This window comes from Cetorhinus maximus, chromosome 8, assembly GCF_964194155.1.
Source record: "Cetorhinus maximus chromosome 8, sCetMax3.hap1.1, whole genome shotgun sequence".
Taxonomy (NCBI): Eukaryota; Metazoa; Chordata; class Chondrichthyes; order Lamniformes; family Cetorhinidae; genus Cetorhinus; species Cetorhinus maximus.
The window spans coordinates 86,150,636-86,222,724 of record NC_135886.1 but is presented as its reverse complement, the minus strand read 5'-3'; the positions used below and the strand labels follow the sequence as shown (position 1 = coordinate 86,222,724).

Sequence of the window (72,089 nt, the reverse complement as noted above, 5' to 3'; positions counted from 1 at the left end):
ATTTTCAGGGAGCAATTCCCTTTACCTCAACCTCATCGGGGAGCAGTGTGCACAATGCCTTTGTATAATATGGAGGGGCTCACTGAAGTCTGCCACCTCTTGCAGTGCTGCCAGTGGCTGTGAAGGTGACCAAGGCCATTAAATTCTTCTCATTGGGATCCTTCCAGACTGGAGCAGGCAACAACTCTAACACCTCATACTTTGTTGTCTACTGCTGTAGGAGGGAGTGGATTGGTGTTCTGTATGCTAGGGGAGGGGAAGACATTGTACATTCTCTGACCAGAGAGAAGCAGGTGTAGTGTGCACATGGATTTGCCAGAATAACAGTTTTCAGGCTTCCTTATGGTATACAATGTAATTGACTGCACATGCATGGGTTCCCAAGCACCTCATCTAAATAGAGAGATGTACTGCCATCACAGAGTTCAACTCCCTGAGTGTGCAATTGGTGTGAGACTAGCACATTATATAGATGAATATCTGGTATCCTGGCAACAGTCGTGACATCTTTGTTCAGTGCCAGTCCACAGTTAATCTTTTAAGCCACCATGTCAAACTAAAGGGTCACTATTAGGTGACCAGGGCTATCTGTTGACCACATGATTCATGATTCTGGTGTGCAACCGAAGCACAAGTAGGCAGCATATAATGAGATCCATGCTGCCACATGACATGCCACTGAGCACACCTTTGGGATGTTTAAGGAAGACTTCCACTGTATGGACCTCTCTTGAGTAGTCCTACAATACACTCCAGAATAGAATTTGTTATGGCCAGTTGAATCCAGTACAACCTTGTTGTTATGAGGGCACAGACTTTACCACAATATATGCAATGAGAAGCTGAGGCAGAGGAGGAGGAAGAAGAGGAGAAGGAGGGAAGGAAAAAGGAATGGAGGAAGCAACTAACACATCTTTTCTGGTTAAGCTTTCCATGATTGGCTTATTCAACTAATATTGTGAGGATTTCTCTGAATGGATGAGCAAATTGGCCAAATGGCCTTGCATATACAAAATTATCTTGTAACCTTGTGAACAAAAATCAGCTCCAGGTTATTGTTGATGAAGAAAGCCAATTTATGCTGGGAGTGGTAGTTGCCATTATTATCTCAACACTCAACAGGAGAAATTAGACCGAGAGGTCTTTCCTTACCAAGACAGAATAGAGTTTAATATAATCAACTGAAAGCTTTATTAAGTTCTGCTTAGATATAACTTGTGCAGTAATTTAAATTTGATACAAAATGAATAATTGTCTTAAATAGCAGTAATGCACGAACATTACGGATCAAAGGAATACAATGGAGCCACTTTTTAAAGCGATGAATGGAATTTCAGCACTATTGTTGTGAAGAAATGAATTTTTTCTGAAACATTGCTCAGATTGGGAAACTATTCGAGAGCCTGGAGTTTATTCAGCTTGCTGTTGACAGAATGATGACTGGGAAAATCACCCACGATGCTCTAAGTATATTAACTCAAATACTTTAATTGGCTTGAAGGGTAGCAGCATCAGCTCACTCGGGAACAATTTATTCTCCCATTGATGGAGAAATCACCTTCTGTGGCTGAGGATCTTTCTGTGGAGAGATCTCATATGTAAGACAATAAAATTAGTAAATGAGCCAGTACAAAATTAAAGTTCCAAATTAAGACATTGCCCCATTACTTAATTCATTGTCAAATATTCCAATCAGAGTTCCTACAATTTGTCAGCAATTTTAAATTACTAAAACACAGTGGGAAATTAAATTTATATAGATCTGCAATGTTTGTGAGTAGGGACATTTGACAGCTAAGTTTTTTTTATTTGGAAGTTTAATTTAGTGTTGGTTCATTGGGCTAGCATAACCCAATTATAAAATTACTTTTCTGATTTTGCAGTTCTGATGCAAAAATAATGTTCTTAAAAATAGATCTTAAAAATTAGGATGGGCAGTTTATTTATATCTGCGACTGAACATTTATGGTAGTCTGAGTGGAACAAATATCATACAAAACAATCAACACTAAAATCAGAGCCAAACTTTAACCTTTGTGATTAAATATCATCTGCTGTTCCTATTTTCTTTTATAATTTCCTTCTAATATAAGATCTGTTTAATCTCATTAATCTTTGGATTTTTCCTAAATTTATTTTATGTAGTAGCAACTTGATTTCATCTTATTACATTTTTCGTGTTTTTTGCTTCTTTGTTCAATCCAGACTTCTGTCTCTTTAACTCTTTGCTGTCTCTTTTCAATTGAGAGATCAAAATATACGTTGACCACCTTTCACTCTAGTGTTAAACACCCAACACTTTCTAGTCTATTGTCTATCTCTTTCCCACTCTCTTTAATCTCATCTTGCCCATGAGTCCTGCCTCCAGCTCCATCAAGCTCCAAACACCTGACTCCCTTCCTGGCTCCCATGATGGTTGATTTGCTGCTCAGTTAGTGTTGATGTGTAGACATGTTCTTCCTTTTAGCAGTAAAATCTTTGTTCACCGATAATTATGTAAAAAAAGACACAATCAAATATAAAATAACGAGGAGAAAAACACAGTTTGAAAACACAGCTTTGATAACAGCTTGAGCACCAGAGATGGTTCGCATAATGATAATGTCACTGGACTACTAATCCAGAGGTCCAGGATAATGCTCTGGGGACAAGGGTTCAAGTACGGCGGCAGCTGGAAGAATTTTGATTCAATTAATAATTCTGGAATTGAAAAGCTAGTCTAAGTAATGGTGAACATGAAATCATTCCAATTGTCATTTAAAAAAAAACATCTGGTTCACTGATGTATTGAATGAAATCTGCCATCCTTACCTGGTCTGGCCTACATGTGACTCCAGGCCCACGGCAATGTGATTGACTCTTAACTGCCCTCTGGAATGGCTGAGCAAGCCACTCAGTTCAAGGGCAATTAGGGATTGACAATAAATGCTGGCCTTGCCAGCGACACCCCCATCCCATGAAAGAATTTTTAAAAAATCACTCTTTTAAGGCATTGTTTCCATTCATGTATTGGCCTCCCAGCTCCATGTCCATGTCTCCCCCAACTCCCTTGGGAACTGTGCCCAGAGTCAGTTAGAAGTTGGGTGGATCTGCTAAATGGAGTGACCCACTAAATTGATGATGGGAATTTGGTGAGACTGGTAACATGGTGCCGATGAGGAAGGACATATTAACTCCTTCAAAAAATACAAGTAATTAATTAGATCAAAAGGGTTAAAATTAAAATTAGTTGAATAGAGGACACCTATGTAATCCAACATTAAAGAGTTCTACATCAGGTTAAATAAAAATCTGGTTTATATAAATAATAATTAAAGATATAGGGATACTAAAATAAATAAATGAATAAATAAATAAATCGAAGTAACTAGAAATCAAGCTATATCAATCTATTAAATATAATCTGGTTCTTAACCAGTTATATTATATCAGGATTTAAATGAATATTAACAAATTACATAGAATTACTTGTAATTTACAGCACAGAAAATGGCTATTTAGCCCAACCAGTGCCAATTCTCCGGAGTGTTTGCAACGATCCAAAGGTTAGATTATAAATATAGATTACATAAGGTAGACTTGTATTCCCTGCAATTTAAATAAATTAGGGGATGATTTGATTGAGGTTTTTAGGATGTTGAAAGGAATTAATGGACTAGTTGGAGAGAAACTTCTTCTACTTGGTCGAGGTGTCTTGTACAAGAAGATAACTAAAACTCAGAGCCAGGCTATTCAGGATAGAAATTGCAAAACACGTCTTCATGCAAAGGGTGGTAGAAGTTTTCAATTCTCTCCCACTCAAAAAAATCAATGCCAGCTCAAATAATAATGTAAAACCTGAGATATATGGATTTAACTATGAGTATGAAAGAATATAGAAAAAATGTATGTGGATGAAGTTAAAATATAGATCAGCCGTGATCACACTAAATGACGAAACAGGCTCAAGGGCTGAATGGCTTACTTCTGTTCTTATGTCGCTTGTTCCTCCAGCTTTCTTCCCCCCAAAAGTACAAAAACACCCATAATCAAACTCAGAAATTCCCCTCTCCACGACTGCGACTGTGGTGCATTATGTCTTTTCATCTGATCCTCAATATCTAGAGCTCCAATATGAATAATTTTCCTGCATTAAACAACAAGAAGGAAAGTTCTTACCTAACTGATTGCAATAAGAACATTTCCAGACATGGCTTCTCTTTCTATCTTTGCACAATAATCTGCAAAGATTCCCAAAACATCATCCTTGGTTGCCCCCCTCCTTCCTTATCTACATGCTATCACATGGTGTCATCATCTGGAAAAATGGGGCCAGCTTCAAAATATATGTCAATGAAACCTCTGCACTACCTCTCTCAAACCTTTTACATTACTTTTACATTACTTGACAGTAGTCAGACTACTTATCTAATTTCCAGCCTCAGATCAAACTTAACTTCGTCCACCTTAATATTGTGAAGACAGAAAATATTTGCTTTGGGCCCCACCACATACCTATTTCCTTTGTAATTTACGTTATTATTGATTCATCCATAATGGTTTCCCTAGCCATTGTTTAAGCCTAGATCAAACTGTTGGCAACCTCAGTATCTGGTTCAACTTTGAGCTGAGTTCCAATCCCATAAACTCTCCATCCCAAATACAACCTACCTCCACATTTGTAACATCACTCATCCTCACTCCTCCCTCAGATTATCCGCCATTGAAATCTTCATAAATGCTTTCTTCATCTCTTTATTTAACTTCAGCTCAATTACTCCAATCATCTCTTTGATCATTCTTCAACCTGTATAAACTCCAGCTCATATAAAATTCTGCTACCTGTATCCTCATGTAATGTCAATTGTCAAGTACAACAAGTTCTACTTACCCATCACTTCTGCCTCCATTGACCTACATTGGCTCCCAGTCTCCAACAATGTTTAATTAAAATTCCTATGTCTTGGTCTTCAAGTGTCTCTATGAACTTGCTGCTCCTTATTTCCATAACCTCCAGCTCTATAATGATCCCACTCTCTCTGTTCCTCTAACTCCTGCCTGTTGCACATTCCATCTCCCTTCTCCTAGCCATTACCAACTAGAGAGATTCCACTCTCTTGAATTACCTCTTTAGATTTCTGCATCTTTCCATTTTCCTCTTCTCCCCTTTAAGTCGCTCATTAAAGCCTACGTCAAATCCATTCCATTGAACAAGCTTTTGGTCACTCCTCTGTATCCATTTTTCATACGCTTCAGTAAAGCTTCCTGGGATGTTTTTCTATTTAAAATGTATTATATCATTGGAAGTTGTTTTTTCATTGTTGTAATATTACGATTCTCCTCAAGCTTTCCAAAAATATAGCCCTTTCATTCAGTGGTAAGAGATGCTAGCTGTGTCTAGCTCTTCATAAAGACATTTCCTCTCTGAATCAGGTTTTCACTATCACAAGGCATTCTATCCAGTGTTCCAGCCTTGGACCATCAGGGCTTGTCCACTTAAAGTTGGGGATTGGGTTTAAACCTGTGGGTTCCAGCAAAAGTCTTGAATTGATCGAGCCTAATAGCTTCCACGATTCAAACAGTTCATTATCATACTAGTACTGTCACTCAAGTTCCACTGATATTTATGATATAAAATTATGGAACAGCTATAGCAAAAAAAGAGGCCATTCAGACAATCGTGTCCATACCAGATCTCTCTAAGAGTTATTCAGCTAGTCCCACTCCCCTGCCTTTTTCCTGCAGCCTATAATTTTTTTAAATCTTCAGGCGCTTATCCAGTTCCCTTTTGAAAACTACAAATGAATTTGCTTCCACCATCCTATTAGGCAGTGAATTCAAGATCCTAACCACTTGCTGTGTGAAAAAAAAGGTTTTCCTCATATACCCTCTGGTTCTTTTGCCAGTCACCCTAAATTCATGCCTTCTTGTTCTCAACCCTTTCACCAACGGGAATATTTTGTCTTGACCCATAAGATTTTGAACATCTCTATCAAATCTCCTCTCAGCTTTCTCTTCAATAAGGAGAACAGCCCAAGTTTTGCCAATCCCTTCATGTAACTGAAGTCTCTCGTGCCAGAAACATCCTCATAATTTTTTTCTGCACCCTCTCCAACATCTGCACAACATTTCTAAAGTGTGGTGCCCAGATTTGGAGGCAATACTTCAGTTCAGGCTAAGCTAAAGGTTCACCATATCTTCCTTGCTTTTGTGCTCTGTGCCTGTATTTATAAAACCCAGGATCCTTTATGCCTTATTAAGTGCACTCTCCAACCTGCCCTGCCACCTTCAATGATTTGTGCAGTATACTCCACAGCCCCTCTGCTCAAGCACCCACTTTGGAATTGTATCCTTTATTTTACATTGCCTTTCCTCATTCTTCCTGCCAAAATGTATTATCTCACAGTTCTCTGCATTAAATTTCATTTGCCTCATATCCACCAGTAAACCACCCTATGTCCTCTTGAAGTTTATCCTCCTCACACATCACAATTCTTCCAAGTTTTGTGTCATCTGCAAGTTTTGAAATTGTGCCCTTCACACCCAAGTCTAAGTCATTAATGTCAATCAAGAAAAGCAGTGGTCCTGCTTACCAACCCTGGGGAATCTCACCATAAACCTTTCTCCAGTTCGAGAAACAACTTTTCACCACTCTCTCTGTTTCCTGTCACTCAGCCAACAATTCACCTAACTCACTCAACCAACGTATTTTGGAAAAAATATAGTCAGCGTGTTGTATGGTTGTCCATCAGTATACTAAATTAGTATTATTCATAAAGCTGGTTTATTTTCAGTCCAGTTAAAGGCAAGCATCTTGCAAAGCCTGCAGCATGACAGTCCTTAGTTTAAGACATACACCTACTCTTATTTATGCTGTTGACATTATCATTGAGCATTATCGTTCCATGCTCATTTGTGTGTTTTTTTTTATATAGCTGATTGATTTAGACAAATACACATCACTGGTAAGGGCTCTGGTTAAGGAAAAATCACATCAATCTCTATTAGCAATACCAAAGTAATCATTGTCAAACCTGCTCAACAGTGCCAGAAAGAAGAATACAGCATTGGGATTTAACAGCAGAAATGGAACACTGCCTCAGAAGATTGCCGTAATAAGCAAATACGCCCTCAATGCTAAACTATGGTGTGTAAATGCTGTTTGCCTGTTTTATGATATTTAATATTTTCATCTGTCACAAATAACACTACATTTTTGATCTTGCTGTTCAAACTGTAGAAAGTGGAATCTTTGGTCAGATATCATAAGAACATAAGAAATAGGAACAGGAGTAGACCATTCGGCCCCTTGAGCCTGCTCTGCCATTCAATAAGATCATGGCTAATCTTCTTGTGTTTCAATTTCCACATTCCCATCTACCCTCGATAACCTTTGATTCATTTGCCTAACAAGAATCTATCTACCTCTGCCTTAAAAATATTCAATGACCCCGCCTCCACCGCCTTCTGAGGCAGAGAGTTCCAGAGTCACACAACCCACTGAGAGATAAAAATTCTCTTCATCTCTGTCCCAAAAGGGTGACCCATAATTTTAAAACAGTGCCCCCTAGTTCTGGACTCACCCACAAGAGGAAACACCCTTTCAACTTCCACCTTGTCAAGGCCATTCAGGATCTTGTATACTTCAATCAAGTCACCCCTCACTCTTCTAAACTCCAGTGGAAACAAGCCCAGTCTGTCCAACTTTTCCTCATAAGACAACCCCCTCATTCCAGGTATCAATTTAGTAAACCTCCTCTGAACCGCCTCCAATGCATTTACATCCTTCCTTAAATAAGGAGACCAAAACTGCACACGGTATTTGAGGTGTGGTCTCACCAATGCCCTGTATAACTGAAGCATAACATCCTTAATTTTATGTTCAATCCCTCTCATAGTAAAGGATAGCATTCTATTAGCCATCTTAATTACTTGCTGTACCTGCATACTAACTTTTTGTGACTCGTACTGGAACACCTAGATCCCTCTGCACCTCAGAATTATGCAGTAGTTCTTCATTTAAGTAATACTCTGCTTTTTTGTTCTTCCTGCCAAAGTGAACAACTTCACATTTTTCCACATTAAACTCCATTTGCCAGATCTTTTCCCACTCACTCAACCCATCTATATCCATCTGCAACCTCATGTCCTCTTCACAACATACTTTCCTGCCTATCTGCAAATTTAGCTACCATGTCTTCACTCCCCTCATCTAAGTCGTTGATGTAAATTGTAAAAAGTTGATGCCCCAGCACAGACCCCTGTGGGACTCCACTCATCACACTCTGCCAATCTGAAAATGACCCATTTATGCAAACACTGTTTTCTGCCAGCCAGCCAATCTTCTATCCATGCTAATATGTTACCCCCTACACCATGATCTTTTATTTTCAGTAATAACCTTTGATGTGGCACTTTATCAAATGCCTTCTGGAAATCCAAGTACAGTACATTCATAGACTCCCTTTTATCCGCCATGCATGTTACTCCTTCAAAAAACTCCAATAAATTGATTAAACATGATTTTCCTTTCACAAAACCATGCTGACTCTTCCCGATTGCCTTGAGCTCTTCTAAGTGCCCAGTTATAACCTCCTTAATGATCGATTGAAATAACAACTTCCCCACGGCAGACATCAAACTAACTGGCCTATAGTTTCCTGTTTTCTGCCTCCCTCCATTCTTGAATAGAGGAGTTATATTTGGTACTTTCCAGTCTGATGGAACCTTTCCAGAATCAAATTTAATTTTGGAAAATTAACACCAGCACATCAAGTACCTCATTAGCCACTTCTTTTAAGGCCCTAGAATGTAGTCCATTGGGACTCGGGGACATGCCAGCCCACAGCCCCACCAATTTGCTTATTACCGTTTCCCTAGTGATTTCAATTTCACCAAGCTCCTCTCTCCTTTTCACCTCCTGATTTGCAACTACTACTGGAATGTTTTTTATATCCTCTACAGTGAATACAGTGGCAAAATATTTGTTTATTTCCTTTGCCATTTCCTTATTATCTACTATTAATTCCTCACTGTCACTCTCTAGAGGACCAACGCTCACTTTACTTACTCTTTTCCTTTTTAAATACCTGTAGAAACTCTTGCTATCCATTTTTACATTTCTAGCTAGCTTCCTCTCACTCTAATTTCTTTCTCCTGGTTAACCTTTTAGTCATTCTCTGCTGTTCTTTATATTCTGACCAATCATCTGTCCTGCCACTCGTCTTCGCAGAGTTGTATGCTTTTTCCTTAAGTTTGATGCTTTCCTTAACTTCTTTAGTTAAACATGGATGGTGGGTCCTCCCTTTAGAATTTTTCTTCATAATAGTTGTGTACTTATTCTGAATACTTTGAAATATCCCCTTAAACATCTGCCGCTGCTTCTCTATTGATTTATGCTTTAGCCCTGTTTCCCAGTTCACTTCAGCTAGCTCAGCTTTCATCCCCACATAGTTTCCCTTATTGATGTTTAAGTTACTGGTCTTAGACCCACTCTACTCCCTTTCAAAATGGATATACAATTCATTATGGTTGCTGCTACCTAGGGGTACCCTCACTCTTAGGTTTTTCTTTATCTCTGTCCCTTCCTGCCATCCTTTGACCCTCATTTCTCATATTATTATTTTGCTCTCCTGTCTTGGCTCTACTCCTTGAATTGCTACCTCTACCCAAACTTGATCCCTCACCACTCTTTAGTTTAAAGCCCTCTCTACTTTCCTGGTTATGTGATTTGCGAGGACATTCATTCCAGCACGGTTCAGGAGTAAACAGTCCCAACGGTACAGCCCCACTTTCCCCAGTACTGATGCCAGTGGCCCACAAACCGGAACCCACTTCTCCCACACCAATCTTTGAGCCACGCATTCATCTCTCTAATCTTATTTGCTCTATGCCAATTTGCATGTGCCTCAGGTAATAATCCAAAAGATTATTACCTTTGAAGTTCTGCTTCTTAATTTGGTACCTAGCTCCTCATACTGACTTTGCAGAACCTCTTTCCTTGTTCTACCTATGTCATTAGTACCTACATGGACCACGACAACTGGATCCTCCCCCTCCCACTGCTCTCCAGCCATGAGCAGGTGTCCCAAACCCTGGCTCTGGGCAAGCAACACAGCCCCCTGCACTCTTATTCCTTGCTGCAGAGAACAGTGTCAATCCCCCTCATTATACTATCCCCTACTACCACTACATCCCTTTTTGCTTCCCTGGCTTGAACAGCTTCCTGTACCACAGTGCCATGGCCTGTCAGCTCATCCACCTTGCAGTCTTCGCTTTCATCCACACAGGCTGTGAGCACCTCAAATCTGTTTGACAATTGCAAAGCCTGAGGCTCCCCCCACCCCACCTACTGCTGCCTCACAGCAGCTGATACAGTGAAACAGTGCGCTTCTCAGCTCCGTTCAAACTCCCAGCAAGTTAGGCCTCACTCGAACCCCCGGTCTGTATTTATAGGCACTCCTCAGCTCCTGATTGTCTCCTGCGGTTCCACTCCACTCCGATTCCCAGAAGGTAGGCCAAAAGTATCCAGCCTTAATCCATTTTTGAACTTGACTAATTTCATTGGGCAAGAACAATGCCTTCCCTTTCATGCAAAGACAGGAAGAACAGAGAGTGGTAGTGGTGGAGGTGTTGGGGGAAGGCAGTGGTTGGTCAGCAGAATCCTGGGGAAATGTCATTCCTATTATCTGATCATAGGGTGATATTGAGCAAAGACATGGGGGAAAAAATTTTAGCTCGGTGGTTGGGCGCATACCAATCCACAGGCGGGATGAGGTTTCCTAAAGCAAATAAAAATTTTAAAATTTAATTAATAACATGTCCCTGCTCATGTGACAGAGTCACATGAGGGAACATGTTTTATAACGTTGTTAATTTCTTTATATTTTTTTAACTCTTAATCTCCCTGAGGCAGCTCTGTGCCTCAGGGAGATTCTGAATCACGCACTCACAAGCATGAGCGAAATTCACGCCTGCCCCGCTCACCATCCTCCCTCCACCCGCACAGGCAGCGCTGAGCACTGCTGCTTGTGTTTCACCCTGGCCCACCAGCATGAATTCGCCTTCCTGCCTCGCTTGTAGGCGGTGGTCAGCTTCCCGACACACCCCCACCCGCCCCCGCCAAGGGCAAGATTCTGCCTATTAAGAAGTTTATGGCACAGAGCTATCTTCACTAATAAAGATGTAGTAAATTGGGTTTCCCTTTAACCAAATCCAGAACCAGATAGAGCAGGAGCAGAAGCATACAAATGACAGACAAGAAAAAACTCACTGGCTTATCTAGCTGGTCCTGTATAGTTGTGGTGCCCAGGGAATCATGTTACAAATACTCACCACTCACCCTGTAGCATGTAACCTTCTGACAGAGGTGTCAAACCAGATCAAAGCTAATCAGGGAATCAAACTAGCAAATTCCTCACTGATCCCTTTTTTGCAATCAAAAGTGTTCCAGGAGATCACATTGAATTTGAAACATGTCACAGGATACAAGGAAACACTGGACCAGGTAATCATCACCATAGCCAGAATAGGTCCAGCTCTTGGAACAAAGTTAATATTTCAGGTCAATGGCCTTTTCAACTGGTACTGGGGCAGATGCTGGCAGTTCTGCAGAAAGCGAGTCTTGGGAAAGTGTGAAAAATGCTTGTTTTTTTTTATGTAGCTAATTGATCTAAACAAACATGCATTACTGGTAAGGGGTCTGGCTAAGGAAAAAAATCTCTTCCAAGATACTAATTGGAGGGGAACTGATGCGCTTTCATATCCTAATCCCCATGGAGAAGATGGTGATCAGCATTATTGGGATGACCATTGCTGAGCCATTGCTGTCAGCAGGAGAGCCCTATTCACCCAGTAGCCACCCTTTATTTGCTGTGCTGGCTTAAGTTCAGCTGACACAGCAGATTGCCACAGAACGAAGGCACCATGACTGCTGCCAGGATATCGGGCATTGACTTGTATGATTTACTGCCTATAGTAACACACCAGCTCGATTTTAAGGGAACTTAATCCCTTTCAGATAAGGTATCAGGCAGAGTTGACATATCACACCTGTAGAATGATGTGTGTGCAGTCATTGGCACCCTGCACCATGGAATCCTACTGCGGCAGTGTACTTGTTCCTCTGCCTTGTCTCGGGTAAGAAAGAATGAGATGTTTTTAGCTCTCTGAATAAAGAGCTCCTCCTCCTCCCTTATGCAACAGTGGACAGCAAACTGCAAAATGTTGCAAATGATCCCAGCTCCAGCCTGGAAGGAACCAGACACATAAAGCTTCATTGCCACAGTGGCCTTTACAGCCACTGAAAATGCTCTCTTGTCCTGCTCTGATGTTGTAGCCGTGGCTGCAGGAGGTGGCAGATTTCAATGAGAGCATCTTATCGAAGTGCGGTCTCGCAGATTGTTCCTTGCTAAGACTTAGGTAAGGAAATTACTCCCTGAACAATATGGCTGGCAGCTGAAAGCCCTTCACCTACCCCCCTCCTCCACATTCTCACAGGTTGTCCTACTCTATGTAGACTTCAGTCATTCTCCAAGTCTTGCTGTATTCCAAAGTGAACACCCACTAGTGCACCCTGTCTAGAAACAACTGGTTTATCTAAAAGTCTTGAGATCCTTCAGCTTCTAGGAGCATGCAATCTTTTACAAATTTAAACACCTATAACATGTAGCAAACACTTGTAGGATCAAACCAACAGGCAGAAGAAATAAACCAGCATCTAAATTGATGATTCCTTTAAATGGTACTTGTGGAGTGTCCTTCCTGCAGCTAAATGTGTGTTCAGGTGCACAAGATTAAAGGAAGTCATTGGCTGGAAAATTGGCTGGAAAAGCTTCAAACATGCTGGCATCAAATCAATGTTGCTTGCTGATTGAGATCATGAACTGCCTGCTCTACAGACTTCCATTGTGCTTAGACTGTGTGCGCCCTGAAGCCTTCAGCAGTAAAGCATCTGCCGAGATTTGCCTCATAAGTGTGGTCACATGCTATGGATGCTATTTTGGATGTCTAAGGGCACTGGTAGTGCCCAAAAAATGGGTGAAAACAATTCTAATTTCTCGCCTGAGATTTCTGGATAGCGGCTGGTAGAAGTAACTAACCGCTCCAATGTTTGTTAAGTAGTAACCTTTTTTAAATCATGGAAATATGGTCATTTAATATCAGGGCAATGTCTCCTATAAGCCACATGTGTTTGTGAAGATGCTGTAATAGTTGGACTGTTACAAGGGTTCAGACTTGAACAGAATAAATAATGATACAAGCAAAGGTATAGGAGTATAAAATTCTTGAACTAACTTTATTGGACTATATTTCAAAATCACAAGGATATGAATAGAATGCTGATAAATAGGTGAATAACATTATGCAGAATCTATCAATGACAAACAAAACTTACAAACTGATTTCTTTCAATTCAATTGTGTCCTCATTTTATAAATATCCCACAGAATCTGAATCTTCTCAATCCAGTTTGTGTCTTACCTTTTAAACTACACGGCAACTGGCCCCTTTCATCCAACTCCCTATCTTATTTTAACTATGGGATCAAAGATTTATGCATCCAGTTGCTTGGATGATATCCACAAAGCTGAATCTTCCACACAGTCCCCAGCTTTGCCCTTCAATCTCTTTAACTTACAGAAAAATTACTACTATCTTTTACCTAGGCCTTCTCTCTTTAATTTAACCATAGAAAACTGGCACTTCCCCTCCAATTCCTTATTAACTCAACCAAGAGACTAAAAGATCACACATTCTAAACTCACAATACCTTCTTTCCCAGCCCAGTTGTTTTCTTTTAGTCCCTGTTCACACCTCCTGGAGCACTGATCAGATGCCCATGGAAAATAACGTAACTTCCAATGTATTGACCAACGCCAACAAAGGGTTATACAGCAAAGGACAAAGAAAAGGTATACCTTTCTTATACCCCTCTGTGTATGTTTTCAGAACCTGCGGTGACCAGGGATTGGTTACTCCGTACATGGTTGGCAGCATGAGGGGTCAAAGATGATGTTACCCTTCATGGACAGAGTCCCTATGAATGGTTTCAAAATTATCTTTTTGACTGTTACAAGACATCCAAAGTGACCTAGCATTACATATGGTTGATAAGCACCATCCAGGTGTATCTTCACACTATTTCACATTCCTCTGACCACAATGATAACCCCATGACCCAGAAGAAGTTTCAAGATGCCCTTAATGATGTTTTTCCTGTTGGTATCTTGATAATCATAGGTTTTCGTACCATTGGCATACTTGCAATAAAAACAGCCCATACCTGACTTCTTATAATTACAGGCTTTTACTTATTTTATAACCTGTATCCTATCCTAAGAATGCAATTCTGTTTAAATGCTTGCTTGCACAGGTGAATTGACCATGTTTTCCTTAACTTTTCACTCCATTAACCCTTGCGTTCCCACAAAGATCAAGCTAGCAAGCACAACAATGGTCAATCCGATTTAATATACCATACCATGTAGAATCTCAGAGCATAACAGGCCACTGAAAATTAATCAGTTACATCATCATTTCAGGCTTTTCAGTCCATATTACAGTACCATGCAGGTCACTCACAAGCTGCCTTTTCTAAGGTACCTTGCATGCATTGCCAAGCAAAAAAAAAAGGTACTGTGCATTGAAACAAACAGGCCACATATAGTAAAGAAAATTTAGTTGGATTATTATATCAGAACATCAATTCCTGTTTCAACACAATAAAGGATTCGAACAATTTCTGAGTACAGCAGAATTAAAGCTTTCTGAAACTTGGCAGCATGAAATGCATCAAGATCACTTGACACTCTGGTTTTGTCTGTTGAAATAAAATATTACTCATGTTTGTGAGAATTTTATTATTTAAAATGCCAGTAATTCTTGTTTATTATCTTCTGCATTGGGCGATAGTCTGTTTGAAATACTTTCCTCACACACTATAAAAAAATATGGCATTCTGATGGTTTCCGAACGCCTATAGCAATATGCTTCCTCCTACAAATTGATTTTAAACTTCCCGTTCACTCGTCACAATTCATCTTAGCTGCTGTACTTCAGTCTCATGGTGCTGAACACAGCCCATTAAAAACACAACTAATTTCTCCTTGCCATTGAATCCTTTGCTGCAATGCAGGATGAAAGGTTTGAGAGTCAACATTTGTTGCTCTCCTTGCTGTGAATTCTTCCACAGTAGCCACACTGTGTACAATGAGCATTGAATTCCGCAGCCAGTGTCTCAAGCAGACATTGCGGAGATTGGGTCGCTAAGGATGTAACAGAAGGAGCCATCGATCTTCATGACTTCTGATGCACGCGATTGCATCTCTGCCTTCTTAAGTAGAGCATGTGAGGTGATTGAATAATCAGTGGAATTACCCTGGAGGAATATAAATCCCCTGATCCAGTCAGCAGAGAGGCTGACTGCTTCAAAACCAGTGAAATGGGTTCTGCAGTGTAATGCAAAGCTTCAGGCAGGTTAGTTACATGCCAGACAACTGCAGGGAAAAAAGAAGTTTAGTGTTCTTTTTAAGAAATACCTCGTTCAAACCTATAAACACAAATTTAAAAAGGAACCAGAGATTTGTAAGAAGTTGACATTTTACACTAGTGACTGATTCTAGAAGAATTGTAATGCATTTTGAAAACCTATAACTGGAAGAAGTCAACATTAAGGATGCTATAACATATCTTGCAGAATTTAATTGCAATTTTAAAAACATATTATAACTCTTTATCAGTAAAGTAGAAAAAAAAAATTCATGAAAACTAAATTATTTATTATTTTTAAAGAGAAGCTGGTTTCAAGCCACAATTATATGATCATTAGCATTAATCATGTCCAGCATGCCAGCTTGTAGCCCACCCCGATAGGTTTTTTTCTGAATGCAGTCAGCACTTCCTATGGTCTGAGGCTTATTGTCACAGTTCGAATCCTGTGAGGGCTCATTGCTAACCAGGTCATCAGCTTTCGCATTATCTTTTCATGGCACTTGTTGCACAGCTTGAAACAGGCAACCAAAACTAAAGGCAGGAACATGAACGAGGAAAGCACAGCTATCTTTCTGTGTTTTTTTTAAATCAGAAAGATCATTATCCATTAATATGCTGACAGCTGTATTGGATCTCTCTGGGTGATAGCTACTGCTTCACAAGGCAGTTAATCTATTTTGAGCCTTAAAGTCGCAGTCTTGCTTCAAAACATACCTATGGTGAATATTTGGTCTTTCCATATGGTTGTCAATTTAATGAAACCCACTATATTAACAATAATAAGTTTTATAGTTTCATGGTTGCAGGTATTCCTAGCATCATGAAAGAGGAAATAAACATGTTGATATGTATTTGACTCTTTGGTAGTCAAAATGGCTCCAATATTTTCAGGGAGGTGGGAAGGGAGCAGAGGGGTGGGGGTGGGAGCGGGGGTGGAGGGCAGTTTAGCTGCTGGGAAACCCGGAAGAACCAATTTCCCTCAGATCCGGATGAATTTAACAGCAGAACCTGTTATCATTTTGGGATTCCGTTCCCCGCCACAGCCAACCAGATTGAAAGGCTGGCTGCCTGTTGGGCAGGTAGGCATTCAGCAGAAACAGGCCACAAACTGGGAGCAGACAAGAGGGAGAAAGGGATCAAAAATTCCAGGGTTGGGAAGTTGGCAACATTGGTGGGGTGGGGAGAGATGGTGGGGTTGGGGCAACATAGGTGGGGTGGCCAAAGTAATCAGGGGAGGAGGGGAAAAGGTTTTGGGGACTTGTGGAGCATATGGGGTGGGCAAGAGGAAATTGTTGGTGATGGAGAATATTGGAAGGGCATCAGATCCTTGGGTCTGAGGTCTGGGGAGGCCACCAGGTTTCTGAGCTGGGCCAGGAGGAAGCACTCTTGTTCCTCCTTCCCCAGAAGAATTGCTCTTCTTTTATGCAGCAGTCCTTGCCTCCCTTTAGCTGCTGGGTTTTAGAGGCCTGGGAAATCCAGCCGGCCAGCGTTACAGCTACAACAGAGAAAAAAACTGTGGCATACAGCTTCATTAATGAACTACTTGTTTCCTCAGAGAGTGATCACACACCCTCAGCCCTGCCTCCATTAAAACTGGAAATGGGCCGATTTGAGATGGGTTGGGTTTGGATTTGAAATATTTCATCAAATTTACTTTCAATCTGACCCAAGTTCACCCACCTATAAAGTCAAAGAGAGCTGGGAAGCCAGACAGGCAGATGGAGAGAGACAGGGAGATAGAGGAACAAACCAACATTGGATGAAATTTCAGGCCTCCTGACTGATGGAGAAGGGGCAATAGTGCCATAAAATTGTGGGGAATGAACTACAACCTCATTCCTGCTGTCACTGTGGTTACGGCTACACTCCGCAGGGATCAAATGTGTGGATGAAGCAGCCTCTTGACTTAGGCAGTAGGCAAATTTAAAATGCCATTTTTGCCATACATAATTCAACCAGTAGCAGCTGCTGGCCTGGTATAATGTAGCACAAAGTTTGCCTTTTAGTTTTTGTGAAGCTGGGAGAATTAAGACCACATAATCAGCTTGTCCTACTACTACTCCAACCCCATTCCAAACTCCAGAATTTGACCTCTGCCCCTTACTTCCCACCGTCATACCCTCTGGTCCAACTGCCTTACATATGGTGGCTCAGACACAGGGGGCTACCCAGGGCATTTCCTGTTCGGCCACAGTCCATCAACCTGACATTAATGAAGCACAGCCTTCAAAACATTGGTTGAGGGATTAACAACGGCCAGGACACTGGGGAGAACTCCCCTGCTCTTCTTCAAATAGCTCTGTGAGATATTTTCAGTCCAATTCAGACAAAAGGTGGATTTAACATCTCAACCCAAAGGTGATGCTGCCAAAAGTACAGCATTCCCTCTGTACTGCACTGTAGTGGCAACCTAGATTTTGTGCTCCAGTCTCGGATGTGGGACTTGAGAGAAAGATACAGAATTCCACAGCACTCCAGAGTCCAGCATTTTTCCTGGTATGGCTAATCCTGAACACTGCCCCAACGCACCAAAGCTGTTCATGGTCCCCAAAATAGGTCATAGGAACAGGGATAGGCCATTCAACCCAGTGAATCCGTACCACTCCTGACTGGTCTGGCTGTAATTAAAAGATCTTGTCCCCTTGTTCTCGATTTCCTCACTGGGGGAAATAATTTATCTTTATCGTATTTGTATTGTACTGAATCCTTTTACCATTTAGGAGTAGGATGCTTACCATTACTCCAGCCTCCAGCTCGGCCCCAAATTGCAGCTGTAGTGTTGCCAAATCCGGGCCTCCCCTCTATAGGGCTTTGAGAAAATCTCCTACTAACCACCAAAGCCCCTCCTCTTTCAGGATTGCTAAACTTGCACATTCCCTCAAATTAGGGTATTGGAAAAGACAAAAGAGTAAAATTAAAAACATAGGTGAGGTAATATATAATAACAACATAACTTATTCATTAAAAACTGGTCCACATTGCAAGATCTAATCTCCAACACAATGATAAAAATTCCAGAATATTGAGTAATAAAAAAGAAACATATTCAATCCTCTGACACAATGGTAATAATGTTGCGTTTAACTCAACAGTGCTTAAATAAAAAAATATATTGTTTCTCATTTAGGTAATACAGTCTTCACAATAATCCGAAACAAGCAAATTCCAGAAGAGTGAGGATAAATTGAACTGTTGATTTATCAAAAAATGAGCACTATTACTTAGAGGAAAGACTGGAAAAAGTGATCTGTTTAAGGTTGTGGTGGAGTTTGAATGGTAGTGAGGGATAGATGTGTACACTGAGTGCCACTTCAGGCACACATTGATTCACCAGTATAGGCAGCACCATGGACTAGGCATTGTAGCGGCCCTCGGCATTGCCTGCCCTCGTGAATCAATGTAAATCACCGAAAAACGGTGTTTCATGAGTGAATTTCTCTCCAAGTTTTTTTTAAAAATTCTTCAAGGACCATCTCTGTAAATGTGAAAATTCTCTTAAAAACTGTGGAAATGCTGTTGTCTTGATAAGTGAGATCAGTCAGTCAATAGCACCACAGTTCTTGGGCCTAATCTAACTAGAACAAATTACCTGGTCATTATTTTGTTGTCTGTAGAATCTTGCTCGGTACAAGTTGTAGCTGTGTTTCCTACATTATGGTCAGAATATTGCTGTCGGTGTGCGGTGGGGCGGGCCCGACATGCTGATACGCAAAATGACGCATGATGACGTCGGGCGTGCGCCATTTAGAAGAAAGAAAATTTACGTTTAGATAGCACATTTCATAACCTCCAGATGTCCCAAAATGCTTTCCAGGCAACTTTTAAGTGTGGTCATTGTCATAGGTCAGAAACTTACCTGTGTCGGGCAGGCTGGGCAGGAGCGGGCGCGGATCTGATCACTGCCCATGATTGGCTGCGCATCTGCCAAACTGTCAAAGACCTATTAAAACCATTAGGAAATTAATTAAGCTCATTAACAGATCTGCCCGTCCAACCTTAAGGTTGGCAGACAGGCGAAGGGCTCAAGCGGCCTTCGCGTTTTTCAAGAAACCTCATCCACTGGCGGGATGAGGTTTCCTGAAAGTTTAATAAAATAATTAAATAAAATTTGAGAGATGCACAACATGTCCCAGCTCATGTGACACTGTCACAGGAGGGGACACATTGAAATAGTTTATCAGATCATTTATTAAAAATTTGTACTATCAACTTAATCTTCCTGAGGGAGCTCCGCGCGCGAAAGAGCACAGGCCCCTACTCTCCCTCCTCCCCCCGCCCGCACAGGTAGCGCTGAGCACTACTGGTCGTGTGTCACGCTGGGTGGGCCTTAATTGGCCTGCCCACGTTAAATGATGGCACGCAGCCGATCATGGGTGGCGATCAGATCCGCGCCTGCCCCCAACCGCTCCCGCCCAGCCTGTCCGACACAGGTAATTTTCTGGCCAATGACAATGACCACACTTCAAAAGTTGCCTGGAAAGCATTTTGGGACATCTGGAGGTTATGAAACGTGCTACATAAATGTAAATTGTCTTTCTTCTATGTGCACATACTTCTGTGGATACATGGCTTGAACACACGCACCATTAAATTACTCTAAATTTGATCAACCCATAATATGATTGCCAAAATATAGATTCACACACCTCCCCCGTTACCAACCCTACTTATAACAGGGAATTGATTACCAGTGTTTAAATTGCAACTGTGAGGGATTGGAGACCCTGACGAGAGCACTAAAATCACATTATGTACAAACATCTACATGCACGTGTTTTTTATTGCATTTGTTGTAGCTACAAACAGCTGTTTCTAATCAAGTAGCTATCATGATAGCTGGAAATATATGAGTGTACTTCAAATGGCTGAGCACAAGCACAGTGGCTTTAAATTCCAACAATAACAGTGAGACATGAAACATGGTGATGCATTTCCACAGAAGAGAATTTTTAGTGAAGTTGGGGGAAATATTTTTCTATAATTTTATTTGAATTTGGATGTTTACAAACCGGAGGTGAAAGAAAAAAAAAAGTTTTACATCTTAATGTTCATTCCACCTCAACTGGAAGTGCTTCTTTGCCAAGTTAACTACTTTTGAAGAGTAACTGCTGTTGTTTTGTGCAATCAAATGGACAATCTGTGAACAAAAAGATCTTACTAACAGCTTTTAGATGAATGACCAACTAATCTGTATTTGACTGCGACGGATAGGGGAACAAATGTTGGCCATATCACTGGGAAAACTCCTTGCTCTTTGTAATCTTTTACATCCACCTGAACAAGCAGATATGGTTTTGATTTAATGCCTCATATATAGGAAGGCAACTTCAGCATTGCGGCAGTCCTTCACTGCTGCACTTCAGTGCCAACCTAGATTATATGCTCAAATCCTGATGTGGAATTGAGAACAGATAACCTCTGACTCAAAGGCGAGACGGCTACCAACTAACCCAAGCTAGCAGAATAAGAACATAAGAAATAGAAGCAGGGGTAGGCCATTCGACCCCTCAAGCCTGCCCTGCCATTCAATATGATCATGTCTGATATGCCCCAGGCCTCAACTCCTTCTCATAGCCCTCAACTCTGATATTTCAAAAATCTATCTACCTCCTCTTTAAATACTTTTGGTGATCTAGCCTCCACAACTGTCTGGGGTAGAGAATTCCAGACATTCACTACCCTCAGAGAAGAAATTCCTTCACTTCTCAGTTTTAAATGAGTGTCATGAAGCTATTAATTTATATAATATTATTGGAAAATATTTTAATTTTAAAATAAAGGTTTAGTCTGTGGGTGTGCCTTAACTGGATTAAAACCAGCTAGTCTGGGTGCTTTGATGTGTACTAGTTTTGAAATGTAAGAGAGGTAGCATGCATTCGCATTTTTTTGAATAGAGCATTCAAGAAGTGGGGTGAAAACTGCCACCTAGCTAGCAGATACCAAGCAATACATTTATATTATTAATTAAATTGGTACTATGAAGGGGGTTTTATTGTTAAAGATGGAGTTCAAAGAGGCTGGTGATACAATGAGAATTTACATTCAATGAGCGGTGCTTGGTATAACTTCAGCAATTTTATGTGTGCAGGGAAGAGGCAATGTGAGAGCAAATGCAGCCATAAGCCTTTACAGGAACCAAAGTGAAATAGCCTCATTTTGAATTGGTAAGGTTGAAAATGCTTTGCCTGGTGTCTGGTTAAGCCTATGGATTGCTGTTGCCTTAATGGAGATTAGTTTGGGAACTTGTTAAAAGTTATGATAGTAGCAATTCGAAGCCATGTGTACATATATATTTAACCTGTGTAAATTAATAAAATGTTTCATTTAGTTTAATGTAAAACCTCGAGAACTGGTGGTCTGATTCCTGAATTTAGAGTCGCATCTCAAACATAACACTTAAGATTATAAATTATGACAGCTGTTTAAAGTTTCTCTCTGGGATTTTTAAATAACTCAGCTTTACCAACTGCATTGGTCATAACAATAAGTGTCCCCTTATTCTGTAACTATGTCCCCTAGTTTGAGATCTCCCCACTAGTGGAAACATCTTCTCAACATCTACCCTGTCAAGCCCCCTCAGAATCTTGTTTCAATAAGATCACCCCTCATTCTTCTAAACTCTAATGAATAAAGGCCTAACCTGTTTAGCCGTTCTTGATAAGTCAGCCCCTTCATTCTAGGAATCAGCCTAGTGAATCTCTTTTGAACTGCCTCCAATGCCAGTATATCCTTTCTTAAATACGGGGACCAAAACTGTACACAGTACTCCAGGTGCAGTCTCACTAACATCCTGTAAAGTTATAACAAGACTTCCCTATTTTTAAACTCCAACCGCCGAGCAGTACAGGCCAAAATTCCATTTGCCTTCTTAATTACTTGCTGCACCTGCATGCTAACTTTTTGTGTTTCATGCACAAGAACATCCAGATCTCTCTGTGCTGCACTTTTTTGGAGTCTCTCTCAGCAGTTGTAATAAATATTTATACATGTGGATGATAAAGGAAAGAGAGAATTCCTAGATGATGAAAGAGATAGAGAGTAAATTGAAGCTGAAAATGGTAGATGTCAGGTTGATAATACAAGTGTGAACCAAGTAGACTGGTGAAAATTCAGGGGGGCAGAAAAAAAGGGGATAAGAGAGACAAAGGCCTGAACATTTCAGTCAGCATGCAGGGGTGGGCCTGACACGCCGATGTGTTAAATGACGCACCATGTTCCATTTGGTGGGCGCGCGCCGGAGTTGGCTGCGTGCCCGCCAATAACTGATAGGCCTATTAAGGCCATTAACAAATTAATTAATGTAATTGTTTACATTGACCGTCCAACCTTAAGGTTGGTGGGCAGGCGAAAAGGTCAAGCGGCCTTTACATTTTTTAGGAAACCTCATCCACGAGCAGGATGAGTTTTCCAAAAGCTTTTATTAATTAAATTTTTAAAATTTCTGAAATATAAAAACATGTCCCATCTCATGTGACACAGTCACACGAGGGGACATGTTTAATTTTGCACGTGCGAAAGAGCGCTGGCCCCGACTCTCTCTCCTCCCCCTGCCCGCACAGGTAGTGCTGAGCATTACGGCTCGCGTCTAACACTGGACGGGCCTTAATTGGCCTGTCCGCGTAAAATGGTGGCACAGAGCCGATCACGGGCGGCGGTCAGCTCTGCAACCGCACCCTCCTGCTCCCGTCGACTGAAAAATTCAGGCCAAAGAGAGAGTATGAGAAGAGACTGGAAACTAACATATAGGGGAATCCAAAAGTCTTTTATAAGCATGTACATAGTAAAAGGGTAATAAGAGGAGGGCAGGGGCTAATTAGGGATCAATAAGAGGATCTATACACAGAGAGAGAGATCATGACTGTGGTCGTAAATGAATACTTTGCATCAGACTTTACCACAGAATAAGATGCCGCCAAAGTCATAGTGAAAGAGCAAGTAATTGAGTTAATGAATGGGTATGAAAAAGAGGAGATATTAGAAAGACTGGGTGTACCTTAGAGTTGTTAACTCACCAAGACTCAGGGGATGCCAAGGGAAGTAAGGGTGGAAATTGTGGAAGCTCTGGCCATAAGCTTCCAATCATCCTTAGATACAGGGGTGGTGCCTGTATCTAGGGGAAGTGCAAATATTACATACTTGTTCAAAAAATTGTTAAAGATAAACCCAGCAGCTAGAGGCCAGTCAGCTTAACCTTGGTGGTGGGAAAGCTGACAGTTTAACCTCAGTGTTGGGGAAGTTTTTAGAAACAATAATCTGGGACAAAGTTAACAGTCACTTGGACAAGGGTGGAACAAGCAAAGAAAGCCAACATACATTTGTTAAAGGAAAATCATGTTTAACTACTTGATTGAGTTTTTTGATGAGGTAACAAAGACGGTTGATGATGGTAATGCAGCCTGTGTGGTGTATATGGTTTTCCAAATGGTATTTGGTAAAATGCTGCATAAAAGGTTTGTCCCCAAAGTTGAGACCCATGAAATGGAAGGGACAGTGGAGGCATGGATACAAAGTTGGCTGAATGACAGGAAACAAAGAGCAATGGTAAATGGCTGGGTGTTTTGGGGGCTGGAGGAAGGTATACAGTAGTGTACTATAAGTGTCAGTGCTAGGATCACTGTATTTCTTGATATATATTAATGGCTTAGACTTGGATGTACAGGGTACAATTTCAACATTTACAGATTACAGAAAATTTGGAGGTATTAGGAACTGTGAGGAGGCTAGCGATTAACTTCAAGAGAACATAGGCTGATGGAATGGATGAGCATGTGGCAGATGAAATTTAATGCAAATAAATGATACAAAAGAAGCCATCCATTTTGTTAGGAAGAACGAGGAGAGGCAATATAAATTAAAGGATACAATTCTGAAGGGGGTTCAGGAACAGAGAGACTGGGGGTATATGTACACAAAATGTTGAAAGCGGCAGGGCAGATTGAGAAAGTGAGAAAAGACATAAAGGATCCTGGGCTTTATAAATTGAGTCATAGAGTGCAAAAGCAAGGAAATTATGATAAACCTTTAGAAAAGACTGGTTTTGCCTCAGCTGGAGTGTTTTGTCCAATTCTATACAGCACATTTTAGGAAGGATGTGAAAGCTTTAGAGAGATTGCAAAGAAGATTTGTGAGAATGGTACCAGGGTTAGGTGCCAGGACTTCAGTCACGAGGATTGATTGGAGAAGCTGGAGTTGTTTTCCTTCAAAAAGGGATGGTTGAGAGGAGATATGGTAGTTGTGTAGGTAGAGAGAAACTGTTTCCATTGGCAGAGGGGTCAAGAACCAAAGGACACAGATTTAAGATGATTGGTAAAAGAACCAGAGGCAACATAAGAAAATGTTTTTTTTTATGGAGCGAGTGGTTAATGATCAGGAATGCACTGGTTGAGAGGATGGTGGAAGCAGATTCAATTGTGGCTTTCAAAAGGGAAGTGAATAAGTGCCTGAAGAAAGAAAGAAATTGCAAGGTTATGGGAAAAGAGCGGTGGTGTGGGATGAGCTGAATTGCTCTTGTAGAGACCCAATATGCACTCAACAAGTTGCATGGTTTCCTTCTATGCCATAACAATCCTATGATTCTATCCTATATGTATTTCATCGTATACTATATTCTTAATTAAATGTCATGCCCAGTACAGGCAAGAAGATATTACAAATTTTAAAGCTGTATTTTAAAATGACCACACAGCTTTTAAGATGGCTGGCAACATATTTTGTGACTTTGGCAATATTGGCTCCAGACAGAACTGAAACTCAAGCAAATGCCTAATTAATCTATGGATGATCACAGTCACTTAGAAATTCACAACTCCTTTTGTTAACAATTAATTGTCAACAGAACAAGACAATCACATATCAGCCAACTTGTCTTTCTACTTTACTTGGTCATAGAGACATTGAAACACAATGGCCGAGATTTTCTTGCCCCACCACAGGCGGGACCCGCCGTGGGCAAGGCGGCACCCCAGCTACAAGCCCATTGACTTGCGGTGGAACCGGAAGATTCCGGCAATGGGCGGATGGGGAAAATCCCGCCCAGTGTCTTTTCTTGAAAGGCATTCAAAATGGTAATTTAAATTGAACGGGTCATTCAGTTACAACAACCACAGCTGTCTCAAAGCTTTCATTGCTTTTTTCTTCTTCATCTGTATTTAACCTTTGTGTGTATGGTAGTGTATGTGAGAATTTTGCCCTTGGTGGGCGAGCAGGTCCCACCGCCTCGGCGGCGGGCAGGCAGCCAACCCCCACCACCGAAACGGGGCCTGCCGCCATTTTGAGTGGGCGGGCCAATTAAGGCCCGCCCAGCAGCCTGCCCGACAGGAAGCACTATGCCCTTCCTGTGCGGGGTGGGGTAGGGGGTGGGGGGGGAATCCCCAGCTGTCAAAGTGCGCTCTTTCACACATGCACGCAAAAGAGTGCACTTCTCCCTGAGGCAAAGTGCTGTCTCAGGGAGTTTACTGACAGGTAAGAAAAGTCAAAAAATAGAGAAATATTAAAATTAACAACATGTCCCCCTCATGTGACAATGTCACACAAGATGGGACATGTTAATAAGAAACACATAAAGTTTATTAATGTTTTAAAAAACGGACATGAAACTTCACCCCGCCAGTGGATGAAGTTTCATGAGTAATCGGGAGCCCGCTGGGGCTCCTGGCCTGCCCACCAGCCTTAAGCTTGGACGGGCCGGGTCTTTAACAAGGTTAATTAGCCTGTCAATGGCCAATTAAGGCCATTGACAGGTTGGCGGGCAGACAGCTGATTTCGCTGTCCGCCCGCCTTCCTGAAGATTTAAATGGATCGGGATGACATCGGGAGTTCCTCCCCTCATCATCCCGTATCATTTTCCCCTCGGCGAGCGGGCCCCACAACCAAATCGCCGAGGGGAAAATCTTGGCCATAATGTTTAAACCTCTGGGGCATGTGTGTGATAAGAATACTTTAAATTCACAAAAGCTTGCTGCTGGATTTTTTAAAAATTGGGAGCAGCCACTCTGAGGTAAGAAAACTCACTAACCTCACATGTTAAAACACTTTAATCATGGACAATAAAAAAACAAATAACTCTGACCATGATGTAACACTATTATAATCCAGCTGTGGGAAAGCCTCACCTATACTTCCAGCACATTCTTGGCCAGCTTCCCACCTGGGACTCTCTTTAATCTTGAGCTCATCCAAAACACTTCTGCTTGTACCCTAACGAATACCACATTTTGTTCACTTCAACACCAGTTTGCTTGCTGATCTACATTGACTCCCAGTCCAGCATTGTCTTGATTTTAAAATGCTCATCCTTTTTTTTCAAATTGTTCCATGACTTTGCTTTCCCCAACTCTGTAACATCCTCCAGCTCTACAGCCCTCATAACCTCTGTGCTCACCCAATTTTGACCTCTTGCACATCTCCTATTTTAATCACTCCACCATTGACAGCAGTGCCAGTAGCTGATCTAAGCACTAAACCTTGGAATTCCCTCTGTAAGCCTGTTGCCTCTCTATTTCTCTCTCCCCCTTGGTCAAACATTTGGTCATTTGTCCTAATATCTCCTTATGTGGCTTTGAAAACAATTCAGCAAAATGCCTTGGCATGTTTTGCTACATTTGCAGGCACTATATAAATGCAGTAATTGTTGGCTATTGGGTATCATAGGGAGCAATATAATGCGTATCAGACATTATTGCAGGGTTTCTTCTTTTTCATAGCAACTGTGAATTTGAGAATTTAATCAGAAATGTACCAGGCCAAGGTACAATGCTGAATTAATGGCAGTCTTAGAATGAACAAAATAGCAGTAACCTTGTCATATTTTGGATTTTTGTATAGAAATGCTATTGCATTACTCAAAGGCCCCATGGTATTCGGCTGAGTAATGTGAAGTGTGTGAATTCTCTATTGAATACTATACAATGTTGATGATGGATAGTCAGTTAAGTTGCAGTACTGCTTTCTGTACTTCAATATAATGAAATAGGAATGCAGCTATTGTATTCTCGGACTCTTCATTTTTGTATCTGATAAATTTTACTCTGACACAACTCATGATTTTATTTTTTTGTACACATGTGCAATCTGATTTTAATCACAGAATCATTATTGTGCAGAAAGAGGATATTCGGCCAATTGTGTCTGCACCGAACGAACACTTCATTTAGTGCCATTCTCCTACCTTCTCTCTGTAACCCTGCACATTCTTCCTTTTCAGATAATAGTCTAATTCCCATTTGAATGCTTCAATTGAACCTGCTTCCACCACGTTCTCAGGCAATGCATTCCGTACCTTAGCCACTCGCTGCATGATTTTTTTTTCTCATATTGCTTTTGCTTCTTCTGCCAATTACTTTAAATCTGTGCTCTCTCATTCGCAATCCTTTCACAAGTGGGGTCAGATTCTCCTATCCACTCTGTCCAGACGCCTCATGATTTTGAATACCTCTATCAAATCTCCTCCCAGCCTTCTCTTCTGCAAGGAAAACAGGCCCAACTTCTCCAATCTATTTTCATAACTGAAATTCCTCATCTCTGAACCATTCCCATGAATGTTTTCTGCACTCCCTCCAATGGCTTCATGTCCTTCCTAAAGTGCGGCACCCAGAAGTGGATGCAATGCTCCAGCAGAGGCCAAAGTAGTATCTTATACAAATTCAACATACCTCCTTGTTTTTGTACTCTATGCTCCTATTAATAAAACTTAATGTGATGAACATGCATTTATGATATTACCGATTTTAAGGACAATTTTTTTAAAGGTACATTTCTGTTTTTAAACCTTTACATTGAGTTTAAAAGTCATTTTCAAACTGGAAGTATGGACAGACAACATGGCACCTTTCAGTGTTTGTTCAAACCTTGTCGGACTCTTATCTCTCAAGCTGGCTACTGTGAAGATGGATGCTATTTTCAAAAATATTTTTGGAAATAGAAGTGACAAGGGATGTTTACAATTTACAAAGGTTTCATAAGTAAACAAGGGAAATTTATTACATTTTATTTTACCTGAAAGTGGAGGCAATAGGAAAACATTAATTTTGGAATATATATTTTGGAAAAAATGAGTTCAAAGAAGTGCTTGGAACAATGGAGTCTAAGATCGAAGGGGAAAAGGATAATTAAGGAAAGATGTTTCGTTGAGTTGAGGTGGCTATGTGGGGGAAATGTCCTGAGGCCAGCTCTGTGCTGAGAAAAATTGTAGATTTTGAAGCAGCCATCCAGTTTCAAGCCAGAAAAGTCTTTGCTTTCAGAAAGCAGTCTGTTTCTGAACTTCCTTTGCTTCCAGAGCAGAGTGGAAGAGAGTGAGAAGCCGTGTGGTATACTTTATTAAAGTAGCAGCTGTATTTGCCTTGGGCAATGTTACTGGATTTTTATGGTTAAAATCTATAAGGGAGCTGTTGCCAAGCAGATTACTTGTGTGATAAAAGCAAAAAACTGCGGATGCTGGAAATCCAAAACAAAAATAAAAATACCTGGAAAAACTCAGCAGGTCTGGCAGCGTCTGCAGAGAGGAACACAGTTAACGTTTTGAGTCCATATGACTCTTCAACAGAGCTAAGTAAAAATAGAAAAGAGGTGAAATATAAGCTGGTTTAAGTGGGGGAGGTGGGGGGTGGTTTGAGCTGGATAGAAGGCCAGTGATAGGTGGAGATAGCCAAAAGATGTCATAGACAAAAGGACAAAGAGGTGTTGAAGGTGGTGATATTATCTAAGGAATGTGCTAATTAACGGTAGAAAGCAGGACAAGCAGGGTACAGATAGCCCTAGTGGGGGTGGGGTGGGGTGAAGGGAAGGGATCAAGAGATCGAAATAGGCTAAAAGGTAGAGATAAAACAATGGATGGAAATACATTTTAAAATAATGGAAATAGGTGGGAAAAGAAAAATCTATATAAGTTATTGGAAAAAAAAGGGGGATCAGAAGGGGGGGTGGGGATGGAGGAGAGAGTTTATGATCTAAAATTGTTGAACTCAACATTCAGTCTGGAAGGCTGTAAAGTGCCTAGTCAGAAGATGAGGTGCTGTTCCTCCAGTTTGCGTTGAGCTTCACTGGAACAATGCAGCAGGCCAAGGACCAGACATGTGGGCATAAGAGCAGGGTGGAGTGTTGAAATGGCAAGCGACAGGGAGGTCTGGGTCATGCTTGCGGACAGACTGAAGGTGTTCTGCAAAGCGGTCACCCAGTCTGCGTTTGGTCTCTCCAATGTAGAGGAAACCGCATTGGGAGCAACGAATGCAGTAGACTAAATTGAGGGAAGTGCAAGTGAAATGCTGCTTCACTTGAAAGGAGTGTTTGGGCCCTTGAAAGGTAAGGAGAGGGGAAGTAAAGGGGCAGGTGTTGCACTTTCTGCGGTTGCATGGGAAGGTGCCGTGGGAGGGGGTTGAGGTGTAGGGGGTGATGGAGGAGTGGACCAGGGTGTCCCGGAGGGAATGATCCCTGTGGAATGTCGCCGGGGGGGTGAAGGGAAGATGTGTTTGGTGGTGGCATCATGCTGGAGTTGGTGGAAATGGCGGAGGATGATCCTTTCATTGCAGAGGCTGGTTGGGTGACAAGTGAGGACAAGGGGGACCCTATCATGTTTCTGGGAGGGAGAGGAAGGTGTGAGGGCGTATGTGTGGGAGATGGGCCAGACACAGTTGAGGGCCCTGTCAACCACCGTGGGTGGAAAACCTCGGTTAAGGAAGAAGGAAGACATGTCAGAGGAACTGTTTTTGAAAGTGGCATCATCAGAACAGATCCGACGGAGGCAAAGGAACTGAGAGAATGGGATGGAGTCCTTACAGGAAGCGGGGTGTGAGGAGCTGTAGTCGAGGTGGCTGTGGGAGTCGGTAGGCTTGTAATGGATATTGGTGGACAGTCTATCACCAGAAATTGAGACAGAGAGGTCACGGAAGGGAAGGGAAGTGTCAGAGATGGACCATGTAAAAATGATGGAGGGGTGGAAATTGGTAACAAAATTAATAAGTTTTTCCAGGCCCAGACGAGAGCATGAAGCTGCACCGAAGTAATCATCGATGTACCGGAGAAAGAGTTGTGGGAGGGGGCCGGAGTAGGACTGGAACAAGGAATGTTCCACATACCCCATAAAGAGACATGCATAACAAGGGCCCATGCGGGTACCCATAGCCACACCTTTTATTTGGAGGAAGTGAGAAGAGTTTAAGGAGAAATTGATCAGTGTGAGAACAAGTTCAGCTAGACGGAGGAGAGTAGTGGTGGATGGGGATTGTTCGGGCCTCTGTTCGAGGAAGAAGCGGAGAGCCATCAGACCATCCCGGTGGGGGATGGAGGTGTAGAGGGATTGGGCGTCCATGGTGAAGAGGAGGCGGTTGGGGCCAGGGAACTGAAAATTGTTGATATGATGTAGGGTGTCTGAGGAATCACGGATGTAGGTGGGAAGGGACTGGACAAGGGGAAGGGAATGGAGTCAAGATAGCGAGAAATGAGTTCCGTGGGGCAGGAACAGGCTGACACGATTGGTCTGCCGGGACAGTCCTGTTTGTGGATTTTGGGTAGGAGGTAGAAGCGGGCCGTCCGAGGTTGGGAGACTCTGAGGTTGGAAGCTGTGGAAGGAAGATCTCCAGAGGAGATGAGGTCAGTAACAGTCCTGGAAACAATGGCTTGAGGTTCAGTGGTGGGGTCATGGTCCAGGGGGAGGTAGGAGGAAGTGTCTGCGAGTTGACGCTCAGCCTCTGCGAGGTAGAGGTCAGTGCGCCAGACGACAGCACCACCCTTGTCAGCGGGTTTGATGACAATGTTAGGGTTGGACCTGAGAGAACGGAATGCAGCAAGTTCAGAGAGAGACAGGTTAGAGTGGGTGAGAGGAGCAGAGAAATTGAGACGACTAATGTCACGCCGACAGTTCTCAATGAAAGAGAAGGTAAGAATCCAGAGGGAGGGGTCCAGGTGGAGGGAGAATATTGGAGGCTGGTAAAAGGTTCTGTTGAATGGGGAGAGGACTCCTGCCCAAATAAGTGAGCACGGAGATGAAGGCGGCGGAAGAAGAGTTCAGCATCATGCCGAGCCCGAAATTCATTGAGATGAGGGCGTAAGGGTATGAAGCTAAGTCCTTTGCTGAGCACTGAACGTTCAGCATCGGAGAGGGGAAGGTCAGGGGGTATGGTGAATATGCGGCTGGGGCTGCCTGATTACTTGTATGTTTTGACCAAGTGGGTTTTTTGGGGGGAGTGTTTTGTAATAGTTTAACTGTATAATTTGTGTACTTAAGTTTTTTTTGCTTCTTGTTAATAAATCTTTTAATTTTAAAATTCTAAAAGTGTTACTGGGATTCTATGTTTCTGGAATTAGTAGTTTTCCCTTTGTTTTTCAAAATACAAGAAAACATTATGATCAGTAAGACAAGTTTCCTTCTGGGATTTGGTTTGCTCAGCGAATAACATCAACTGCGGTCATAACATTACAAAGAGTCATTAAAATGCAAAAACTTCTCCAGGGATGCCCATTGAATATTCTAAAATGTGTGAAAAACCCTTTTACTTCTGAGGGAACAGGAGACAGGAAAGGACTTCAAAGGACCACAACATAATTAATTTGTTTGCCTGGTAAAACAATGACTCCTGAAAGTTAACACAGCAGCTAGGTAATTTTGTTTTTGTTTTGGATATCCAGCATCCGCAGTAGCTTTTAGCTATTTATGTGTTTTTTGTTCTGTGTAAAAGAGACGGTAAGACACCATCTTGAGTGGCAAAGTGCAGAACCCCCAAGAAGGACTCTGAGAGACAACATCAGAGAGGGCGCTTGGCCAAGGGAGGACAAAGAAGAAGTTATTAAGAAATCAACCGCTGATCTGCAAGTACTGTATCTGCAGAATTAGTGAGGAATAGGAAACCTTCTCTCTCTCTGCCAAAAATCTACCGACCTGCGGAGGCTGCCTGAAAAGGCAAACCTCTGAACATTCAATTGCAGAAGCCATCACAGCTACAAAACAGAACCTCAAGGGCAGAATTTTTTGCTTGGCGTGCAGGCCGACACGCTTATGCAGTATTTCAGTTAGCGGGCGCAAGCAGGTGTAGGAGCCGCGCCCACCAATAATTAGGAGGCCATTAAAAAGCCAATTGACACCGATTTTTCGTTGCCCATGTGATTTTGCGCTCATCGCACGGGCAAAACAGACAGGCGGCCAGTTGAAAATTTCGAAAACCTCATCCACAGGTGGGAAAAATGGGGTCAGCAGCATTGCCAGTGTCAGTAGTGGGGAGTTTGACACATAGTTTGCTGCTTGTGACTTATTGGTACTTGGCAGCTTAGTCCCTGCTCATGGCTTCATTGTTAGCATTTCCAGGCTTCAGTTCAGGACTCCTTGGTGTCTCCAAGGCCCCCAGAGGATTCAGACTGTGTGGACCTTTCCAGGTATCAGACAGCCTTCCCTTAACCTGATAATGGGGATTGTGGTCTCCGCTGGTGGCACCTCCTCTGAGGAGGAAGAGAGAGGCAGAAAGGAGAGGAGATCAGGTGTCCCGATGCAGTCGAGGGCACACATGTGGCCATCAAGGCACCAGCAGGTCAGCCGGGTGCCTTCAACAACAGGAAGGGATTCCACTCCATGAACATGCGGATAGTGTATGACCACAGGATGCAGATTCTGCAAGTCTGTGCAAGGTACCCTAGCAGCTACCATGATGCTTATATCCTGAGACTCTCCCAGGTGCTGAGGCTCTTCAGTGCTCCAGCCTGACTGGATGGCTGGCTGCTGGGTGACAAGGGCTCTCTGTTGAAAAGGAAGCTCATGACGCCTCTCTGCCACCCAAGAACAGAGGCAGAGCAGTGTTACAATACAAGTAATGCCTCCACAAGGGCAGCGGTAGAGAGGGCCATAGGTTTTCTCAAGATGTGCTTCCGATGCCTGGGCCAAGTGGGTGCACTACAATACCCCCCAGAGCCGGTGTCGCTGATAGTGGTTGCATCCTGCGCTCTCCCCAATCTGGCACTGGCAAGAGTGGATCCACTTGAGGAAGAGGATCTTGACGCAGCTACTCAGGCCACAGGTGATGTGTCCAGTAGTGAGTCAAAAGAGGAGCGTGGTGAGGAGAATGCTGAGGGCATGGAGGCAGACCTCAGTAACCTCCAGAGAGGCAGGGACACCAAGGACACCTTGATCCAATGCTCCTTCAGCTAGGCTACCAAGGATCAGCTTCCACCTCATGCCAGGGTTGCCGTCTCCATCCCGATGTCTGAAATGATCCTTTCATTTGCACCCAAAGCCCACTTAATGCCTGTGCAATAACGTATACAGCCACTCACTTCCGGCACTATATGCTAGTGCATCCAGCACCAGAAAGAAATAAGGTAAAGCATACTCAGACCATCAGAACCACAGAAAATTTAACGTTATCGACACATTAAAATTATCATGACATTACAATTACTGGTGTTGATGTCCAGACCAGCAGACATATCAAACAAACATAAATCAACAGAAAATCACTTGTCAACTGTCCCTCTCATGCTCATAGTGCCTTAAACTTACGTTTACAAGTGCTATGTCTTGGTGCCACCCCACTCCCTCATTGACACTGGCATTGGAGGCAACCTGCTGACTCTGCTGTCTTGTTGGCCTTGATGACCTTGGCGGTCGACCTCTGGCCAACAGAGCCTGTGCTGGTCCTGCCTGGGAGGGAGCGGCCAGTGCCACGGCTGGCACACCTGAGGTCAGTGCCTGTGTGAGGGTATGCAGGTCTGAGTGCAACCCCAGGAACCTTTGATTCAGTCCCTGGAGCTGCCTCTCCATGAAAGTCACCACTCTCTCAATGGAAGAGGCAGTACGCTCGGCCATGAGGGTCAACGCAGTGCTCACACTCCGCATGGACTCCTCCACAATGGAGGCCTTGGCACGTCGACCCTCATGGATCTCTGCCAGATCCTTCTGCACATTCTGCAGGACATCCAGCATCTGCTACCTAATGTTCGACTCCAGAGGGCCATCACCTGCCTTCAACTGAGCATCATTCTGGTCCCCAGCAGCCCTCCCACTGCTGGTGCCCTGGGCACCCTCTGCCTCTGCCTGCATATCAAGCGAGTGTGAGATGCCCTCACCAATGTGTACGGACATTCCAGCCACCGATCCAATGCCCACTGAGGTGCTGGTATCTGTGTTGGTGCCTGCTTCAGAGAGCAGCTGTGACGCAGGTGCAAGTGAAGCCCAGTGGTCCTCTGACGTCAGGGGTGGCCCATCAGGGTCCAGAGAGTGAGTGCTTGCTGGAGAACCTAAAAGGGGCAACAAGGATATGTCATTAGTTAAAGTTACCACATGTTCACTGTGCATGACAGGCACCCTGGTGAGACAATGGAGATGTACATCATGGTGTCATCGTCTTTCAATGATCAATGGGGACTCCAGGTTCGAGGCTCCCATCAACAAAGGAACTACACAAGAATGGTTGCACAATCCAAAAGTCCCACTTCTGTGCACTGCGCTCTTATCTTCGTCTGGCACCTCCGCCTCTCCACACCCGGTTGCACATGGAATATGCCAGCTCTCGAGCTCTAGGGCATCCTGCTCAAACCTGCTAAGCAGCAGGAGGTTGGGTGGGCCTCCACCTGCACATGCCCTCTCTGCATGGTTATGGCTCGTCTTCTCCTGAAAGGACAGAGGAGTATTGATTAGTTCGCTCTCTACCTGCAGCACCATGGCAGGCTGGCCAACCCCAGCTGAGGAACACCTCACAGGGCATATCCAAGTCATGGGCCTTGAGCTGCAAGGCACTCAGTCCAAGCAGCCAAGACTAAGCTCCTTGGCCATTGACAGTTGACATTCAGACTCTAGCACCCCTGAGGTCCACAGGGGATGATCTTAACACTTCTGCAAACTGACCCATGCCAACATGGTACTCACCCTCCCTGAGCATAACAGGTCATTGAACCTCTTGCGGCACTGCACTCATGTGCGCCGCAGCACGTCATGGCTGCTCAACAGCATTGTCACCTCCTCCCATGCCCTCTTTGTGAGGTGCGGCAGCCTCCTCCTCCCTTCTCTGGGGACAAGGATGTCCCCTCCTCCAGGAGGACCGCGAGGCACTCATCCGAAAAGCGGGTGGCCGAGTGTCCACCTGACCTGCCCTCCCACCTGGCGTCTCCAGCTGCATTCGACTCCATCAAGACAACACAGAACAGACATCTTTCCATGGCAGAATTTCTGGGGCTGCATGGGCCATTTTTAAACCAGACGCCAGGTCACCATTGGACCCGGCGGCTGACAGGCCCCCGTTTGCCCCTTCCCAACCAGTGAAGAACTGCGTTTCATGCTGAGTGGGCCTTAATTGGCCACCCAGTGTGAAATTGCGGTCGGGGCCGATCGCAAGCGGCAGGCCATTTCCTGGCCGTTCCCAGTCCCAGACCGTGCCCGCCCACCGACCTCAAAATTCAGCCCCAAGTTTCAGCCCCTTCACTTCAGAAAGAAGCAATTCAAGCAATGAGCCCACAACAATATCTCACAGAGCCTGATTTGAAATCTCATCTTTAAGTAACTGTTTTCCTTTATCTGCATTTTAATCTTTCTATTTGTATTTTAGTTAGCAGCTTCATCACTTTTACTTAAGTAAATTTTCAGCAGTAGTTTCATAATAAACTAACTTTATTTTGTTTAAGAATAAAGTTTAACTGCTGGGCTATTTTTAAAGTGAACCACTCACAAAATTAGAAGGAGGCTACACACACAAACATTTTTAGCTCACAGGCCACTTTGACAATATCCCTCTTATGTAGTTGTGACACTAGGATACTCTGTGCATTATTGGTTGCTCTTTCAATCTGTCCTGCCACCTTCAGTGACTCATCCACATACAAGGTCCCCTTGCTCCTGCACCTCCTTTAGAATTGTACCCTTTATTTTATATTGTCTCTCCATGTTCTTCTACCAAAGTGCATCACTTCACAATTCCTGACATTGAACTCCATCTTCCAGTTCTCTGCCCATTCCACCAACTTGTCTATGTCCTTTCAAAGTTCTACACTATCCTCACGGTTCACAATGCTTCCAAGTTTTATATCATCCACAACTTATGAAATTGCGCCCTGTACACCAAGGTCTAGGTCATTAATATATATCAGGAAAAACAAGGGTCCCAACACTGACCCCTAGGAATACCACTACAAACCCTCCCCCAGCTGAAAAAGACCCATTAACCACTACTCTTTGTTTCCTGTCACTCAGCAAATTTCGTATCCATGTCCCTTTTATTCCATGAGGTATTACGCTGCTCACAAGTCTGTTGTGTGACACTGTATCAAATGTCTTTTGGAAATCCATGTACATCACATCAACAGCATTGCCCTCATCAACCTTCTCTGTTACCTCTTCAAAAAACTCCAGCAAGTAGTTAAAACATGATTCACCCTTAAGGAGTTGCTGGCTTTCCTTAATTAATTCACATTTGTCGATGTGACTATTAATTTTGTCTCGAGTTATTGTTTCTAGAAATTTTCCCATCATCAGAATTAAACTGATTGGCCTGTAGTTGCTTGACATATCATTACACGCTTTTTTGAATCAGAGTGTAACATTTGCAATCCTCCAGTTCCCTGGCTCAACCACCAGTCTATGGAAGACTGAAAAGTTACACCAGTGCTTTGATGATTTCCACTCCCTCAGTATTCTTGGATGCATCTCATCCAGTCCTGCTGCCTTATCAACTTCAAGTACAGGCAGCCTATCCAACACCTCTTCCTTATGAATTTTACACCTTTCTAGTGTCTGAACCACCTCCTCTTTCGCCATGCCTTGTGTAACATCTTCTTCCTTGGAAAAGACAGATGCAAAGTATTCATTTAATACCTCAGCTATGCCCTCTGCCTCCAAATGTAAATCCCCTTTTGGTCCCTAATCGGCCCTACCCATCCTTTTACCACCCTTTTACTATTTATATGCCTATTAATAAACTATTCATAAACTAAAAATGTTACACTTTTATTCAAAAAAGGATGTAATGGTAAGCCCAGCAACTACAGGCCAATCAGTTTAATTTTGATGGTGGGGAAATTTCTAGGAATAATAACTCGGGACAAAATTAATAGTCACATTGACAAATGTGGATTAATTAAGGAAAACCAGCAACTTCTTAAGGGGGAATCATGTTTTAACTACTTGCTGGAGTTTTTGAAGAGGTAACAGAGAGGGTTGATGAGGCCAATGCTGTTGATGTGATGTACATGGACTTCCAAAAGACATTTGATACAGTGAGCAGACTTGTGAGCAACGTATTAGCTCTTGGAATAAAAGGGACATGGATATGAAATTTGCTGAATGACAGGAAACAGAGAGTAGTGGTTAATGCGTCTTTATCAGCTGGGGGAAGGTTTATAGTGGTATTCCTAGGGGTCAGTGTTGGGACCCTTGATTCCCCTTTGTGTTGGCTGCCAGTGTCTTTTCATATTCCTTCTTTGCTTCTTTTATTTGCTTTCTCACCTCTTATCGGACCCTTTCAATATTCAGCCTGGTTCTCAATTGTAATTAAAAACAAAAAACTACTGCGGATGCTGGAAATCCAAAACAAAAACAGAATTACCTGGAAAAACTCAGCAGGTCTGGCATTTGCTACCTGACACTTATCATCAGCACACTTTTTCTTCTTTATCTTAACTTGTATCTCTTTTGTCATCCAGGGAGCTCTGAATTTGTTTGCCTTATCTTTCTCTTTCAAGGGAATATACCTTGACTTTTAGCTTTTTGTTTTTATACCTTGACTTTGCCACACTCTCTTCTTTGAAGGTAGCCCATTGTTCAGCTAATGTTTTTCTTGCCGGCCTTTGACTCCAATTTATTTGGCCTAGATCCGACCTTACCCCATTGAAGCTGGCTTTACTCTGGTTTGTTATTTGCCTTTTTTCATAGCCAACCTAAACTTTATGACAGAATGATCACTGTGCTCTAAATGTTCTATTGCTGACACTTGATCCACTTAGCCTGAACTCATTCCCAAGAACCAGGTCTAGAAATGCTTCCGCTCTCATTGGACTGGAAACAGACTGCTATAGAAAATTTTCCTGAACACACTCTAGGGACTCTTGGCCCTCTCTTCCCTTTACACTACTATAATCCCAGTCTTTATTTGGATAATTAAAGTCCCCATTACAACTGCTCCATAATTTGTGCACCTCAGTAATTTCTTTGCAAATTTGTTCCTCTACATCTTCTCCACCAGTTGGTGGTGGCCTATAGACTACACCGGGCAATATAATTGCACCTTTTTGTTCCTTAGTCTAGCTAAATAGATTCTGTCTCTGACCCCTCTGGGACATCCTCTTTCTCCAGCTCCTCAGTGCTCTCCTTAATGAATAATACCACCCCTCCCCTTTTCTTTCTCTCACATCTTTTCTGAGCACTTCGTATCGAGGAATATTCAACACCCTGTCCTGCCCTTCTTTGAGCCATGTCTCTGTTATATTTTTATACCAATTCACCTCACGCATTATCCATACTGTGAAATAATCTTTGAGATTGAAGTTGGTTATTAAATGTGTTTTATCTCACAAAAATACAGAAATATTGAGGGCTTCAATGTCTTCCAATTGATTAATCAGTAGCATTTCATCCTGTGCTCGTCTTCACAGGATACAGAGGCACATGTTCAAGCTATAACTTTCACATCAATCTTCTCCATATTCTTGTTCGATAATACATTTATCTTCCATGGTTTTTCACTTTTTGAAGGGATGTATCTGATCCTGAAAGCTTGTGAAAAAAAATTGTCATCTGATAGTCAGTTACGCAGAAGTTGTGACATTCACTGAAACAAACCTTCTGTATCATATTTTCATCAGACCAAAAAAAAAGCTAATCTTAGATCAAACTGTAATATCTCCAGAAACCAACCTGCTCAAACTGACTCCTGTCCTATACTCCACACATCATTCGGAGAGTTATGATGTCGTGACTAACTATCCCTTCTCCATCACCTCACTGCAGAAGACAACTTTAATTCAAAGAGACCTGCCAATATTAGAAATCCCTATATCGTCAAAAACCCCTGGATGTTTGATGGCTTTTGAACCATGAATATACCACTATTACTGTGGTCCCATGTTCGTATATGCACTCCTATACACACTGTAAATCTGAAAAGTTGCTTTTCCTTCAAACCTTGCTTCTTAAGAATGTGCCAGATGTTGCTATGCTATGTGTGAAAATTAAATTGTATAGAACCAATTAGCACAACTCCTAAACTTACCTCAATGTTTACTTTCACATTAAAAATGTCATCGCCACTGTATAGCCTCATTCGGCGCAAGCTACTGGGTATTTGCTTGTGTTATTATGAGAATGAACTCTGACTTTCACTCTGATAATGTATTCAGATTTTCTTTTTAATTTAAACTGAGGATCCTGCTCCTCAGTGCTCAAGCAATGGTTCTGCTTCCGGAACCACTCCGGAGGAACCCTTCAGTACACACTGGAGTACATGCCCCAATTCATCGTGATCTGGCGTATGCTGTCAACAGAGTATTTTAAGTGTATGTCAGAAACTTTTTGGTTGCCAAATTTGGCACCATAGTGTCCATTGTTTCAGCAATATGGGTGTGATATGGTTCCAAAACGGATCGAGTCTGTGCCATGCACTCTTCAATAAGGCCTGTGCCGGATACCACTTTGGTGAAGGTTTTAGTATAGGGATTGAGTGTATGTGTCAGAAGTATGCAAAGGAGGAACTTCATGATGTTTGTCAGAATGTAACACTGATTTTATGTAAAAATGCCATTTATAACTTCACCAGTCCAGCTAACACCTCTCCCCGCAACCCCTCTCCTTCACCAGCACTATTTAAAGGGATCAGCAACCACTCAGATTAATCGCTGATTAACTTCTATCTGCCCTATCTGAGTTTGTAGAAGTGTTTGGTACATGCTAGAGCTGTTTAAAGTTAATGAAATTGACAGGGAGTGCTGCTGCATGTGAAATAGGTTTTGGCTCTGACTTCAAGGATTCTGGTCAGCCCACTTGCCACCAATTATGTGTTACCTTGATCTGCAGCATGACAGGGAGAAGGAGCAGGGGCAACACAGAGGGGTCAATATAATCTGGCTCGTAAATGCTGTAGATCCAAACGTTTCCCATTATAAACCAGATGAAGGAGAACAGCAATATCACACTTTTCCAAGCTCGGCCGATTGTATGGAAAGCCAGATTGTTGCTCTCATCATTTGGGGTGCATAAAACCAGTGATATCATCACAAAGAAGAGTGTAAAGCTTCCGGAAACAATCAGATAAATTGGGATCAAGTATTGCTTGATACAAGAATCCAAATAGACAGTGCCAATAGTGATGGAGGCTTCCAAAGGGAAGCGAAGGAGGCCTTATCTAGTCAGCGAGAGATGCTTCTCTTACTCCAATCTAAGCAACAGTGTGTGTAGTCTCAGTTTATGAAGTAGGTGCTCACTGAAATCTGCCACCTCTTGCAATCAGACCTGCAGCCTCAGAGCTGAGAATGGAACTGCTAGTAGCTGTGAAGGTGACTGTAGCCATGAGTTCCTTCACATCAACATCCATTCAGATTGGAGAAGGTGATATAAGTGGCATCTCCCAGTTTCCCATCCGCTGCTGGATAAGGGAGGTGAATGAGACTCTCTGGGCGAAGGGAGTGTTTGAGGATATGCTAACTCTGACCAGCGGGAAGCAGGTGTATTCATGTTTTTGTGGGCACTGCATCTAAATGCTGAGATGCACTGCAGTCGCAAAGGGTTCAACTTCCTGAATGTTTGACCATGCTCAGTACATTATACAGCCAAATGTTTCTTTTATTTATTCATTCACGGGATGTGGGCATTGCTGGCTAGGCCAACATTTATTGCCCCTCCCTAATTGCCCTTGAGAAGGTGGTGGTGAGCAGCCTTCTTGAACCACTGCAGTTCATGTGGTGTAAGTACACCCATAGTGCTGTTAGTTTGGGGGGGGGGTGGGGGTGGAGTTCTAGGATTATTACCAAGTGATAGTGAGGGAAAGGTGATATATTTCCAAGTCAGGATGGCGTGTGCCTTGGAGGGAAACCTGAAGGTGGTGGTGTTCCCTGCTGCCCTGTCTTCTGGGCAGGACAGGTCGCGAGCTTGGAAGATCTGTTGAAGGAGCCTTGGTGAGTTGCTGCAGTGCAACTTGAAGATGGTACCGACTGCTGCCATTCTGCGTCAGTAGTGGAAGGAGTGGATGTTGAAGATGATGGATTTATGGGGTGCTATTCAAGTGGGCTTCTTTGTCCTAGATGGTGTCGAGCTTCTTGAGTATTGTTGGAGCTGCACTAATCCAGGCAAGCCGAGGATACCCAATCACACTCCTGACTTGTGCCTTGTAGATGGTGGACAGGCTTTGGGGAGTCAGGAGGTGCATTACTCACCGCAGGATTCTTAGCCTCTGAACTGCTCTTATAGCCAGAGTACTTATACGGCTAGTACAGTTCAGTTTCTGGTCAATGGTAATGGTAACCCCAAGGATGTTAATAGTGAGGGATTCAGTGATGGTAATGCAATTGAATGTCAAAGGGAGATGGTTAGATTCTCTCTTGTTGGAGATGGTCCTTGCATGGCACTTGTGTGGCATGAATGTAACTTTCCACTTTTTAGCCCAAGCCTGAATGTTGTCCAGGTCTTGTTGCAAATGGACACGGACTGCTTCAGTACCTGAAGCATCGCAAATGTTGCTGAACATTATGAATCATTCTCACTTCTGACCTTATGATGGAAGGAAGGTCATTGATGAAGCAGCTGAAGATGGTTGAGCCTAGATTACTACCCTGAGGACACCTGCAATGCAGTCCCGGAACTGGGATGATTGGCCTCCGCCAACCACAACCATCTTCCTTTGTGCTAGGTATGTCTCCAGCCAGTGGAGAGTTTTCTCCCAATTCCCACGAACTTAGGTTTTTTCTAGGGCTCCTTGATGCCATACTTGATCAAATGCGGCCTTGGTGTCAAGGACAGTCACTCTCACCTCACCTCTTGAGTTCAGTTATTTTGTCCATGTTTGGACTAAGGCTGTAATGAGGTCTGGAGCTGGGCAGCCCTGCCAGAATGCAAACTGAGCATGAGTGAGCAGGTTGTTGCTGTGTAAGTGCTACTTGATAGCACTGTTGATGACACCTTCTATCACTTTGCTGATGATCGAGAGTAGATTGATGGGGCAGTAATTGGCTGGGTTGGATTTGTCTGATTTTTGTGGAGAAAGGCATTAGAATAGAGTTGTGGTGAGGAAAAAGGGGACAAGTAAGAGGTGCACGCTCACACCATCTTCAGTTTGTAATTCAGAAGAGATTGTGAGATGAAAGGGATCAGGATTTGAAAAGATGGGGTAGAGAGGAATATGCCATCATTTTTTCATTGTTTCGGTCCTGCCACTGGCCACGGTTTCAGTCATGGCTGCTCCAATGTTGGTGAACACTGTCGCTTCATTGGGATTTAAGACTTTTTAAAAATTATTCATTTACAGGATATTGCCCATCCCTAATTTCCCTTGAGAAGGAGGTGGTGATCTGCCTTCTTGAACTACTGCAGTCCCTGTGATGTTGGTACAACTACAGGTTAGGGAGGGAGTTCCAGGATTTTGACTCAACGACAGTGGAGGAACGGTGATATATTTCCAAGCCCTCATGCTGACATCTCTAAACTTGGCTTGCTGCACTGTAGGTTCAATGTAAGCTTCTGGAACAGCACCTCACCTTTCAATTAGGCAATTTACAGCAATCTGGACCCACACGGAGTTCAACAATTTCAGACCGGAAACCCTGTCCCCCATTTTGTTTGCTTTTCTCTGCTTCTTTCATTTGTTTTCCTGTCAGCCAGCTGCAAACCTGCTCTTCATCTCACCATTTGTTTCTTGACTGCCCCACCGTTCCTTTAGGCTCTGGGGGACTAATTTTTCTGTCTTTCACTCTTTCTAGTCTTCCACCCTATCACAGACTTTCCTTTTGTCCTTGTCCCACCCACCCCTTGCTCAAAGCCTATCACATCTCTAACTTTTCCCAGTTCTGAAGAAAGATCACAGACCTGAAATGTTAACTCTGTTTCTCTCTCCACACAGATGCTGCCTAACCTGCAGAGCTTTTTATTTCTTTCCAGTAATTTCTGCTTTTATTGCTTAATTCGGACTCTGCTGGAAGGCAAGTTAATTAATATGTGAAAGTACAACAGAAGTTACTTTAGTGAACAACATTATAGTTCAACAGCCTGATATGGAATTAGAACTGATATACTGGATAGCTATTATATACAATTCACTAATAGGCCTCATGAACAGCTTTGGCTATAAGTAAATGGCGATGTGACAGATATGAATTAAGTTAGCTTTGAAGGGCTGAGGTGGAATGTTTGTTGTAAGGATGGAACTGGTGAGGGAGAATAGCCTAGGATGAGATAAGGAAATGTTGGTGTGAGGCCTAGGCCTGATAGATCAAGAACTGGTATGTGCAATGGCTCAAGAAGCTAATGGAAGGTGAATGGCATTAAAGGCAGGCTTTTCAACTGATAGTTTAGACAAAGAACTCAATGTTTTATAGGGTGTTTCAAAATGAAGTAAATCCTTATATGGTGAAAAGGCCCTGTCAATAATCCATCCAGGTCCACCCTTTAAAAATAATATAAAGTAAGAGACTCTGGGAGGCCTCAGTATAATAAGCAAAGGAGAAGAATTCTCAAAGAATACTCCAGTCGAACAGCCCTGAGGAGAATAAAAATTCGGGAAGACTTGGGGCACTGAGAAGAGAAACTGATGAAGAAGAAAGAAAGAACTGTTCATGCATACCAGGGTCCTGGCTGCTCTCTATCAATACTCACGACTGGTCGTATTTTTTTGCTGTATGCCAAGTGTGTTATATTCCATCTTAAACTCTGATTAAACTCAAAATACCGGCCATGTTGATTGCAATCAAACTTGACTGATTAGATTGTGGCAACATAAACTATCTTTATTAAAATTATCACATCATTCTGCCTGCATTTAACACTTGATCAGGGAGAATGTTGAGGGATTGCCTTCCATTTTAAATGTATCTTGTCAATGAGACCGTTATGATTCCTTGGTGTCCAGGTTGACGGTATTGATGGTCAAATGTAGGCACCTGTCAGTAATGTGTAATTATGATATTACAGACTTTAAAGATATATTTCTGTTTACAAACCTAAATTGAGTTTAAAAGCTTTTTTTTTCAAAATGGAAGTATGGACAGGCAAACTAACACCTTTCCGTGTGTGTTCAAAACTTGTCAAACTCTTATCTCTCGAGCTGGCTACAAAGAATCATTAAAATTCAGGGATGTCCATCGAATGTTCTAAAAGATCTGAAATCCTTTTGGTTTATAAGGGAACAGGAGACAGAAAGGGACTTCAAAGGACCTCAACATAATTAACTTCCTTGCTTGTTTCAAACTTTCAAACAATGACTTGTTGAAAATTAACATAGCAGCCACTTATGTGTTTTTGAACTGTATCATTGAGGCTGTAAGAAGCCATCGTGAGTGGCAGGATGCAGAACCCCCTGTATGAACTCTGAGAGACAACATCAGAAAGGATTCTTGGCCAAGGGAGGACAACGAGAAGTCAACTGTTGTTCTGCTGAAAGAGTCCAGTCAATCTGCAAGCATTGTAACAGCAGAATTAGTGAGGAAAAGGAAACTTTCTCTGTCTCCCAAAAATCTGCTGATCTGCTGAGTCCACCTGAAAATATTAAATATTCAATTAGAGAAGCCATCACAGCTGCTCAACCGAACCTCAAGTTTCAACCCCCTCACTTCGGAAAGAAGGAGTTCAAGCATCAGGCCGCAATGATATCTCACAAGGACTGATTTGAAATCTCATCTTTAAGCATCTTTTTTCTTTCAGCATTTTAATCTTTGTATCTGTATTTTAGTTAATAACTTTATCACTTTTACTTAAGCAACTTTGAGCAGTTGTTTTGTAATAAACCAATCCTGTTTAAGACTAAAGCTGGGATTTTCCACTCCCATTTGTGGTGTACATCGTAGCGGGCAGGAGTGGAAAATATTGCGAGATTGCAAAAATTAGTTTCACATTTTCATGAAACCAGTTTGCAATCATCCACTCCACCTGTCAATGGTGGGCCGTATTTCCTGTTGCCCCACGTCGGGAAGCTCATTTCAATACATTAGAATCTCATTATAAGCCCTGCTTGCCAGAATCATCCCCCCCACGCTGGATCATGATTGGCGTGATTGCATGCCGACATGTTTCACAATGGTACATAACCGATGTGCAGCTGGTGACCTGTACTTCACTTGGGACTTTGTGGTTTGTTTGTCTACCTTACTTTGGGCAGCACTCACGGTCATCAGTGGCAGGCTTCGCAGGTAGCACCACATCACTTTCATGGGCAAGTCTCTACCTACCAGACCAGCGGTCAGGCGGGAGTGGCTTTTCAATGGCTGCAGGGAAGGAGGGTATCCCAGGGTGTGTGTGGCGGCACATTTTGATCCGTGCAAGTGGCCTCAAGATGGTGAGTGTTGAGGAGGCAATCTCCAGAGGAGATGAGGTCAAATGTGAGAGTATATGTGAGAGAGTGAGTGGTGATGTCCCTGGAGCTGGCAATGAGTGAAAAACCAGTGAATGTGTGATGGGCTTGTGAGTGTGTGAGTTTAGCATGATGAGATGGTTGCCTTTCCCTAGCAGTACAGATGAGATCATTCATCCATTTTCTGCACTGGATAGCCAACTTCTTCTGTGCAACTTTTGGCACTGACCAACACTGTCACAGCCCCCCAAGCTGGAGTGGTGAGATTGCTGGACCTCCTGCAGCCAGAGCTGCAGTAGAGGACATCACAGCGGGCCTCCAAAAGGCATTCCAGTGATAGGTCACTGAACGCTTCTTGGATTTCAGGGCCATGTCTTCACTGGAGCATCGAGAACTGTGTGCGCGGCTGCAGTTTAGATATGGCACTCGGAGTGAGGAAACTGTGAGGTAATGGTGTGGTGGGTGATTCAGAGGCCGCCCGCCAGTGATACAGGGTGTTTCCTGTGGCTGCATAATTAATGGGGCGGGAAGCGGACGATACAGTGCAAAAACCTGCCATTGCAGCTATTGGAAAAAACTACACTTAGTGCAATTCAGGGGAAATTCTGGCCTAAAACTTTGCTGCTAGTTAATTTTTAAATTAATTTGTTCACAAATTAAAAGGGGGCTACATACATACACAACAATTTCTTAGTTCACGGACCACTTTGAGGAACTGCCTTTTCCATAGGTGTGACGTACCACATTGGATATTGTGTCACTTTCCTTTGAGTGATCTTGTAGAATTATAGAATGATGGATTGACCTTGTAGAATCATAGGTTGAGAGAGTGCAGAAGGAGGCCTTTCAGCCCAATGTGCCTGCACTAGGTTTTGCAAAAACTACCAATTAATCCCACTCCTCTGCTCTTTTCCCATTGTTTTGTACATTTTCCCCCTCAAGTATTCCTCTTTGAAAGATGTTTTCCCTTACGGGGAAGACTGGAACTAGGGGACACAGTTTAAAAATAATGGGTCTCCATTTAAGAAGAAGGAGATGAGGAGCAAATTTTCTTACAGAGGGTCATTAGCCTGTGGAATTCTCTTCCCCAGAGAGCAGGCTCATTGAATATTTTTAAGGCTGAGTTAGATAGATTCTTGGCTGACAAAGGGTACGGGGGTAGAGAGAAAAATAGAGGCCAACATCAGATTAGTCAAGATCTTATCAAATGGCAGAGCAGGCTTGAGGAGCCGAATGGCCTACTCCTGCTCCTAATTCGTATGTTTGTGTGCAGTGAATCTGTTTCCACCATCCCTTCAGAGAGTGCATTCCAGATCATAACAATTAACTGCATTTAAAAAAAATCTGCTCATCTCGCCTCTGGTTCTTTTGCCAATTACCTTAATTCAGCATCCTCTGGTTAAAGCAGGACAAATCCAACCTAGTCAATTATCTCCCCATCAGTCAACTCTCGATCAACAGTAAAGTGATGGAAAGTGTCATCAACAGTGCTATCAAGTGGCACTTACTCTGCAGTAACCTGCTCAATGATGCTCAGTTTGGGTTCTTCCAGATCCACTTAGACCTCATTACAGCCTTAGTCAAAGCATGGAGCAAAGAGCTGAACTGAGTGACTGCCCTTGACATCAAGGCAGCATTTGTCCAAATGCGGCATCAAGGAGCCCTAGAAAAACTGGAGTCAATGGGAATCAGGGGGAAAATTCTCCACTTCTTGGAGTCATACCTAGTACAAAGGAAGATGGTTGTGGTTGTTGGAGGTCAATCATCTCAGCTCCAGGACATCACTGTGGGTTTGTCTCAGGGTAGCGTCCTAGACCCAAATATCTTCAGCTGCTTCAACAATGACCTTCTCCCCATACTAAGGTCAAAAGTGGGGATGTTCGCTGATGATTGCACAATGTTTAGCACCATTCATGACTCCTCAGATACTGAAGCAGTCCATGTCCAAATGTAGCAAGACCCCGGACAACATTCAGGCTTGGGCTGACAAGAGGCAAGTAACATTCGTGCCACACAAGTTCCAAGTAATAACCATCTCCAGCAAGAGAGAATCCAACCATCTCCCTTTGACATCCAGTGGCATTACCATCACTGAATCCCCCACTAACATCATCCTGGGGGTTACCATTGCCCAGAAATTGAACTAGACTAGCCATATAAATACTGTGGCTACATGACAGCTCAAAGGCTGGGAATTCTGCAGAGAGTAACTCACCTGCTGACTCCCCAAAACCTGTCCACCATCTACAAGACACAAGTCAGGAGTGTGATGGAATACTCTCCACTTGCCTGAATGAGTGTAGCTCCAACAACACTCAAGAAGCTCAACACCATCCAGGACAAAGCAACCCACTTGATTGGCGCCCCATCCACAAACGTTCATTCCCTCCACCACCAACACACAGTGGCAGCAGTGTATACCATCTATAAGGTGCACTGCAGAAACTCACCAATGCTCCTTTAACTGCACCTTCCAAGTCCATGACCTCTATCACCTGGAAGGACAAGGGCAGCAGATGCATGGGAACACCACCACCAAGTTCCCCTCTAAGCCGCACACCATCCTGACTTGGAAATATATTACCATTCCTTCACTGTTGCTGGGTAAAAAATCCTGGAACTCCCTCACTAACAGCGATGTGGGTGTACCTACACCATATGGACTACAGCAATTCAAGAAGGCAGCTCACTACCACGAGGCTTTGCCCCTTTATTCTTCAAAATATAATTTTTCAACTTTCAACTGACAGGAAATTTTGCAATTTGAAATGAGACAGAACAATCTGCTTAAAATGCAAGGTTACTTTCCAAGGTGAAGGTGAAAAACAAACAAGTCACCCTCAGGTGAATGTGAAGAGAGAGACGTTTCCTATAATTCAAAGACCCATCGAAACTCGTCACTGTCTAAGGATGAGACATTTAATTGCAAAGTGCTGCCGATTGAAACAGTTGCTGCCACAGACTAACCCACCCAAGACCCCTTAGAAAGACACAATGAGTGAAGTAAACAGGTCAGGCTGCAGCCACTGCAGAGAGATTGAAAGAAAGTCTTCAGCAGAGGAATCAGGTTGAAAACTGGGCCCTCCCCTCTCTCTTTTGGAATTACCCAGTTTGGAAGCCAACTTTACTAGAAATCTACCAGCAACCTAAGATCTCGTAATAATTACAATATGTTCTATATCTGACCGCATCCACAAAATCAGCTAATCCAAATTTGCCACAATATTTAAAAATCTATGTCTCAATGACAATCAAAGGACACTTAATGGTATATTAATTTAACTTCTTCTATTGGACTCTAACTTCTCCTTTTCTCTGATACCTGCCTCTGTGTGTGTGTGCACGTAAATGATTGCATGAGGGCCTGAATGCTTGACATTGTGTTTTTATTATTTTTCTTGGGTTTGATGGTCAAAGAATTTGCTCTTTCTTTAACTCAAGGAAACCTTGTTTGATTGGCTCCTTTTTGCTCACAGCTTAAATAGTTAAATACATTCTGATTTGGAAAAGGCATATCCTCGTGAAAAAGAAACTTAAACCTTTGCTATGACCAATCAAGGAGTTGAATAGAGGGGAGCCATTTCAGCCCTTCTCACTTGGCCATAACACATTGGAAACAGTTTCTCCATGTTTGCTCTATCAAAATCCTTATGAAGGTAGCTTTCAAAATTGACATCTGCTTTTTGTTTCAATGAAATGTTTATACAGTGAAAAGTCTTTGTTCATGACTTTTCAGCAATGCATGGAAACTGGTCATCATTCTAAATACATATATCTGCTGAATAAAGATGTTATTAATTTTGCAGTTTTCAAGGGTTAAATGCACTTGATTGACTAATAGGAAATGCAAAGTAAGATTTCATTTTAAAATGAAAGGACTGTGCTGTGAGCAGTGCATTTCACGTACTTGAGTGTCCTGACAATAGCCAGCAGGCAATTCATCATGAGTGCAATTACAATCCATATAATATTTGTCCTTGTCTGCTTATGCATAATAGTCTAGAAACCAAACTGTGTGAAATTAGTGCAAGAAAACTTTCTGCATTTTATGTCAAATGGCTTTGTCCACTGTTTTAATGGTGGTCATTAGACCGTCACCATTCAAATTGTGGGCAAAGTGACTTCCTATCAAAATAAATGTTCATACAGTAATGTCATAAAATATATTTTGTAGAGAGTCAGGTAAAGAAGTAGATATTTTTGGAAATATTTCTGGCTAATGTTGTTGATTATTATAGCTAAGTTGTTGATTGCTTACTGACTTCAAAATGACTTGATGATTGTACTGTTATTCTTGAGAAGAAACTTCAGTAGTTTTAATTATTTCAATTATGTCATGGGGAGAATTTTCCCCATGTCAGGTGGGCTGTGCGGGAGCGGACCCGATTGCCGGCCACCCTGCCATTTTACATGGGCGGGCCAATTAAGGCCCGCCCAGTGTGTTTGCCAGGTCCCGGGGACAGCGGGAGTGGGTGTGTGGAGACGGTCGGCAATCACCGCTGGGTCCAATGGCGACCCGGCGGCCTGTTTAAAAGCCAAGCTGGAACCACTCCAAGGCTGCTGTACATGGCCAGAGGTCCGGGCCAAGGCACATCGAGGCTGGTCATGCAGGAGGGTAGGGTGGGTGGTCCATGTGCGCCAGGTTTTCAGGCGAGTGCCTTGCTGCCCTACTCGAGGAGGTGGCAGCACGGCGGGAGCTCCTCATCCCCGAGGACGGGAGGAGGAGGCTACCCCACTTGACCAATCGTGCGTGGGAGGAGATAGCGGAGGTCGTGAGCTCATGCTCCCAGTGCCGCAAACGCTTCAATGACCTGCTGCGCACGGGAAGGGTGAGTAGCATGCTGGCATCATTCACTTCACCCATCATGTAAGCTTCCCCCGTCCCGGCACCCCACCCATGTCTGAGTGGCCTGAATGCAATGAGTAATTGATGGCATGAGAAATTGGCGGTCCAGCAGATATTCCGTATGCGTTGGTCAGCTTCAGAGGGTTGTGATGAGATGGGTTCTGCACCCGCAGCATATGGTGGACTGACACCCACATGACTGTGGTGGGGGCAACCTGGAGGATCTGCACCCAGGCGCAGTGCTTGAACTCCAGGACATGTCGAAGTCAGGGTGATCACATGGTGGGAGGGGATGTTCAAGGTGGCGTGGCAGAGATGGTTCTGCTGCCCTCTATGCTTCACGTCATTGTGCCTCCTTGCAACGGCAGGTACAACTGTGTGCTCCCAACTGTGATGAAGACAGCATGTGGCCAAGGGGTTGATGGGGGAAGGACACACCTAGCATATTTGTGTGAGTGCTGGCCAGCAACGGGGGAACGACGCCCTGCACTCTTGCAATGGCCAACTGCGCTTGGGGTGGGCCGGCCACGAGGAGATTGATGGTGCAAGTATCACTTATCAATGCTCTTTTCTCATTTCCAGGAGAAGAATTCTCACAACACTGCTGAGCGGCTGAGGACTGGCCGTGGCCAGGCCAGATTTTTCTGCTTAGCCGTTTTGAGCAGGAGGCCCTCGACCTGGAGAGGCGCCACACGCCCAGGTCCACTGGAGACAGAGAGGCTGGGGTTCCACGGGCAGGTATGCGTGACCAGCACTCACGTCACCAGTAGGTCTTCCAACATCCATGGCAGCGCTGATTGTTGAGTGAGTGACGTTACCAACATGGCTTGCCCATTGCGTGTGGAATGATGAGCACATGATGATCCGGGGGACAGGCATGTACATTGACATTTTCCACACGCTAACTGATCGAATGTCCTTAATCTTCCTTTCAGCATCAGCGGCTCAGGGCCGGGACCCGGAGCAGCAGGGGCCCCTCTGACACCTGAGGGCCATGAAGTTACAACTTCAGAAGTGTCACACCATCTTTGCCAGGCAGGCACCAGCGCAGATACTGGCATCTCAGTGGGCATCAGATCTTCGGCTAGTCTCCTAGGGCACAGCAGTGAGGGCACTTCACAGTCGCTGGAAGAGGTGGCAGAGACAGAGAGTGCCAATGGCGTCAGCAGTTGGAGGACTGTAGGAGCCCAGGCATATGCTCAGTCCGTGGCTGATGATGAGCCTCTGGAGTCGTCCACGAGGCAGCCAACACATGAGATGCGGCCGGGCGTGGGGGACCATCAGGTTGAGATACATGAGGCTGTGCTTGGCTTAGTGTCAGCGGTGGAGGAGTCTACGTGGACCGTAGCCAATGCATTGAGCCTCACGGCTGAGCGCCAAGCTTTTGCCCTGGAGAGGGTGGCAACTCTCATGGAGAGGCAGCTCCAGGGACAGGATAAGGGGTTCCTGGGGTTGCGCTCGTGCTTGCAATCCCTCATAGCGGCATTGACCTCAGGTGGTCAGCGTCAGTGTGGGCGGTGGTTTGGGCACCAGGTATCCCACCTCGGTGCCCGTCCATCTACGGTGAACAGGGAGGGCCGAATGGATCTCACGTCGGCGGAGCAGCTGCCTGTCATCTCTGCTGGTGCCTCTCACGGTGCTCTGGATGAGGGTGGCAACTCCTCTGCCCCTCTGCCAGTGACTGTGGCACACAATGAGGCTGCAACGACTGGGGAGATGCCAGCTGTGGAGCTGGCAGCTCCCTCCCAGGCAGGGCAAGCACAGGCTCCATGGGCCAGAGGACATCCGCCAAGGTCATCGAGACCAACAGGACAGCAGACTGTCTCAGATGCCAGTGCCAGCGAGGGGGCACTACAAAGTACCTTAGCTCGTTAGGCACACCCTGGGTTCAGCACTGGTGGTTTTTCGTTGGCCCCCCTATGGAGTTCCTTCTGATTGTGTGTGAATTGTGACACCATTTTATTTGTGTTTTTTTTGTAGGGTTTTGTAAAACCATTAAATTAATGTCGTGAAACATGGCTTGGGTGGGCCTCTTTTCTTGGGCAGGTGGATGTATTCCTGAGATTTGTTGAGTGATTAGTGTGCCATTGATGTTTATTGACTGGGCCCATCGTCAATGCTCCTATCCTGACAGATTTTGCACTGAGGTCTACAGGCTGGAGGCTACAGGCCAAGCTCATCTTAGAGATCCATATGTGCTGTGTTAGCTAAAGGTTCCTTGGGTTAGAGTGCCCTGGGTGTCCCTGCCTCCCTCGAGTATTCCCAAGACAGCGTCTGCTCCCTCAGTACTTTCCTGTGAGTGCTCATCCTCGGACTCACTGCTGGACTCAACGTGTGCATCCGCAGCCACTGTGTCGACGTCTTCATCGTCCACTGCGTCCCCCCTTCCCAGTGCAAGATTGTGGAGAGCGCAGCATGCAATCACTATCAGCAACACTCAATCTGGCTGGTACTGGAGTGTGCCCCCGGAACGGTCCAGGCATCAGAAGCACATTTTGAGAAGACCGATGGCTCTTTCCACCACAGCCCTTGTAGAGGCGTGACTTCTACTGCATCGCTGCTCAGCTTCTGTTCTTGGATGGCGGAGAGGAGTCATGAGCCACCTTCTGAGGGGATAACCCTTGTCACCCAGCAGCCATCCATCCAGCCGGGCTGGAGCACCGAAGAGCCCCGACACCTGGGAGTGTCTGAGGATGTAGGCGTCGTGGGAGCTGCCTGGGTACCTTGCACAGACTTGCAGAATCTGCATCCTGTGATCACACACTATATGCACATTAATGAAGTGGAAGCCCTTCTTGTTGACGAAGGCACCGGGCTCACCTGCTGGTGTCTTGATGGCCACATGTGTACAGTCTATAGCACCCTGGACGCGGGGGAATCCAGCAATGGCCACAAAGCCTCTGGCTCGCTGACTGACGTCGTCCCAGCAGTAGTGGATGAAGGTCAATGCATGCCTAAACAGAGCATTTGTGACCTGCTTGTCACAAGTGTGGACAGCTGATTGGGAGACTCCACAAAGATCACCCACTGAGCCCTGGGAAGAGACAGAGGCATAGAAGTTGAGGGCAGCTGTGACCTTTAGAGCCACGGGCATGGGGTGTCCACCACACAGTTAGCTGAGATCGCTGGACCAATCATCTGACAGATCATGTTGACTGTCTCCCTTGACAGGCGAAGCCTCCTTCAGCATTGCACCTCAGACATATTGAGGTAGCTGCTTCACCGCCTGTATACCCTGGCAGCAGGATAATGCCGTCTTCTGGGGCCCCTTCCGTCTTGGTCTACCTCTTGGCCTGCACCCCTTGTGCCTGCGCCTGTCCTCCCAAAGGTGGCTCCCCTGGAGGCTGAATGTGCACTCCTGGCCTCCTCCCCTTTCTAGCCCTCCCTTCCTCTTCAGAGGAGGTGCCTCCAGTGGAGAGTTCAACTCCCATTCCCAGGCTCAGGGAGGCTTCCTGAAACCTGCAGGCCCCAAAACAAATCTTCTCTGCAAAGTGCTGACCTGAAGGTTATGAATCCAGTCCAAGCAGCTGCTAGTGTTTGGAACTTTTCCACCTCACACAGGCAAGTTTTTCTAACTTTTGAACAGTAACTTTTAAATCTGTACAATCGCAACCCCACTGAGCCCTCTTCTCCCGCCCATGGATGAGCTTCATATAAATTTCTGCTAGCCGCCTGCCCCATGTGCCCATGCGACGAGCCAAAGATCGCAAGGGCGACGCAAAATCCCCGTCAATTACAGCCTCAAGGGCCTTAAGTGGCCCGTTAATTAATGGCGGGCACGCAACGGACATAACGCGCCCGCCCACCCACTGAAATATTGCGATATCTGGCGGTGACATCGGGGCACACGCCCGGCATCACCGTGCGTAATTTTACGTGTCGGCATGTGGGTCCCACCCCCCGCAAGCCAACAAAAAATTCTGCCCCATTTGTAGATTTTTGTGATTTGTGAGAAGGTATTTTAACAAAAAAGAATTCAAGTTTAGTTTAAATATGCATTTTCAATCACCTGATTACTGCTTAGAAGGTAACAATTGAGATTCGTTTAGCCTGTCCTTTTCCCTTAATTATTAGTTTAATTGGTGATTTTCTACTTTTGTGGTAATGCTTCACATTGCAATTAATTCAGAGAACAAGGAGAGAGAGGCAGTAATGACACCTCAAGTTGTTTTAATGACACCTATTTTTTACTATGGAGCAATGATATCACACAAATATTATCACCAGCAGGATGATTTCACATTTATATTTTGAGGTGATATTCATTTTTTTGGTAATTATAATTATATTCATCTGTTTCATTTGCAATTCTCATTATTGAGTTTTTGTTAATTTCTTTTCTTTTTTGCCATTTTTAAGCCAGAATATTCTTTATGCATATAATCATCCTGGACATTACAGTTCAGTTCATGCAGCTCAAACTCTTCACCAACATTTTTGGCTTGCGTTCATAACAAAAAGATGCACAGCAATAGGCCTAAAAATCAAAAAGTTTTCTTTATATGGTTGCCCTCCTCTCCCCTGCCAGCATTTCAAAGGGACCATTCCCTCCGTGACACCCTGGCCCACTCTCTCATCATGCCTAATACCCCTTCCCTTCACATTGCATTTTCCCATGCAAATGCAGGAAATGCAAGCCCAGGCCTTTCATCTTCTCCCTTCCCAACATCCAGGGATCTGAGCACACCTTCCAGATGAAAGAGCAATTTACTTGTAATTCTTTCAATTTAGTATACTGTGTTCGCTACTCGTGATGCAGTCTCTCTGTTCAGTCTGCAAGCCTGACACTGATCTTCCACTCACCTGCCATTTTAATTCGCCGGCCCACCACCATTCTGACCTCTCTGTCCTTGACCTTACACAGTTCTGGTGAAGCTTGAGGAACAGCACCTCAATTTTCAAATAGGACAGAGTAGATAGGGAGAAATCATTCCCACTTATGAAAGAATCTAGAATGAGAAGGCACAGATTTAAAGCAATTAAGAAACAAAGGTGATATGAGGAGAAACCTTTTTATGGTGCGAGTGGTTAGGGTTTGGAATGCACTGCCTAGCATGGTGGAGGCAGGTTCAATCGAAGCCTTCAAAAGAGAATTAGACTGTGCAAACATTATGGTCCAAATGGCCTCCTTCTGTGCCATAACAGTTCTGTGAGGAACTTTACAACCTCCTGAACTCAACATTGGTTCAACAATTTCAAATCATTATCTCTGCTCCCATTTATCAGACAGGAGATGCAAAGTAACAATTCTGTTGTTGCCATTTACAGCTCCTCTAGATCTATTTTTTGTTTCTTTACTTGCCTCAAATACTAGCCCCTTTTGCCTTGCACTATCATCCCTTTTATAATTTAGTCACTCATACCTTCCACCCTTCACAGACCTTCCCTTTTGCTCTTTCCTCTGCAGCCATTCCTCACCTTTTTCCCTGCCTCTGTATTTGCTTATAAACTGTTAACATTGACATTAACTGATTCTCTCTTGACAGATGCTGACTGACTTGCTGAGTGTTTCCAGTATTTTCTCTTTTTATATCAGATTTCAGGATTCCACATTATTTTGACTTTATCCCTTTACATATGTTGTGTCTCGATTACTATGCCTCTATTCATGGAATATTTGTCCCTAGGAATCACATGTGATGACAATGATTGTCCCCTACCCCTTCTGTCAGACCAAATAAAACACAATGATAAACAAACATGTATAAGCTACAACCACTTAGTCACATATATTTACTGGTTAGATAAAAAAAGAGTTACATTTGTCCCTTGACCATCCTTCAACAGTGCTTCCAAACCCATGACCTCTGTCACCTAGAAGGACAAGTGCAGCAGATGCATGGGAACACCACCATACCATTCTGAATTGGAACTATATCACTGTTCCTTCACTATTGCTGGGTCAAAGTCCTGGAACTCCCTTCCCAACATCACTGTGGGTGAACCTTCACCCCATGGTATGAAGCAGTCCAAGAAGGCTGCTCACCACCGCCTTCTCGAGTGCAATAAGGATGGGCAATAAATATTGGCCTTGCTGGCAATGCCCACACCCGATGAAAGAGTAAAAAAAAACTTTGCGAATATGAATGAAACAAACCTGAGTTCAGCCATAGATTTTGTATCTCAAGCTAGAGCTAAATTTGATCATTCAGAGCTGTGATTTAAACCATAGGTTGTACTTCGCATTATAAGTACTTGCTTGACATAAATAAGTGGGCAGAGTTTAGTAATTTCACACCTTGTTGGTTGAGGTATGGATGCCAAGATGCTTATGGCTTCCTCAATATATTTTTGTTAATGCTTTAGCGATCAGAGAAATTACAATAATCTCTCCACAGTCAATCCAGCCACAAACATTAATATTTTAAATAAACTGTTCCAATCACCAAGCAACAGTTTGACATCAATTAGATTCTGGGCAAAGGCATTGAAAAAACAAGAAAAATGCAGATGGGATGAATATTGTCAATTGAATACAGTGTCATGGTCTATTTGTGTGTTGCCAGTTAAGTGGATTGCTCACCATTGCTACAAAACCAGAGGTGAAATAAAGAGTCATAAAGGTTTACAGCATAGAAAAAAAGCCAGTCAGTCCATCATATTTGTGCTGGCACATTTCTAATGCTATGCTTGAAGAGTGGCATTCTCCCAAAGACTCAGTTGTTTAAAGTTAACGTAAAAATCAGATGTTCCCTATCAGGCATTGCATAAAATAAACATTCATAAAGCAAAAGAAAGACTTGCATTTATTGAGCACACCTTAGCGCTTTACAGCCAATAAAATGCTTTTAAAGTCTAGTCACTTTTATAATGTCAGAAATAGAGCAGCCAATTTGTGCACAATTTCCTAGCAACAACAATGCAATAATGTTCAGGAGTTAGTTGAGAGATAAACACTGGCCAGGAATAGTGCCAAGAAGTTACTTATCAAGGATTTAAGGAGCATAGTATCAAGAATTACTGGATTTCATTGCAAGAATTTGCATATGCAAATAATAGTCTATTTGGCTGGACATATGATAATGCAGAAATGTAATTCCATTCTTTTTACACAATAAGTGTTTTTCACCATTTCAAAAAAATGATCTTACACGGAAAGATGTAAAAAGTTCCAAGGAATCGTTTATCTCTACCTGAGAGAGTAGACAAGGCCTTAGTTTAACATCTCATCTGAAAGGCAATATCTAAAAGACAACACTCCATTTTAAGTTTGAAATTCACACTTATTATCTTTCTGTGTAAGGTCTTGTTCTGAAATGGTGGAAAGCACTTATTGTGTAAAAAGAATGGAATTACATTCCTGCACAATCATATGTCCGGCCAAGTAGACTGTTATTTGTATATACAAATTCTTGATACTATGCTCCTTAAATCCTTGATAGGTAATTCTTTGCATTCACTGACATGCTAACCACCTGATGATTGTAAATTTGATGGTTCCCATTCTTATTTTTAGGGAAAGGGTAGAAAAATCTACCTTGGGACATTCCATTTGTCTTTGTCGATCTTGGATGTGATATTCGCACCTCATCTCCTGCATGCTTGCAAACGACTGGTGTAGTGAAGACACAAAAGAGCATAGGAAAATACAGAATTAAAAAACCTGAACATCCCAATTGTAATAGCTTTACTGTGAAAAGTGACAGTATTTGAAGAATGAGCAAGTTATTTTTAGTAACAAATTGACTACTTACAAAAAAGAATAAAAATGCCAACACTCTTTGATTGTTCCTTGCCAGATGAACTGTTTTATCAAAAGATTGGTACAACAAAGTAAGCTATAAATATACCCAGCAATAATGGGTATACTGGGCTAGGGACAGCTTAAAAAGCAGTTGGCAACGCCAACATTTATCACCGAAAAAGCACTAGGGATAAATAATCCAGTCTGTATCTTGACATTTAATTTGAATTGACCCAACAGAAAACCATCAAAATTAGAGCAAAACTTGGGCAGAAGAATATTCAACTTAAGTCAGCAACCCTGATGTCCATGCAGCTTTCCTCGAATTCGACCAAAAGTGGTCATGTTCTTGGTGCTCCTGGGTGTACCCTTGCTAGTGGAGTGGCAGTTAAACCCTGTTAGACTACAAAGGGAGAGTCTAAATGGTTCAGGTTGTTTATTCAATTCTACCTATTTTCATGAGCAAACACAACTGTACCAATTAAAGGAGAATGTCCACAGTTCTCTGTCTACCACATCTTGTTACTCTTATTCTGAGACCTCATAAAGCACAAAGAATGGTAAAAGTTAATACTGATCACACTCATAATTTTGCTTTAAAGTAATCCAAAAAATAGGGTATCATTTGAGTCTCTCCTGTTTTTTCAGCAGAAATAGGGCAGTAACAAGACCAAAATCCCAAACAAATACTTCCTGCTATTTCCCATCCAAGGTCTCCCCCTGTCATTTTCAAGTGAATCTTGAAATAGACAGCCAGTGCTCCCACCAGAAACAAGCAGGGGCCTCATTACCCTACCTCAAAAATTTGACAGAATTCTGCATGCAACAGTGTTAACTTACACTCGGGTGCGATACTCTGCGTTCCAAAGTGATCTTTCACATCATTAGACATCTGAAAGTGATCAAGCGAAATCACTGACCTGAAATGAATTCACACAGCATTCAAACCACATTGATTGTGAACATTTATTTGTCTGCAAGGTTCAGCTGGCATCATTGTTGTTCAAAAGACATGGAAAGATGCCGAATCAGCTCTCAGCTAGCTTCAGCTGTGTTCACAGCAAGTACCTTAGGGAGGTTTAAGTGCTCAAAGATGAAAATGTATAAGTCCCTGCAGTTGTTGGAAATTTAACAAAGTCCTTGCAGTGTGGTTTAAGTGCAGGTACTATTAACTATTATGTGCTGGCCTGAACGTGTCCACCTCCCTATTTCCTGTCGCGGAAATGTACCCACCAAACACGACATACTCCTATCCTTCCCTACTACCAGTACCTATCCCCTCACTCCTTCCTACCCCCACCACCCACAACCTCCACCATCTCTACTCCCTCCTACCCCCAACCCCCTACCTCCCGTCCCACCCACCCCACTACGCCCTACCCTCTCCTACCTCCCACCCCCCCACCCACATACTACCTCCAATGCTCCTACTCCCACGCCTTCCTAACTACCACACACCACCCCCTACCCCACCCACTCCTAACACCACCCCAAGCCATCAACCCCTCCAAGCCCCCATCTCCTACCACCTCCTCCTCCCTACCATCCTCCTAATCACCAGCCCCTACGCCCCACCCCCATCACTACTACCCCCTCCAAACCCCTCCTACCCTCAGCGTCATACCCTCCCCTACCCCAACTCCTACTCCCAAACCCTCACAACTCCCTACCCCACTACCCCATCTCCAACCCCCAACTCCCACCCTCACCAACCTCCTACCCCCATCCCCCCACACCACTCCTACACCCTAGCCCCTCTTATCTTCACCACATCCCTTCCCACCACCCACCTCCTCCTCCTACCCACTCACAACCCCATACACCCAACCTCCTCACCACCCTGCCCCCCTCATCTGCGCCCCACCGCCCTTGCAGATCCGGGGCTGACTGGAACCGGAGGTGACAACGGGGATGACTGAAAGTGATGTCAGATGTTGGCTGAACACATATGCAGGTTGCGTGGGGCCAATTGGTCTGTGGGGACTGGGAGAGAGAGAGAGACAGAGTGTGGAATTTTGAGGTTGTCGGGCAGGCATGGCTGGCGGGCCCAGGAAACTCTCCACCTCCCGCAATCGGCCCTCCGGCCCCTGACCGCGATTTCACGTTGGCGGGCTAATTAAGGCTCACCCAGTGTGAAATGCGGCTCTTCTAGATTGGCAAACAGCGGGCGGGGGTGGAGGCAAGGGCCTGTCGGTCGCCGGGTCCAACAGCGAAGAACTGCGTTTCACGCTGGGTGGGCATTAATTAGCCCGCCCAGCGTGAAATCACAGTCGGCGGCTGGCTTAAAACCAGCACAATCAGGTCCTGGAAGACTTCCGGCGATGAGGAGAACTCCAGTCTTGTGAGCAGGCGACTAAAAATTATGGATTCAAATGCAGCTGCAGACGCCAGGTGGGAGGGCAGGTCGGGTGGGCACTCCCCCCACCCAGTTTTCTGATGACTGCCCGACTGCCTCATGTTCCTTCTGGAGGAGGTGGCTGCCAGGACACTCTTACCCCCAGGGATAGAAGGAGGCCATTGCACCTGACGAAAAGTGCTTGGGAGGAACTAGCAAAGCAGGTCAGCAGCCACGACATGCGGCATTGCACCCAGGTGCGCTGCACAAGAGATGTAACAACCAGCTGCGCTCAAGAAGGATGAGTACCGTGTTGGCATGGATCAGTGTCTTGAAGTATTAAGGTCTGGCCATCCCCCCCATGGAACTCAGGGGTGTTAGAGTCTGAATGCCAATTGTCAATGACGCCAGAGCTGGCCAAGGGGGTGAGCCCTGGCTGCTTGGGCTGAGTGCCTTGCGGCTCGAGGGCCACAACTCGGATGTGCCCTGCAAGGTGTTCCTCAGGTGGGGTTGGCCAGGTTGCAATGGCGATGCAGGTAGAGAGGGGACTAATCAATGCTCCTCTGTCCTTTCAGGAAAAGACTGAACATTGAAAGGTCGCAGACTGGCGGAGACCCAGCTAACCTCCTAATCCTTTCCAGCTATGAGCAGGACACCTTGGACCTGGAGAGGCCCCACGCATCTCTGTCAACTGGCTGCAGATGGGCTAGGGTGTCAGTTGAAGGTAAGAGTGCAGTGCACAGAGGTGAGAGTTTCAGCTTCTGCAAATATCCTTGTGTAGTCTCATCATTGATGGAAGCCTCGAAACTGCATTCCCCATTGATCATTGAAAGATGATGGCACTATGATGCAGATCTCCATGGTCTCACCAGGGTGCTTGGCATGTACAGGGACAGTGTGGTGTGATGAATTAAACTAATGATATGTCGTTGTTCTCCCTTAGGTTTGCCACCACGCACCCAATCGCAGGACCCCGAAGACCCACCCCTGATGCCAGAGGACCACCAGGCTCCACATTCACCTGCGTCACACCCGGTCTCTGAACCAAGCACCAGCGCAGATACCAGCACCTCGGTGGGTGTTAGATCTTCAGCTAGAATGTCGGTGCACAGCGGTGAGGGCACTTCACACTCGCTTGAGGTGCAGGCGGAGGCAGAGAGTACCCAGAATGCCAGCAGTCGGAGGGTTGCTGGAGACCAGAACAACGCTGAGTCGAAGGCAGATGATGAGCATCTGGAGTTATCCATTAGGCAGCAGATGCTGGATCTTCAGCGAGATGTCCGGGAGGATCTGGCATAGATCCATGAGGGTGTGCGTGCCATGGTCTCCGTTATGGAGGTGTCCATGCAGACCATGAACGCTGCGTTGACCCTCATGGCTGAGCGTACTGCCTCCTCCATTGAGAGAGCAGAGATTCTCATGGAGAGGCAGCTCCAGGAACAGAATCAGAGGTTCCTGGGGTTGCGCTCGGACTTGCAAACCCTCACACATGAACTGAGCTCAGGTGGTCAGGTGGGAGATGGATGAGGCACCCAGTATCCCAGCTAGGTGCCCGTTCATCAATGGTGAGCAGGGAGGTCCAGAGTGACCTCATATTGGTGCACGAGCTGCTTGTCGTCACTGCAGGGTCCTCTTAGGGTGCTCTGGATGACAGCTGCAGCTCCTCCGCTCCTCTGCCAGTAACCGTTGCATCTGATGAGGCTGTGGTGACTAGGGTGATGCCAGCCATGTCATTGGCCACCCCTCCCAGGTGGGACCAGCACAGGCTCCACTGGCCAGAGGACTACTGCCAAGGTCATCAAGGCCAACAAGACACCAGAGTCAGAAGGTTGCCTCCAATGCTGGTGCCAGCGGGGGGGGGAGCACCAAGATATAGCGCCCACAAACTTAAGTTTAAGGCACCATGAGCTCAAGAGGGACAGGTCACGGGTGACCTTCTGTTGTGCAATGTTTTGTTTATTTTAACTGGCCTGGTGTTGAAGGCCAGAGAGGTTCTGTTAATTTGTTATGAGTGTCAACATGAGATAAATGTTCTTTTGTAGCAATGGCATGAGTATGCTTCACCTTTTCTATTTAATGTGGTGCATGGTATGCCAGTATGTAATGCTGGACGTGAGTGGCTGGATACTTCATTGCACAGGCACTGAGTGGACTTTAGGCGCAAATTAAAGGGTCATTTCAGATACCCGGGTTAGAGGGGGCAGACCCGGCGTGAGGTTGAAGCTGATCTTTGGTAGCCTAGCTGAAGGAGCATTGGATCAAGGCATCCTTGTGTCCCTGCCTCCCTGGAGGATACCGATGTCTGCCTCCATGCCCTCAGCATTCTTTTCATCGTGCTGCTCTTCTGACTCATTACTGAACTCATCATCTGTGGCCTGTGCAGCTGCGTCAAGATCCTCTTCCTCCAGTCGGTCCCCCCTTGCCAGTGACATATTTTGGAGAGCACAGCATGCAACCACCATTAGTAACACCTGCTCTAGGGGGGGGCTATTTTGGGCAGAATTTTCCCGCCGTCGGGGGGGTAGTTCAGGAGTGGGCGCGTGGAGGCACGCCTCCAATCGGCGTCTCCAATCGGGGGTGCGCTGCCATTTTACGTGGGCGGGCCAATTAAGGCCCGCCCAGTGTGATGTCCGCAAGGAAGCACTATGTGCCAGTATGTAATGCTGGACGCAAGTGGCTGGATACTTCATTGCACAGGCACTGAGTGGACTTTAGGTGCAAATTAAAGGGTCATTTCAGATACCCGGTTTAGAGGGGGCAGACCCGGCGTGAGGTTGAAGCTGATCTTTGGTAGCCTAGCTGAAGGAGCATTGGATCAAGGCATCCTTGTGTCCCTGCCTCCCTGGAGGATACCGATGTCTGCCTCCTTGCCCTCAGCGCTCTTTCACATAATTTTTACGTACTCACTCTAAGCAGCAAGTCAATAACACTTTAAGGGATCACGGGAGGCAACAAGGAGAAAATTGAAGCCATGGTATGGAAAAGATTTTTTGACAGTAGTTGTGATACTGTTGGGTGGAACATTAAGCAATAAATAACTGAAGCTTGGAACAATTTTCATATAACTCAACAAGTCAAACTGGCAAGGGTAGTCTGGAAGCTGAGTTTGAATTCTTTTGTGACAGCTTCCTAGAACAATGCATTGTGGGACCAATTAGGGGTAATGCTATTTTATACCTAGTATTGTGTAATGAGGCAGGGTTAATTGGTACCCACATAGTAAAAGATCCTCTGGGGAAAAGGTGATCAAAATACATCTTAATTTGATAGCAACATGCTCAAGTCCAAAACAAGAATCTTAATCTTAAACAATGCCAATTAGATAGGTATGAGGGGGTAATTAGCTAAAGTTTATGTTGTAACTAGGCTAAAAGGTATGACATCAAATAAGCAGTGGAAACATTTTAAGAAATTATTCAAAATGTTTCACAAAAATGTATTCCATTAAAAACCAAAAAACTTAGTGAGAAAGATTTGTCCATCATGCACTAAAGAAGTTAAGGATACCATTAGATTTTTTTTTTAAAAAGAGGCTTATAATGTTGCAAGAAATAGTAATAAGCTTGAGGATTAGGAAAGTTTTAGAAACAGCAATAATCAATCAAAATATGGAAAAATAGAATGAGTGTAAACTAGTCAGGTATATAAAAACAGACTGTTAGATATTTTACAAGTATGTAAAAATGAGGAGAATAGCTGAAGTAACTGTTGATCCCGCAGAGGCAGAGACAGGAGAAATTATAATTGTTATGGATGAAGAGAGGTAGTGAGGTAACTTTTCCCCTTTTTGTCTCACCTCTTGGCTGATCACACCATGATATATATATTTTTTGGGAAGGAGTGTTTTAAACCTTTTGAGTGCTGTGACTTTAAAGAATAGGCACAGATAGACTTTCTATTAAGCTTAAATCAAAAGAAAGGATGCCCATTCATTTATACAACACCCAAAATGTAAATGCAATGGAACACCCCCACTTCCTCTAACACACAGACACATACAATAAAAGATGAGTTCCTGAGATGAAACATGCACTTAGGTTACTAACAGTAAACCAGTCATTAATTCTTAACCAGTCTTTAAGATGAAAAGTGTTGCATGCCTAAAGGATTCTCTCTCTTGGTTCTTTGAACACAATGGAGATTTGAAGTTTCTGAGCTTTTCATACAAATTTGTGGCAGAGCATCTGTAGAGAATAAATGTAATCTTGTAGATGAAAACAAATTAGCCCCTCTTCTCACTGCCTAAGATGACAGCCTGTTTGAGGTAGTGTTCCTTTCTTTTTAGCTCAGGTGAGGATCTCTCCTACTGGTCCCAGACTGCCTTGCTGGGTTCTCTTGTGGAGTAATAAGGTGTCAACCTCTCTCCAGCTAGTTTATATCACGTGATGGCAGTTTCTATGTATCCCATTATCCTCATAATGGGTTGGAGCCAGGGTTATTGATACACAATGTTGGTATGATTGACATCCAATCAACATACCAGTTATGATTACGTCACTGAAAGACCTTATTTGACATTCCAGCCTCATGGTGTGGACAGGTCTGTTAGCCATTGACTTTTAAATCCCTTCCAAAGAAATGGTGGTGATGGTGGGCAGGCGATGTTGGGGGGCGGGGGGGCGGGGGAGGGAGGGTTGGTGTCTATAAGCACCTAGAAGATCCATTTGCATTTTAAAGTAACTTACATTTTGTCTCTGTCTGTCTGGAAACCACAAACAGAAGCCATCTGACTTTCCGGAAACCATTTTGAGATTGTATAGCGTCCATTATTCCATGTTGCTTTTTGGTTAAAAAAAGGTACAGAGTCCACTGTCCAATTACCTTTACAGGCATGATGTGATTATCACATCGTGGGGGATGAGGAAATGGCAGAGGTATTTAATCAATATTTTATGTCCTTCTTCACCAGTACAAGATACAAAATGAAGAAACAGAATAGAGACTAACCAAGGGCTAAAAAAGGAGTGAAGAACTTAAAGTAATATCAGCATAAAATAATATTAGAGAAACTTAATGCACCAAAAGCCAATGAATCCCCAGGGTGCATGTCATCCTAGGGTTCTAAAAGAGGAGCTGCAGGGAAAGTAGATACATTAGTTATGATTTTCCAAAAAACCCTAGATTCTAGAAGAGTCTCAGCAGATTGGAAGTTAACAAATGTAGCACAGTTATCCAAGAAAGGAGGGATTGTGAAAATAGGGAACTATAGTCCAGTTGGCTTGACATCAGTCATTGGGAAAAGACTGGAATCTATTATTAGGGAAGTCTTAATGTACTTAGAAAATCATAGTATAATCAGATAAAGTCAACATGGCTTAATGCAAAGGAAATCATGTTTGACAAATTTATTAGATTTTTCTCAAGAATGTAACTAGCATGGTAAATAAAAGAGAGCCATTGATTTCCAAAAGGCATTCCATAAGGTACCACACACAAAGTTAATATGCAAGATAAAACTCATAGTATCGGGGGCAATATATTGGCATGGGTGGAGGATTGATTAATGGACAGAAAGCAGAGAATAAGGATAAACGGGGCATTTTCAAGTTGGCAGGCTGTTACTAGTGGAAAGCAGCAATCCATATTAATGACTTAGACAGAAACTGAGAGTAATGTATTCAAGTTTGATGATACAAAGCTAGATAGGAATATAAACTGTGAGGAGGATACAAAGGGGCTATAAAGAGAGGTTAAGTGAATGGACAAGGTGGCAGACTGAGTATAACGTGGGGCAGAATTTCTCGCTCGGCTTGTGCCCGACCTGCTCGAGTGTGAAATAGCGCGTGATGACGTTGGGCGTTATCGCACACTCGTGCAATATTTCAGTAGGTGGGCATGCACGAGTCGGCAGCACGCCTGCCAACAATTAAGAGATCTATTAAGGCCATTAACATGGTAATTAACTATGAATTTTCGTTGCCCATCCAACATTACAGTTGGCGGGTGGGCAAATTAGCCTTTGCCTTTTTGAGGAAACCTCATCCAAGGGCGGGATGAGGTTTCCGATACTAATTTTAAAAAAGATTAAATGTTTGGACAGAATTTATATCAGCCACATGTTCAGGTGACTGATCCTGATGCGTGGGCATTTTTGTCGGCATTTGAAAATCTTTATTTCTGGCTTTTGAATTCTTCAGCTCTCTGCCTTCAGGGAGCTTTCTGTGGGCACTCCCCCGTGCCTGTGCTGACTTCAATGCTCGCCCTCCTCCCGCTCCCACCCTGGCAGTGCTGAGCATGTCAGCACGCCTTTCACGCTGGCTGGACATTAATTGACCAGTCAGTCAGCGTGAAATCATGGTTAGGAGCCGGTCGTGGGCAGTGGCCCATTTCCCAGCCGCTCCCGGGTCCACCGACTGCGCCCACACGCTGAACTCAAAACCTTGCCCATGATGTTATTCACTTTGGTAATAAAATTAGGAATCAGAATATTTTTTTAAAAGGCATGAAACTTTTAAAAGTTAATGCTCAGAGAGTCTTGGGTGTACTCATCCAAAAAAACATAGAATGTTACTATGCAGGTAGAGCAAGCTATTGTTTGAGAAATGGCATGTTGGCCTTTATTGCAAGGGGATTGGAGTACAAGAAAAAGGAAGTCTTGCTACAATCATACAGGGTTTTGGTGAGACTACACCTGGAGTACAATGCGCTGTTTTGGTCTCCATATCTACGGAAGGATGTATTGTCTTGGGGCAGTACAGCAGAGGTTCACTAGATTGGTTCCTGGGATGAGAGGGTGTTCCTATGATGAGAGACTGAGTAAATTGAACCTATAATCTCTGGGGTTAAGACGAACGGCAGGTGATCTCACTGAAACATACAAGATTCTGAAGGATTTTGACAGGATAAACACTGAGAAATTGCTTCCCTGCCTGGGGAATTTAGAACATAGGGGTATAGTTTTGGGGTAATGGGTTAGTCATGAAGGACTGAGATGAAATGAGGAGAATGTCTTCACTCAGAAGGTTGTGAACCTTTGGAATTCTCTATCCCACAGGGTTGTGAATGCTCCATTTTTGAGCGAGTATCTTCAAAGCGGAGGTAGGTAGATAGATTTTGGCCTTTCAGGCATGTGTGGAGTGGACAGGAGGGTGAAGTTGACCCAGAAGATCAGCCATGATTGTGTTGAATGACAGAGGACTGTATGGTCTATTCCTGTTCTTATTTCTTATGCTGTTATGTTCTACTCTTCCTGCTCCTGCCTAAACATCCTCAGAAAATTTGACATTGTTGTCTGTCCCCTCAGGCTTCAGATCTCCAGTTATAGTATTCTGCAAGCTCAGCTCAGTGTGTGGGCCACCCGGTTAACCCCCACCCCACCTCTAGAACAGCGAATAGCCAATCAGCACTCAAGAAGGCTGGTAGCTTGCAGCTCCATGCAAATGAGGCCTGACCATGAAACTCATTTCGAAGCTTTTGCAAGCAATAGTGGCATCATCCCACCATTCAGCATGCGGAAGCTGCACACCAAATTTGCCCCCGACATTTCAATTACAGACTCCAAGTTCTTCCCAAACAAACAGCATTGATGTTTATTTGGTTCTTTGGTCCAGATTTTTGTTTTTGCATTTGTACGTGCCAAGCAACATGTAATTCAAAATTCTGCTGAGAAAAACTTGACCTCGCTAGAAGAAAAGCATCTCAGCTTCATGCAAAAATATATGCATTTCAGAGCTTATGGGCAGAATTTTGACCCCCGTTGGGGAGGCTGTGCGGGGGCGGGTGGAGTGAGCGCAAACCCGATCGGGGGCGCCGATCGGGTGCGCGCCGCCTTTTTACGTGGGCGGGCCAATTAAAGCCCGCCCAGCGTGATGCTCGCCCGGAAGCGCTGAGCACTCCTTGTGCGGGTGGGGCTGGGATCCCCTGAGAAGGGAGTGTGCTCTTTCGCACGCATGCTCGCGAAAGAGCGCAGAAATCTCCCTGAGGCAGAGCTGCCTCAGGGGGATTAGTTCAAGTTCCCAAAATTTTAATAAAGAACATAAAAAATTTTAAGACATGTCTCCTCATGTGACAGTGTCACATGAGCTGGGACATGTCAATGAATTTCTATTAAAATTCATATTCAATTTAGAAACACTTCATGAAACCTCATCCCGCCCATGGATGAGGTTCCATGAAAAATGCGAAGTCGGCCTGGGCTCTTCACGTGCCCGCCAACCTTAAGGTTGGACAGGCAGCTCCATTAGTTATTTGAATTGAAAGTTAAATGGCCGTAACAGGCCTTTGACAGTTCAGCGGGCATGCAGCCAAGTCGCTTGCGCGCCTGCCGAACTGAAAATCTAAATGACACATGGTGACATCAGGACACCCGCCCGATTTCGCTGTGCGTCATTTTATGCCTCGGTGATCAGGCCCCACCCCCGCTTACCAAGCCAAAGATTCAGGCCTATGATTTAATCATGCTGGCAGCTATCCTTCCTGTCTTTACTTGCAAATAAAGCTCATGTGCAGATATTTCTAAATCAACGATTATCCAGATGCCAGAAGATCGATGCTATGGTTACATTTTGATGGTTCAACAGCTAAATATCTGGGAGCTCCCCCAGCAACAGGAAGCTCTACAAGGTTTGAAATGTCTGAAACCCCACAAAATATTCTCTGTCATAATTCCAAACTCCTCAAAGACATTAAATTGCTTTGTATCAAAAAAGAAATTAAATATAAAACTGTTACTTACAATGTTTTGCATTGGTGCATCAAAAACTGCTTCCCATTGCAAAATTTTAATAAGCACAATAATGATGTCCCTTAAAATCACTCATTGAGAAAAGTATGTCATATTGATAGGAGGCTCTGAATACACATAATAAATATTTATTTGAAATAAATCTTACAAGGCCTAACTGTGGTCAGCATTACACAACATTTTATGCACATTTCTGTTAATAGAATATTTTATCATCCTAAGAAGAATGGTTCAGCCTAATTAAAGTTATGTATTAGTCAACAAGAACTGAAGATAAACTACTGTCATCACTTGTTGTTAAGCTGTTAAACAAACTGAAAACCGCTATCCTTGTTATATTTAATGTTATATTTAGCACAGATCTACTTCATTAGTTTAAATGGCTAATGCTACAGATGGGAAAAATCAACATAACTATGTATCAAAGGTTAAAGACTTTCACTTCTTTACTGCATTAATTGTTAATTCTATTCATTATGCAAGGCAGAAGACAGTGGAAGTTTTTGATTGCCACAAAATAAATACAGAATTTCAAGAGATTCCCTGCATTAGGAGTTGGCTGACTGACCTGCAATTAATCAGAGAAGGTGAGACGAAGCAGAGTTGAATCACAGACAGACCTGTAACGTTGAGGTTGATTTTCTCCACAGATGCTGTCTGAGCTGTTGAGTATTCCCAGTTTTTTCTCTGTGTTCAGAATTGCAGCATTTGCAGCACTGTGCTTTTTATTTACAGACTGAAAGCTGCAACTGAGCAAGGAATTGGGAATCAAATCTATAAAATGGCCCAGGTTTGAGGGGCAATGGGAAAGTGCAGGCACTCTTGTTACAGATGGGTAGAAATTGTTGCAACAAGATGTGTTTTAGAGGGAGTGTTCTAAGTCTTTCTGTGCTGTGATTTTCAGTAATGAACATGAAGCAGGCTTTCAGGTAAGAATAAATTAAAACAAATGATGATGTTTAATCACATAACACCCCAAAATGCAAATGCAATAAAACACACTCACTCCCTCATGCACATAGATATGCACACAAGTAGAGATGGATTCTAGAGACAAAGCATGCATTTAGATCATTAGCAAAAGAAAATACAAGTAACTCACATGTCCAAATGTCAGCCCTTTAAAAATGCACATGTAGCAAGCCCAAATGGGTTCTCACTCCTTGTTCTTTGGATGAATGAAAATTGGAAGCCTCTGGGTCTCCAGACAAGGTCATGGCCGAGTTTTGTTGAGGTGAAGCTTTGCATGTGAAAATGAATTAGCCCCTCTCTCACAGGCTGGGTTGACTGGTTGGTGGGTGGGGCTCTGTTCTTCTTGCTGGAGGATAGTCCTTATTGTCTTGTTGGTTTGCAAACTGATGTGTTACTCTCTTGTGATCTGAGATTGGTTTTGGTCATGTGACCACCCCCACCCAATGACCAAGATCTCTATTGTCCACATAACTGGTTCAAAGGGAAAAGCCACTGCTACTCATTTGGGGTTTTAATGGTGGTGGTTTACAACTGCTTGTGAATTTCAGTCTCTCTGCAACTTTCTTTGTCAAGAGTCGAGCTCGCAGTCTCTGCATCTGGAATGGCTATTGATTTTGACTTTCAGTGAATAACCAATTAATAAGAAGAGGTGTAAATTCACAAGTGGTTTCACATTGTGAATGTTTATTCAAGGGAGTGTGTTTCACCCACAGTCATTTACACTTTAAGAACTTTCCTGAAGCACTGTCAGACATGGGGTAATCCCTTATCTATGCAGAAATCACAGAAGGTCACCTGATCTTTGGAGGCCATCTTAGGCAACATTTTGAATACTTTTTAAAGTCAATTTTCAAAAGTGCGCATTGACTGAAGTCTGTATCTTGAAAGTTAGGAATATGATATCTTTGCAGGAATGACAAGGCCTTTACACTTGCAGGTATTGTTGAAGATTTGTGGGGAAGTGGAATCGAGGTTCAGGAATAGCCATGACCTTATTGAAGGGAGGAGCAGGCTCAAGGGGCTGTATGGGCCACTCCTCCTGCCATTTCTTTCATTCTTTGGTGAAGTTCTTTTGTATCATGAAGATAATTGACATTCCACAAATATAGAAGTCATTTTTCAGAGCCTGAGAGTTTATTCAGAATAATTGTTGGGTTAGTACATTGTTAAAAACCCTGTCGCTCATCAAGGTGAAACTAATAGCATAAACGCACAAATTCTCACCAGTTCAGTAATTTCCGTTTGATTAGTCTGCAGGGAGCTCATCACCACCTAAATTCTATGGAAAAGCAGAGAATCACTGACAGTAATTTCTGGATTTTTGGGTTTCCCTGCAACAGTGTGGCCTACAGAATGTGTTGTCAGTTTAGGATTGGCTATGAAGGTGAACACTCATTGTTTTGCCATCATTGCTACTGCAAAACCTGAGCCTATACATTGCAGCATATTAGCTACTGATGCTTAACAATTTGTCCAAAATTTATCCATTTATTTTAGCAGAGAGATAACTGATTTGTTCTAAACAGATTAGAATCTTCTCGACAACAACAGGGAGAGAAATATCAAATGAAACCACCAACTTGTATGCCACAATGTAATTTTAGAGTGTAATTGACCTCCATTACCATCTGAAAAAAAAATCTGATGAGGTG

At 43.6% G+C, this 72,089-nt stretch overlaps 1 long non-coding RNA gene across 1 annotated transcript; it reads right to left on the bottom strand.

The window, feature by feature from the left end:
• Nucleotides 1–39,041: 39,041 nt before the first annotated feature.
• On the bottom strand, nucleotides 39,042–59,398 carry LOC144683306 (uncharacterized). Its single transcript, XR_013577230.1, has 3 exons — nucleotides 59,364–59,398; nucleotides 58,241–58,315; nucleotides 39,042–39,145 (listed from the first exon to the last, which is right to left on the bottom strand). It is a non-coding gene; the product is annotated as an uncharacterized LOC144683306 (long non-coding RNA).
• Between the last annotated feature and the right edge of the window lie 12,691 nt (nucleotides 59,399–72,089).